Source organism: Musca autumnalis, unplaced genomic scaffold (assembly GCF_047663935.1).
Source record: "Musca autumnalis isolate F117 unplaced genomic scaffold, ASM4766393v1 scaffold_1, whole genome shotgun sequence".
NCBI classification, from domain to species: domain Eukaryota; kingdom Metazoa; phylum Arthropoda; class Insecta; order Diptera; family Muscidae; genus Musca; species Musca autumnalis.
In genome coordinates this window covers 25,200,647-25,272,735 of record NW_027411644.1, presented here as the reverse complement: position 1 = coordinate 25,272,735, position 72,089 = coordinate 25,200,647, and the positions used below count along the sequence as shown (strand labels likewise).

General features: G+C 36.9%; 3 protein-coding genes across 13 annotated transcripts; 2 read left to right on the top strand and 1 right to left on the bottom strand.

Annotated features, from left to right (window-relative positions):
* Nucleotides 1-12,535: 12,535 nt before the first annotated feature.
* LOC141395205 (large ribosomal subunit protein uL4-like) lies at nt 12,536-13,123 on the bottom strand. Its single transcript, XM_073970746.1, has 3 exons — nt 12,966-13,123; nt 12,738-12,895; nt 12,536-12,666 (listed from the first exon to the last, which is right to left on the bottom strand). The coding sequence occupies exons 1-3, from the start codon at nt 12,985-12,987 to the stop codon at nt 12,619-12,621; spliced, it is 228 nt and encodes a 75-aa protein (XP_073826847.1). The 5' UTR covers nt 12,988-13,123; the 3' UTR covers nt 12,536-12,618.
* A 12,189-nt stretch (nt 13,124-25,312) lies between these two features.
* SecS (Sec synthetase) lies at nt 25,313-33,633 on the top strand. Of its 10 annotated transcripts, none has more exons than XM_073970678.1 (8): nt 30,579-30,744; nt 30,800-30,895; nt 31,019-31,116; nt 31,979-32,115; nt 32,178-32,307; nt 32,364-33,056; nt 33,120-33,437; nt 33,494-33,633. In XM_073970678.1, exons 4-8 carry the CDS (start codon nt 32,008-32,010, stop codon nt 33,628-33,630), a joined length of 1,386 nt encoding a protein of 461 aa, XP_073826779.1. In that variant the 5' UTR covers nt 30,579-30,744; nt 30,800-30,895; nt 31,019-31,116; nt 31,979-32,007; the 3' UTR covers nt 33,631-33,633. The 10 variants fall into 10 exon arrangements, 9 of the variants coding, with proteins under 9 accessions (XP_073826807.1, XP_073826832.1, XP_073826796.1 ...); XM_073970687.1 differs by having other exon boundaries at nt 30,610-30,744; nt 31,019-31,142; XM_073970731.1 differs by lacking the exons at nt 30,579-30,744; nt 30,800-30,895; nt 31,019-31,116 and adding exons at nt 25,316-25,464; nt 26,009-26,121 and having other exon boundaries at nt 31,996-32,115.
* An 11,760-nt stretch (nt 33,634-45,393) lies between these two features.
* Nucleotides 45,394-68,921, top strand: spartin. Of its 2 annotated transcripts, none has more exons than XM_073970661.1 (4): nt 45,394-45,806; nt 59,737-60,321; nt 60,477-61,381; nt 68,410-68,921. In XM_073970661.1, the coding sequence occupies exons 2-4, from the start codon at nt 59,746-59,748 to the stop codon at nt 68,699-68,701; spliced, it is 1,773 nt and encodes a 590-aa protein (XP_073826762.1). In that variant the 5' UTR covers nt 45,394-45,806; nt 59,737-59,745; the 3' UTR covers nt 68,702-68,921. The 2 variants fall into 2 exon arrangements, with proteins under 2 accessions (XP_073826762.1, XP_073826753.1); XM_073970652.1 differs by lacking the exon at nt 45,394-45,806 and adding an exon at nt 52,647-52,858.
* The last annotated feature ends 3,168 nt before the right edge of the window (nt 68,922-72,089 follow it).

Below are 72,089 nucleotides of genomic sequence, written 5' to 3'. Positions count from 1 at the left end.
AGATGGTATTGAATGTATACCGCCCAGCCAAGATGAGGTAAAGACAGCAATCAACCGGCTGAAGAATAATAAAGCAGCAGGAGCCGTTGGCTTACCAGCCGAGCTGTTTAAAACCGGAGGCGACGCGCTGATAAGGTGTATGCATCAGCTAGTTAGCACCATCTGGCAGGAAGAACGTGTACCCGACGATTGAAACCTGAGCATCCTGTGTCCCGTCCACAAGAAAGGAGATAAGACTGTATGCTCCAACTATAGGGGCATAAGTCTTCTCCCTATCGTCTATAAGATAGTGTCTGGAATATTGTGCGAACGACTAAAGCCTATGGTCAACGAGATAATTGGTCCATACCAAGACCTGGCAAGTCCACCATTGACCAGATATTTACCCTGCGGCAAATCCTGGAGAAGACCCAAGAAATGCAGATCGACACCTACCACCTTTTTGTCGATTATAAAGCAGCCTTCAACAGCCCACTGCGTTCAAAGGTATTCCAAGCAATGTCCGAATTTGGTATCCCCGCAAAGCTCATTCGGCTTTGAAAAATGACTTTAACTGACACGAGGTCCTCAGTTAAAATAGGAAAGAACCTCTCCGAAGAGTTTAGCACCAAAAGAGGTTTCAGACAAGGAGACAGCCTTTCGTGTGATCTCTTCAACATCCTGCTGGAAAAGGTTATACGAGAGGCAAACGTCAAAAGAAGTGGCACAATCTACACCAATAGCCACATGTTACTTGCTTATGCTGATGATATAGACATCATGGGACGATCAGTAAAGGAAGTAACTGATACCTTTAGGAAGGTCGAAGGAGAATTTGCGAAAGTGGTTCTGGCGGTAAACGGCGGGAAGACCAAGCTGATGGTGTCGACGCGCAATGCGTCCATTGAGCTCGGACCAACTGTGGAAGTTGGTTCCTATAATTTTGAGGTAGTAAAAGACTTCGTCTACCTCGGCAACTCCGTAACCACAACAAATGACATCAGTTATAAAATAAAAAGAAGAATTGTATTGGCCAACAGATGCTACTTTGGTTAAAGTAAGCAGTTTAAAAACAAAGCCACATCTTGTCAAACAAAAATAACGCTCTACAAAACACTGATACTACCCGTGCTGAGGTATGGCTCCGAAGCCTGGGTACTTGGGCAAGCAGACATGGCAGTTCTTGGTGTGTTTGAGAGAAAAATTCTTCGAAAGATCTATGGTCCAATCTGCGTTGACGGTGAAAAGCAAAGCAAACAAAGCAAACAGTTGAATAAAAAAGGTAAAAAGAAGATCAGACAATAGGGGCCTACCAAATAAAGCAAAGATGTGACACATCCATTCACCACACCACACAGTGATGTGGAGCAATTTTGGATTTTGGAATGAAATAAGAGGATGGATGAAACAAGTTCAGACAAAAGGATATCAACAGGCATAGCAACATACACAAAGGATATTAATGTTGAAAAAGGAGCATCTCCATTTTCAAACAGACAATGGGAATAGTGAATCCGGTTTTGTTTATTCCATTGCCACCGATGTCTTCTGGCCTACGTCTTGAATTCAAAGCTACGAGAAAAAGAAACGACCACGTAATAAAAACGCGTTTACTTTTGTTTCATGCGAATGGTTGTTGGTTGATGTGGATGGAGGGCAGATGTTCAATATGTTCAATGGTAATGATTATGCGTCTCAGTGTTTCCTTCAAAAAAAAAAGGGGGATGAAAAGAAATGAAAACAAAACAAAGCGAAAAAAGCCCAACAGAGGAAAACGAACATTCCGAGTTATGCCAAGAAACTTTGAAACACCTTGAGTTTATTTGTTTTGTTTTTGTGAAGATCCTTTCTAATGGAATACACAAATGTTGCAGGCATCAAGTTAAGTTCTAAGTCTTCTTCTTGTTTTCCTCGCTTTGCCTGTTATTAGAAACAGATAAAAAAACGGAACATTTGTTGCCAGGTTACTTTGTAAAGGAAATTCATTGTCAAATGCCAATTTCTTTTTGTAGTCCTGTGGCATCATGATATACTCGTATGTGTTTCCACATAGACATGTGTGCCAGGATACCGGCATAATAGCAAGCAGTAGTTTCTGTGGCACGTGCATTGACGAAGAAAATAATGGCCCTTTTGCAATATTTGGTGAAGGTATTTTTGCAAATGTGTGGCTTTTTTATGTTCAACAGGCAGCTGTCCCTGGAAGGATTAAAATTCTGCCAACTATTGAATACAAAAAAGGATCATTATCCTGGTGATTGTCATGCAGAAGATAGGCAATCACACGTGTTATTTCTTCACATGCTAAGGGCGAATACTATTCAGGACAATAAATAAATCCCGCTGTCAATGATGTGAACAATTTCACTGATCGGCAGAGGTGTAAACAGAACTTTGTGGGAAGTTTTTTATTGGAGTTTCGTATAGGATCTTCTGATCTTCTAAATGAAGACATTTATAATATTCTATTCCTCTATGACTAGATGACGCTTTGATGTTCTTTGCTCAGACAACTGGGTCTGGTTTTCTTTGACGAAAATATCGAGACATCTATAAACAAACGATCTGGTCTGGCCTAGTCTATAAACATAAAACCTTCTGGCAGGAAACCTTTTTATGGTTTTCTAGTCACCAGAGAACAGAATACCTTCTATAGGCAGAATACACATTCAGGTCCTTTATGACCACAAGAGGTCTTATATTGCCAGAAGAACTTCAGGTCTTTTATGACCAGAAGAGGTCTCCTTTGACCAGAACTTTTTGCCTTCTTTGACCAAAAGGCCTTTTGGTCTTCTTTGACTACAAAACGTTTGGTATTTTTTGTCTAGTAGACATTTTGGTCTTCTTTGATCAGAAGACTTTCTGATCTTCTTTGACCAGAAGACCTTTACCTCTTCTATGACCTGAAAGCGTTCTGGGCTGCTTTAATCAGAATACTTCTTGTAGTACATTTACATTTATGAAATCGTGTGGATTTCAACTGTCAATTCCTTTGTGTATACGTCAAAATGAAATCTCATCTGAAATCCATTGGATTTCATTTGACGTTTAAGCAATGAAATTGACAGTTGAAATCAAGTGGATTTCGTAAATGTAAACCAAGCATTGGTCTTCTATGACCAAAAAACCTTTTGGTCTTCTTTGACCAAAAAAAAACGTTGGGTCATCATTGACCAGAAGACCTTTTGGTCTCCTTTGACCAGAAGATCTTTGACCAAAACACCTTTTGGTCGTCATTGACCAGAACATTTTCTAGGCTTTTTTAACCAGAAGACTTTTTGGTCTTATTTGACCAAAAAACATTTTGATATTTTTTGACCAAAAAACCTTTTGGACTTTTTGTCTAGAAGACATTTTGGTTTGGTCTTCTTTGACCAAAAGACCTTTACCTCTTCTATGACCAGAAACCTTCTGAGTTCCTTTAACCAGAATACTTTTTAGTCTTCTATGACCAGAAGACCATCTGGTCTTCTTTGAAAAGAAGAACTTTTGGTCTCCATCGACCAGAAGAGGTCTTATGACCAAAAGACCTTTAAGTCCTCTATAACAAGAAGAGGTCTTCTTTGGCCAAAAGAACTTTTAGCCTTCTTTGACCAAAAGGCCTTTTGGTCTTCTTTGACTAAAAAACTTTTGGTCTTTTTTTGTATAGTAGACATTTTGGCCTTCTTTGATCAGAAGACCTCCTTCTGATCTTCTTTGACCAGAAGACCTTCTGCTCTTCCTCTTCCTTTACCTCTTCTATGACCAGAAAGCGTTCTGGGCTGCTTTAATCAGAATACTTCTTGTAGTACATTTACATTTATGAAATCGAGTGGATTTCAACTGTCAATTCCTTTGTGTATACGTCTAATGAAATCTCATCTGAAATCCATTGGATTTCATTTGACGTTTAAGCAATGAAATTGACAGTTGAAATCAAGTGGATTTCGTAAATGTAAACCAAGCATTGGTCTTCTTTGACCAAAAAAACCTGTTGGTCTTCTTTGACCAAAAAACCTTTTGGTCTTCTTTGACCAAAATAACTTTGGGTCATCTTTGACAAGAAACCTTTCGGACTTCTTTGACCAGAAAACCTTTAGGTCTTCTTTGACCAAAAAACATTTTGGTCTTCTTTGACCAAAAAACATTTTGGTATTCTTTGACCAAAAAACCTTTTGGCCTTTTTTGTCTAGCAGACATTTTGGTCTTCTTTGACCAGAAGACCTTTACCTTCTTTGAACAAAATACCTTTTGGCCTTCTTTGACCAGAAGATCTTTGACCAAAACACCTTTTGGTCTTCATTGACCAGAAAAATTTCTAGGTTTTTTAACCAGAAGACCAGAGTCTTCTTTGACAAAAAAAAAAACTTTGGTATTCTATGACCAAAAAATATTTTGGTATTCTTTGACCAAAAAACCTTTTGGCCTTTTTGTCTTGAAGACATTTTGGTCTTCTATGGCCAGAAAGCGTTCTGGGCTGCTTTAACCAGAGTACTTCTTGTAGTACATTTACATTTATGAAATCGAGTTTCAACTGTCAAATCCTTTGTGTATACGTCTAATGAAATCTCATCTGAAATCCGTTGGATTTCATTTGACGTTTAAGCAATGAAATTTACAGTTGAAATCAAGTGGATTTCGTAAATGTAAACCAAGCATTGGTCTTCTTTGACCAAAAAACATTTTGGTCTTCTTTGACCAAAAAAAAACTTTGGTACTCTATGACCAAAAACATTTTGGCCTTTTTTGTCTAGAAGACATTTTGGTCTTCTTTGACCAAAAAACCTTTTGGTATTCTTTGACCAAAAAACTTTTTGGCCTTTTTTGTCTAGAAGACAATTTGGTCTTCTTTGACCAGCAGACCTTCTGTTCTTCTCTGACCAAAAGACCTTCACCTCTTTTATTACCAGAAACCTTCTGGGCTCCTTTAACCAGAATACTTTTTGGTCTTCTATGACCAGAAGACTTTTTGATACTCTTTAACCAGAAGACTTTTTGGTCTTCTTTGACCAAAAGTCCTTTTGATCTTCTTTGACCAAAACACCTTTTGGTCTTTATTGACCAGAACATTTTCTAGGCTTTTTTAACGAGTAGACTTTTTGGTCCTCTTTGGCCAAAAAACCTTTTGGTATTATTTGACCAAGAAACCTTTTGGCCTTTTTTGTCTAGAATTAATTTTGTCGTTGTTGTAGCAGCATGAAACCTACGTAAAAGCATAGGTTTGTTGCTGGTTTGGCAATCGCAGAAGACATTTTGGTCTTCTTAGCTCAGAAGACTTTTTGGTCTTCTTTGACCAAAACACCTTCACCTCTTCTATGACCAGAAAGCCTTCTGGGGCTCCTTTAACCAGAATACTTTGTGGTCTTCTATGCCCAAGAGACCTTTTGGTCTTCTTTGACCAGAAGATCTTTGACCAAAACACGTTTGGTCTTCATTGACCAGAAAATTTTCTAGGCTTTTTTAATCTGAATACCTTTTTGGTCTTCTTTGATCAAAAAACCTTTTGGTATTCTATGACCAAAAAACATTTTGGTGTTCTTTGACCAAAAACTTTTTGGTATTCTATGACCAAAAAAAACATTTTGGTATTCTTTGACCAAAAAAACTTTTGGCCTTTTTTGTCTAGAAGACATTTTGGTCTTCTTTGACCAGAAGACCGTTTGTTCAAAGAAGACCAAAAGACCTTCACCTCTTCTATAACCAGAAAACTTCTGGGCTCCTTTAACCAGAACACTTTTTGGTCTTCTATGACCAAAAGACTTTTTGGTCTTCTTTGACCAAAAAACCATTTGGTATTCTATGACCAAAAAACATTTTTTGTCTAGAGGATATTTTGGCCTTCTTTGGGCCAGAAAACATACTAGGCAGGCTCCTTTAACCAGATGACTTTTTAGTTTTCTTTGACCAAAAAACCTTTCTATCCTTTTTATCTGGAAGACCTTTTTTCTTTGAGTAAAAGACACTCTGGTCTCTTTTAACCAGAAGACTGTTTGATCTTCTTTGAGAAGATTTCCTGGTTCGCTTTTCGAAGTAAACATTTTGTAAGTAGACATTCAGTTCTTCCATCAGTAAACCTTTTAGCCTTCTAAAGGAGGACTTTTTGTGGTCTTCTAAGAGAAAACTTTCTGGCCCTTTATAACCTTAATTAAACAGATTTTCTGCTTTTCTGTAAAGGCTTTTTGGTCTTCTATTTTAAGGCATATAAAAAGTCTTTTTTGTCTTGTATCAGGAGACCAAAAGGTTTCTTATAAAATTAACTTATAGACTTCTATTGGAAGACCTTCGGGCCTAATATAAGAAAACTTTCTGGTCTTCTGTATGAAGGCTTTGGTTATCGCCAGAAATCGTTAAAATTAAAATGCTTATAATTTCAGTAATTAACAATATTATTCGGTAAGTTAGCCACAAATAAAAAGTACTCGCAAAGTTCTACCAATAGCAACAGTGATGTCAAATGTTATTTGAACTTTTCATTCATAATTTTCCGTTTTAACTTGACCGATTTTTATCGGTACCCAAAAATGTCCTAGAGAATCCCACTACTGGTCTTATATAAGTTGACCATTCAACAAAGACGTATGGAAATATATTTACATCTTTGCATTCGAATACTTTATTCTTCTTTAGAACATTTTCTAGTCTTCTTTAGAAGCCATACTTCAAAACCCCAGTGCCGCCAATAGCAATTGAATAGTTCAAGGAGTAGCAGTAATCTCTACAACAAATACATAAAAGAAAAATTCCAACACAAAAAAAGGATCTCCTTTTGGAACACTCAATGGGATGGTATAATTCACTTCCTTCCCTTTCTTCAGATATGAACTGAAAAATAGAATCATAATTCCATTTTAATTATTATTTCTATTTGTATACGCCTGTCCGTAAGGATAAAGATAATGAGCATAACCTAACCTCAATGAATGAAATGAAAACAAAACCTCCGAGCAGCATATTTATACAAACATGCAATTTTACTAACAATCACCTCCCTTTATGGCAATGGCTTTATTCTTTTCTTATTACGTTGTTTTTTTCTATTCTTTCGCCTCAAGATCATCATCATCAACATGGAACGCAATTATAATCTTGATTTTGATCTTGATTTTTTAGTTGTTATTGCTGCTTTTGTTTTACCACCGGATTTACCTCCCCATTTTATGTTTCTTTTGTTGTATGTATGTATGTATTGTTGTACTTTTTGTAAAGAAAGAAAATATTTGATCTTGACACAAAAGTTCCACGTTCTCTAAAGAAAAAACTGATCCTTGCACAAAATGATTTCTTGTGTAAGCGTAACTATGTATGTATGTACATATGTACTTGATATATTAGTATATATGGAGTTCTTTTGTTCAATTCCTAAAGGATAGAAGGACATTTTGCTCTATTAATAATGTATGTATGTATGTGGAACAAAATAAATAATAGGTATTTGAACGTACAATGAATTATTCAATTAAACAATGTGCCATAGATCCTTGCTACGCACAATGATTTCATTCAGCCGGAGATTGAAGGAGAAAAAACTCAAGAATTGCTTGAATAATTGATAGAATTTCGTACAAAATACTTGTGTAAACTTTGGCAAATATGGTTCGAGGTATAATGGTATAGAAGCGGGTTTAACTAAACTATGTATATATTTTCAACATAAGCTCTGTTCCTTTACGTGCAAGAATCTTCAAGTTTTACAACTTTTTACTCGAAAAGCGTTCCTTTACTTCAGACACCATACAATTCATATGGAAGCAGATTACAACTTTTGCAACTTTTGCCGGTTTTACCACTTTCAAAAGTAAAGGAACAGACCAATAAATATGTAATTCAATATTCAGTGACATTAAAAATTATATGCCATGTTTATTAAAACCAGTTTGTTAATAATAAAAATATTAAGAAAAATGAACTACCCCCATTCTCAGTAGTCACACGCGCAAAATTTGCGACGAAACTTTCTCATTATTTTGGCGTTCATAGATCGAGTTCCCCAATACAACATTTTCATAAACACACCAATTTCTCGGGAAAGTAAATTGAGTTTTTGGGAGAGAGCAGAGAGGAAAGAGCTCCTCAATACCCTTTCCTACCCCTTATTGCCTTAAAACTGAATTTACTTTCTTGAGAAATTTGTGTGTCTTAACACGGACTAAAATTACTTTAGTTTGGAACTCGATCTGTGAACGCCAAAATAATGGGAAAGTTTAGCCGCGAATTTTGCGCGTGTGACTACTGAGATAGTACATAATCCATAACGAATCGTTTCGTATAAACGTTTTAAACCGTGTGCGTAGTTGTGGAATCGAACAACTAATTTATAACAACGGTGTGAACGTGGCATACCTGTATTCTTTGCCATTTGTTCACTAGGTGTTTACACCAGACAATTTGTCTTGAAATACAACTCTGATTTACTAACACATACATACATTTGTCGTCTGTCTCCAAGCTGTCCCTCATTTTTTCACTGACAGTCGGGCTAAAATTTTTTTGACATTTTTGGAAAAATAAGTGAAATAATAATAATGCGTTGAAAACAAAAGAACATGAACAAAAGCAAAATATGTGAACGGAAAACAAAAAGAAATCGACAATTTTCATTCATAATTTTACAACTGTAATACAGTAATCTTTTGTCCTGTCTTGTGTAAACGCAGAGTAACGCAATCTTTGAAGTGTGGATTAGAGTTGTATAGTTCATGAACGAACTAGTTCAATTGAACGATTCATTGAATAGAGCGTATGAACTAGATCAGTCGATATAGTTCATTATAGTTCAATAGTTCACTGAACTATAATCAGTCGGCGACCGTACGATCAACGAACGAACGATTCACAATCTAGTTCACATGTCGTTCACATATGCATAAAGTTACGCCGTCGTCAGTGTTAAGTGATGCCTTCGTAATGTGATGAGTTTGTTTACGTTTTGGATCAAGGTACAATGAATAGCTGTTCGAAAGTGAAGATTTCTTCAAAAACACAACAAATTCCACATATTTCCATATTGAATGTGCCTTGTTCTGGATAGAAAAAATAAATAAAAAGAAAACACGCACAAAGCTTTTTCGCATTGATAGTTTCTACACACACACAACATACGATTTTTGCCAGCCACCTAAATGAAGGACGTGTTTTCTTAAATTAATACCAACTTAATCTTTCTTTATAAATGGAATAAAACACGTAAATGTAATATTTTTGTTCTGGCGTAGTTAAATTATATTATTCTATTGTTTGTTTCTATGTATTTGGTGTATGTGTGCGTTTGATTGACCGATTTTGATCCGAATGAACTGGATAATGAACTATGAACTAGATTACTGAACTAGTTCAGTTAAAAGAGCTGAACTATTGAACTAGATCTTTCAAATGAACTAGATTGTACAACTCTAGTGTGGATGTGTCTTATTTATTTCTTTTATTTCTACCCATGGCAACTCTGTTCATAATTACACATGTTAAGTCCCAATTTACATTAGGCGAGTTTACTTGCGGCAATTGTCAGTTTGTGGGTGAGAGAGGGTGTTGAGAGGCAAAGGGTTACCATATACCTCACCTCTCTTTCCATCAAACTGACAATTGCCGCAAGTAAACTCGCCTAATGTAAATTGGGACTAACTGTTATAACACCTGGGGCTCAATTCTGTTTCTAAGAAAATGTGAAATGAAAACTTTTATAAAGGAAAAAAACTGTCAAATGAAAAAAAGTATAAAGGAAATATTTTTCATTTCAAATTTTAATAGAACAAGAATCCCGCCCCTGATATACATAATGGTTGTTCTGCTCTTTCTTTAATGAACTTTTCGGTTGTTTGTGAGTCTTGTCGACTGAATAGTATATATAACAAGTAAAAAAGAGTCAGTCGGCTTTGCCGACTGATATATGTACACAACAAAATAAATTGGAAGTAGTGCAATGTGGACTAGTTCTGTCAAGGCATGTTTTGATGCAGTTCAACCGGAGTCGTGAAAATGGCACTCCAGTCCTCACATTTTAACCGCATTTGGATGCAATCCAAAGAATCACATCCACTTGTCACATTTTAACAACATCCGGATGCAGTTCAGCGGAGTCGTGAAAAAGGCACTCCAATTCCTCACAATTTAACAGCATCCGGATGCAGTCCAAACGGAGTCGTGAAAAAGGCACTCCGTTCGCTACATAATATTAGCAGTTGTCATGATACAATGATACAAGGTAACCTAACGCTCAGAGCTCACAGAGTTGTATTCGCTTTGCCGTCCCTTCCCAGCCAGCATTTTTTGAAAATTTTAATCAAATTCGAGTCTTTTTTGATCCGACTGCACGATTAAAAAGCTGGAATATGAGCTCATATTCTGAGCATAAATGACTCCTTTGTCGGGAGGAAAACGTAACCTCAGGCGACTCTTCTAAACAAATCACAAATGAGTCTTCCTCTGCATTAGTTTCGAGTCATTTTTGCCCATTTTCTGATGGTATATCAAGTCTTTTTCGAGTCGTATTTTAATCATTTATTGGTGATTTGTTGATTAATTTGGGACTCTTTTTCGAGTCTTTTTTAAGTCATGTTTATTATCGTTTATGAGTCTTTAGGGAGTCATTTATGAGTCTTTTTATTAGACGAAAACATTAAAAGAATTTTCTTTTTATTCTTCTTTTCTTTTGTTCTTTCCTTGGTTGTGTTGTCTTTTCTGCTTTGCTATGACTTTTAATTATCCCCTTTACCTGAACATGTGTTGTGTTTGTCTATACTATTAATATTATACGTTACATTTATATCAAATTTTTGTAGAAAGTGTATATGAGAATTATTTTCAACAAAACAAAAATGAAACAGAACAATCAGTATTTAATCACCTATCTGTTCAAAATATGAGCTGTGTTCCAGAACTAAAAAGTTTTTACAATTTTTACGACTTTTACACATTTTACTCGAAAAAGCGTTCCCGTACACAAAAAAGTTGTAAAATGTTCACTTCTCTTTAAACAAAAATGGCGCTGAATGACGCTCTCTTTAAAAACTTTTTACACGACAAATTTGGGCGAGTAAAAAAATAGTAACATGGTTGCCGGCGTCTGATTGGCTGATACGCCGACTTTGACATTTGTTCCAGTGTTTTTGACGTATTTTCCATTTTTCCGTTCCCGAACTATTTCAAAAAACTTGTGTATGAAAACAAATTTTTTGCAGTTCTCTCTTTTACGAGTTTTACTATTAAAAAGTACGGGAACGAAGCTATGATCAGAACATACATAATTATAATCACTTTTCAAACACCTGGATGACCATTTTTTGATTAAGCATTTTTCAATCTTCTGGTGATCAAAATGTGACAATAAATATCGAAAAAATAGTCACATTTTAAACGCCTAAATGATTTATTTGTGATTACTACACAGTTGTTGTTGTATTTTAATTTGAACTATTTTCAATCGTTACAGGGAGTCACTTTCGAGTCCCTTTCTGATCATACAAGCGACTTAATCATTTTTGATCACCAAAAGGACTCTAAAATGACCCCTCAATGTGATTTTTGAAAAAACAATCTTCCAAATGCTGGCTGGGTTTATTGACAAAATGATTTTGACAAACTTTGTATGTATATGTTAAAACATACATATGTCAGGTTTATTTACATTTCAAATTCAAAACTAATTTAATTTAAAATTTTTAAATTTTCATACAATTTGGTGTCGATTTTGCCCCGTTTGCCCGCCCGTCTAAAGGATAACTCTCGAACGGATAAGCTGATGTGGTCCAAATATTGGCCTCGTCACATTTTTTCAAAATATTAATCAATTTCAAGAATGGGGCACATCGGTTCACATCTTCCGGTACCTCCTCCATAAAAGTTCAAAGATTTGGTGCGTAAGATAACTCACGAACGGATCAACTGATTTTGCCTAAAAATTATTCGTCGCAATAATTTTTCCAGACATACATATATCAAGCATGGACTATATGGATCCAGTCCTTCAAGTACCTGCTTTGAAATTCCTTATGGTCCTGTTAACAGTGATATAATGTGTTTCGTGATCATGTCTATACTTTCAAATATATTTGTTCAAAAGCTATAAAGCTCCTACAGCGACCAATATAAATGGCTGGTCCAACCTTTGTACATCGGAATATTTCTCCCAAACATTGGCAAGTCATTGTTTCCTGCCATAATGACCCAAATCTCAAAAAATCATACGGTGACACTAAAATGGATGTTTGGCTCGATAAATATTGAAATGACTCCCCAAATAAAATCCAGCGTGTATAATCATGTATATAACAACATTATATCTTTTTTCCTTGTAAGATTTTTATTTTTGTAAAGACAAAACATAGATAGATGTCGGTTTCCTTAAGTTGATTTTATATACATACACATTCTTAAATATTATACATATATTATATATTTTGTAAAATAAAAATAATACAATACACAGATTTTCTAAGATTTCAAAAGTTTACATCTTGGGGGGCAGCGGCGGCTTTCTTCTTTCTAGCTTCACGAGTTCTATAGCGTTTTAGCGCGGTTGGTAGCAGCTTTAGTGGTAGCAACAGCAAAATGGTTCTTAGCCAATTCCTTCTTTTCTGATGAGAGGTCCACGGCGGTGGCGTATGGTACCATGACCAACACGGAATTGTTGGGATTTGTACACCTTTTGGATGTCAGTCCAGATTTTCAAGCGCCTGAGGAAAACAGCCTGGTTGGTCTTTTGCAACTTTTTTGCTAAGGAAATTCATACACGCCATCAATTAAATAGGCAGATAGCAAATAGTAGCGGCGTTGGGTATACTGACCTTCCTGTTCCAACTGCGAAAAGTCTTAGTAGAGGCGACCGTCACGGCATGTGTTACCAAAAGCACAGGACCAGATCGATGAATACCGCCGTCACAGACACTAGGAATACATGCAACAGCACTACCAGTGTCCCATGATTCGACAGAGATTTGGTGACCTGTAACAAGCAGCACACATTCAACATCAAAATATAAATCCACTCATCTTCGCTCCAAACATTTACTTACCGGCTTTTTTGCTGGCAGCCATAAGGTTAATGCTAGTTACAGTGAGCGTGTGGGGGATATCGTTGCCGAGATCAGGGCGAATAGAAACCTTGAACACTGCTGGCAATTAAATGCTCTTTTCTGTGATTTGTCTTTTCCTTCCACGAATAACAATAACATTCAAGTTAGAACTCTTTGTACGTTAAGAGGACCGAGAAACACAAAAAATACAAACTTATTTTATTCTCCAGCCGCAGAAACGTTCTCTATGGACCAATTGAAAACCGAAAAAGTAAACTTTTCACACATTCTCGCGAAATATTAAAATATTTATTCAAATAAAAATATAAATAACACGTAAGCAAACAATATGCTGTTTTTTTTCTGTAATTGACATACAATAACAACAACAACTTTCATATTGTTTCGAATGCATGGTTGTATTTGGCAGCTCAAGGACGGTTTTTTCAAATGAGATTACCTTCTTATTCTGCCATGAGCAGTTGTTAGAGATCCCTACATGTACATAAATCAGTTTGTACATCTCTGCCTGTAGAAATGTATTGGCATACATTTTCCAATAAGAGATAATGTCCAATTTACATTAGCAACTTTTTCGTCATTTAGAGCTGTTTCGTCATTTATTTGCTAAAACAGGCAACATTTTGCGTCATTTACCATACAAAAATAAATGACGATAGCTACGTCATTTATTCTAATGGGTACTTTACACGATATGTTTTTTACATATGAGTTGTCACTTCTCCCGTACTAAATGTATATGAAAAGTGACAACTCATATGTAAAAAACATATCGTGTAAAGTACCCATAAACAACGCACGAAACCACCATACTTTTATACGCAACCCTGCTTTTTCGTCATAAACTACCAAAAAATCCAACTGTTTTATGATGTCTTTGTTTGTTTGTGTGTGTTGTAGAAAAACAAAAATACTCAAACGATGACAAAAGTGAAAATAGATGATTAAAAAACTTGCAAAAATTATGTTTTTTTTTGTTTTTGGAATTACTTTAAGTTATTTGATACACATTTGTGTTGTGAAATTCCTATTTCTCTGAATAAATATATTGTGTGCGTGTGTTTGTGTTATTGTATAATAGCTCATTTAGACTAGCCATAAATCCTCAAATGGATTTAATAAATCCAGTACAAATCTCATTGCATTTAGATATACATTTTGGAGGATTTAAATGGCAGTCAGCTGATTTTTGTTCATAGCACAATTACCAAGGTAGATGCATCAGCCCATCTGAACGAATGGGAAACGTCAAAAGAATTTTTTGTAAATTGAATTCGTCTCAAAAAACGTACGTCAAATTACAAATGTATTGTTTAATACTGAAAATGTTAGCACTTTATGCTACTAATGCTAACTAAAGACCAAATAAAGAACTATTTTATCGCAGTTTGCCCATCTAAAATAAATAAACGAATTATTTTATCGTTTAGACATCGTAAATATTAGTCTTGGTTGATTAAAATCAACTTTGTACATCAAAACAAATTTAATTTTTCCGCCTTGTTTACAAATTTTTACATTTTAAATTATTTTTGGTGTAGCAATTCACCGATGCATCTACCTTGTTTCTTGTGCCAGCTTGCAACTTTTTGTATTTTCTAGCAACATGTTGCAAAAAACAGAGTTGTATACGAGGATTTTTGTCAGATTTAAGACAAATCCACTCAATAGGAGGATTTATTTTTGTATGGGAAATCTGGTAGATTTTGGCTGGATTTAGCAAATAAAACCTGATAATGCGCTAAATCCGGCTAATGGTGTCATATCTAAATGAAACCATTTAATATGCATATGTAAATTAAACTTAAGCGTGTTATAGCTCATTTAGACTAGCCATAAATCCTCGACTGGATTTAATAAATCCAGAACAAATCTCATTGCATTTAGATATACATTTTGGAGGATTTAAATGGCAGTCAGCTGATTTTTGTTCATTGCACAATTACCAAGGTAGATGCTTCAGCCTATTTGATCGAATTTGAAACGTCAAAAGATTTTTTTGTAAATTGAATTCGTCTCAAAAAACATACGTCAAATTGCAAAATTTATTGTTTAATACTGAAAATGTTAGCACATTATGCTACTAATGCTAACTAAAGAGCATATAAAGAATTATTTTATCGCAGTTTGCCCATCTAAAATAAATAAACGAATTATTTTATCGTTTAGACATCGTAAATATTAGTCTTTGTTGATTAAAATCAACTTTGTACATCAAAACAAATTTAATTTTTCCGCCTTGTCTACAAATTTTTACATTTGAAATTATTTTTAGTGTAGCAATTCACCGATGCATCTACCTTGTTTCTTGTGCCAGCTTGCAACTTTTTGTTTTTTCTAGCAACATGTTGCAAAAAACAGAGTTGTATACGAGGATTTTTGTCAGATTTAAGACAAATCCACTCAATAGGAGGATTTATTTTTGTATGGGAAATCTGGTAGATTTTGGCTGGATTTAGCAAATAAATCCTGATAATGTGCTAAATCCGGCTAATGGTGTCATATCTAAATGGCATATTAACATTTTCAAACAGTTGTTAATAGCCCGTTTCCACGGTACGTCGTTCGTTCTCTATTCGTTGTTCGACCCATAACTACTAATAAATTACTTATTTCCCCACACAAAATTCTATGAACGAACGACGATTTTTCTACGTTGTTCGATTAGAAATACTCTCTGAACGACGAATACGTATGTCCCATCCCTAACAAATGAGAGAATTTATCGAAAAAAATTAATTATGACATGTCTAAATTCAAAATTGAAAAATTTATTGAAAACACAAAAATTGTTAGAAAAAAGAAAAAAGATGAATGAGAATTAAAGAACTAAACATTGTAGTGGCACTTGCGACGTTCATCTCCTCATTTGAAACATTATTTTGAAAATTCTGATTTGTAACGTCTTTCTTTGCGCCACCTCGTGGTGAAGTCATTGTGCGGTAGATACTTTTACCTATCAGCGTTTCTTCGTTCTATTGCATGTTCTAGGTGGAGTTTTAACTCAATTATTGGAATAAATATTTTAATTGCAGCCATTTTTGAGGTATGAAGTCAATGATGAATATGCTAATTCGTCCATTTTGTCGATCTTGCCTCCTCTGAAAGGAAGTTTTTTCCCATTGTCGGTGTTAAAGATTAATAAGTCCATTACGTAAAAACATAAATCTTTTCAAAAGGAAAATAAAAATTAAATTCAAAGTTTTTCTCTAATTTTTATTTTTTTCCTTCGAGTAATTCAGAGTTTTTGCGTAAGTAAAGCAAGCGCTTTTTATATCGGTATTTCATATTTTTGGTAAAAAAAAATTAAATCCATTTAGATTTGATTTTCTGAACGTATCTGTCGAGGCAACAATTCCTTTCTATTCGACTGCCAGATTTTGCTGCGATCAATCTAAAGGTAAATTTAATCACATCCACAAATAGTCGTAGGGTGCCTTAAATCCATTCTCTCATTAATTTGATTTTGTTTTATTATTAGATTTGCCTTTGATCATTGATCTGCGTTTTATTGCATTTTATATGGGAAGAAGGAAGAACAGACAAGAACTTTTGCTCTCACCTAGCCTGTACCAAACACATTGGATATGCACAGCAACTCAACGTATGGCTGTTCTCTAAACCTGATTTTTATTCTGCCTACACACAGTACACATCAATTAAATCTATTTCATCAAATACCCATTGCAGTCTGTCAGTAGAACGAGAGATCAAAAACGTGGCGTGCAAAATTTAGTCCGAAGAACACATTTTATAAATCGAAAGAATTGCTGAATTTCTCATTTATAAAAACAGCCGATTCTTGCCTTGTGAAACCAGCAAAATCGTTGGTGCTTTCAAAATGTGTGGTATGGTTAATATTTATTTAATCGCGTGTTTAAGACCTTGTGTCAATACTTAAAAAAAACACAGAAAATCAATCGTCAGAAGTGTGCCTCTAAATGAGGGGTAAACGCAAGGAAAATACAAAAAAAAAATCATAGCCCTTGAGTAAACCTAATAATTATAAAATATTAAAAGAATATAGTAATATGTTGCACTTTTAAGGCATAAATTCGAGTGATATTATTTGAAGTGAATATTTATTGCCATTGAATCGTTAATTCTACATTCGAAATATGATATTTGACTATTTCAAAAGTGGTACAGTTTTTTGTTTCACCAAAAGTTGTCATCTATATTGAACACGCCCTTAAATCAATTACGCCATTCTTTAACATAATGATCATTACGAATTGTTCATTTGTCGTTCCTTATAAATGCATGTGTAATGAGAGAGACAACCTCTGATGAGACAAAAAGTCGCTTGCGGAATACTATATGTAAAGATCCAAATATCTCCGAAACATTCCAGCAACACGTCTCTTATACATAATTGTTCATTTTTAGCAGCACATTAACATTATCAAGCTCTCACCAACACATCATAAATATTTGCCAGCACCTGTTCACAGAGCGCCACTCACCGAAAGTACTTTCTGCGAGAAGCCGAGAATTAAATCAATGTAAGTGTTTTCATTTTGTTTTGGTTATTGATTTTTAATAAAATGAAATCTCAATTAGTGTTGAAAAGGAAAAAAGGAATGATCAGATGTTTGCAAAAGAGGGCATTGACCCCGAAATCATATCAAATTCATTTGTTTGTTTCAGTCAATAATTTATTGCTCTTGGAAAATATTGTTGCTAAATTTGATCAATAGTTTATCCTATGTTCAATATTGAAAATTAAGGGGAAAAAAAAAGAAAATTTAAAACATTCACTCGAACTTTTGCAAAATATTATATTAAGTATTTCTACTGATTCCATGAACTAAAGGTGTCACATACAATACCCAATGAGTTTCACTACATTTATCATGTTAATTAATTACATGAGTTTTGATTCACGGTATGATCAGTGCTCATTGTAAAGAAATCATCTTAATTGTTGCCATTTTTCTATAATAAATTGTTATACCATTGGGAACTGTTTGCTGACTCAGATTATTATAGGATAAGTTTATTATATTAGCATCTAATGAATTGTTATTTATACCATGCCTTTGTCAAATTTTCTGATTGATCATTGTTGCTATTCTTAATCTATAATTCTGTTGAATATTTATCAAATTTATATGTCGAATTTTATTTGGGTGACACCCCATTTTCACAACTTTTGCTTTCTATCCTTAATGTTTGTGTTAAGCAATCAATTTACATGAGAATAAATATCACAATGAATTCCGAGTAGACATATCATGACTGTTTGATTCGCTCCTGGTGCAAGAGCTTGCTAAAATATATTTGGGGGTTACAGCTTCTCGTTGTAAAAGTGTAATGGGTTTCTTTCACCGCTGTGACCACGGTCGGGTGGGCAGTAGAGCACATCAACATCTGTTGCTCTGTATCGTTTAAAAAGTTTTTATTTTATCTACACTTCTTTCTCTTGTTCCATATGTTTTCTAGACTTCAGTTTCAAGCTCGTTCTATAATGATCTTACTGTACTATGTCCCTATCTTGGACTACACTCAAAAGAAAATGTTAGTGCACGCATGATAAAAATATGTATTTATAGTAGCACAGTGGCAAATTTCAGCTTGGCAGTCTTCCGAACCCATCCCACCGACGAGCTCCAAGGCCGTGTAAATGCGTGCGACTGTTTAGTTAAAGTTGAAAACCTACACCAGCCTCAATATGCCTTCGTTGTATGCTACATTATAAATATAAATGGCGCCCAACGTGGGGCCCGAACATCGATCTTAAACAATACTTTAACATCTTAGATTGCTTCTAAAGCATCTGAACCTATTGTTCGGCCTCAAATGATCATATTTACTCTCAATTTCCATCACAGTCTTCTGTCAATTTCTCAACTTTTTCTTCCCATTTCTTACTTTCTTAAGATATATTTTTAATTATCTTGGAAATCGTTTATGGTCATGCATGTATCCTAGAACTGCCAATAATTATTAATATTTCGTCTTACTCTTATCTTCTGTGAATATTTCAACTGAGTTAGTCAGTTTAGCCTGGATTTCAGGATCTGGATAGATGATAAGCTAGATCTGACCACTATGCAAAGCTAACTATTGTAAATTTCACCCTTCTTTACTCTTGTGGATATATAGACACTCACACGTCTATACCACAAAGTAATATCAAACTTCTTTCCTTTCACCTTTTTTTTGTCCTTTTGCCTTTTTAAATGATATATTTTTTTTGTGTTTGCAAGCTCTTAATTACAGGGAATAGAATCAAACAGGTTTTCTACGAAAGTTTAGGTATCCCGATTTTCTTAAAAAATTATTATTATTATTATTTTGTAAATCAATCAGGTCGTTTGTGAACGTAAATCACAGTTTAACAACGTAAATCAAACCATAAAGTTGTATCTTCAATTCATTTCATATCATCTCGCCTCCGCGATCATACCATACTTTGTCTTGATTTTGATCCTTTTTCGGATGGTATATCCCTATACTGATTTTTCAGTTTTAAATTTCTCCTTCTGAATTTGATCGATTCCATACTCCAACATGTCTCTTGAACCCGGTGATGACTTAGTGGCAGAGGATGCCAACGAGTTCTCAAGAATTTGTGGGGTTTGTGGTCAGCATATAACCATTAACGCGCAATACAAACGTACCAACTGCGGTCACGTATTTCACAAATCATGTTTGGATAAGAGTATGAAAATGAGACCATACTGTCCTACATGTAACGCTCGGGTTTTGTCTGAACCTCCTCCGACTCCGGCGAGTGTGCAGACCAGGTCTCAGTCTAAAGCAGCTAGCCATCAGCAAACGCCTAAGTCCTCGGAAGTACCGACTAATTCCTCTGGGGATAAAAGTACCACTTCCGGAGATTCGGTAAATCTTACTTCAGATAATTTAGCGGCGATGATTTCTAATATCGTTGCGTCTCAGCATGCCCAATTAGTTTCTGAATTAAGCGGTGAAATAGAACGCTTAGTTCAAACAAACCTCGAAGCTAGGATGTCTCAGCTGAACATACCGCCTTCTTCCGCGTCTCCGGCAACAACGAATGTTCATACCCAATACACACCTCCACCCCAAATGCAAACCCTTCCTGCAGTGGAGCGACGTATATTCGGGGAGTTGCTAGGTATCTCTCGAGGGGATCCTACGAGTAATCGGAATCCACAGAATAACAATGGGCTTGACCATTTAGCTTCGGCAACAGCTTCCAATTTGTCTTCCTCCTCAGTTCTTGCTTCTCGACCTGACAAAGTGCTTCACATAATCACTAACTGGAAACTGAAGTTTACAGGTAGTCCCAGCAGTATGTCAGTGGAGAACTTTATTTATCGGGTCGAGGCTCTTACCCTTCAAACTTTGCAAGGGAATTATGACCTACTTTGCAAAAATGCCAGTTCACTTTTCGATGGTAAAGCCGCAGATTGGTTCTGACGCTACCATCGATCGGTGTCTGCGTTGACTTGGCGAAATTTATGTACTGCTCTAAGGAAGCAGTATGGTGACTCTCGGACGGATGTAGACATTTGTGAATTAATCAGAGATAGGAAGCAGAAAGCAGGGGAAAATTTTGATAATTTTTACGAATCTATCGTAGAATTGACAGATCGTCTCAAAACGCCTCTCTCTGATGACACCCTTGTCGAAATTCTGAGGAGGAATCTATTGCCAGAAATTCAGCACGAAATCTTGAACCTCAAGATTTCGTCGCTTCAGGACTTAAGAGACACCTGCCGACGGCGTGAATTCTTTTTACAAGATGTCCGTCGAAAGCATGGTGTAGTTTCTTCCAAGCCCTCAATGTTCACAAAGAGAGTGTCGGAACTTAATGAAGTTTCAGAGCAGGATGTGGTCCAGCCAGTCCTCGAGAAGGAAGAAATTTCGGCATTTGGTCTCATTTGCTGGAACTGCAAACGAGATGGCCACAGGTACCAGGATTGTTTGTCTGAGAGGACAATTTTTTGTTACGGATGTGGTACCCCTGATGTTTTTAAGCCCAACTGTCGCAGATGTGGCTCAAAAAACGAGAGATTGGGTGCACAGACGGGTGCACCGATTCCGGGCAAAGTCAGGGAGTTGGATCTAGAGTAATTGTGCTAACTAAACCAAAATCGAATTTAACCGGACATGACGAAAACAAGCAACAAGGTGGGGTAGATGTTGATGGGGGGTGTGCGAAGAGATTTGTTTTAAAGCCATTGCACGTACGCTTGCGTGAATATTATCAAGCTAGAGACAGGATTTTTGGGGAAAACGGCAAGTCTTCTAGGTCGGCGAAACGAATGCGATTGTTCTGGAAAGAGGTTCGACGAATGAACAAAAACTTTGTATCCTCTGTCTTTAATAAATCCTCAGACGTTCGTCCTTATGCCGAGGTTATCCTTTTTGGACAACCTATGTTGGGGCTGATGGATACAGGGGCTTCCCTTAGCTGCATTGGTGGAAAAGCCGCGGAAGAGTACCTAGAATCTGGCCAACCCTTCAGGAAAATCAATACCAATGTAAAGACTGCCGATGGTAGCAGTCAGAAGGTAGTAGGATTCGTCAAAACCTACATAACTTTTAGGGATGAAAATAAGCCGATCACCATTTTTATAATTCCCGGTTTGAATAAAAACCTGTTTTTAGGTGTGGATTTTTGGGAGCTTTTTGGATTACTTCCACAAGGGTTAGTCAAGGATGGCTTCCTCACTGATAATACTTCTAGCGTTTCTTCTATAACGACGCAAATTTCTCTATCCCCAACCGAAAGGCAAAGACTTGAACAAGTGATCAAGATGTTTCCTTCATTTGCTGTAGAGGGACTGGGTAGGACGAATGTATTGTGTCATTCGATTGATACTGGGACAGCCAGGCCCATAAAGCAACGACACTATCCAGTCTCTCCTGCGGTGGAGAAACTAATTTACGCCGAACTGGACAGAATGTTGGCGTTAGGTGTGATAGAGGAATCCAATAGCGCGTGGTCCTCCCCAGTGGTTCTTCACCGTAAACCTGGGAAGAATCGTTTATGCTTGGATAGCCGCAAGGTCAACTCTGTCACAGTGGGGGACGCGTACCCGCTCCCACATATAGATGGTATCCTTAGTAGGTTGCCTAAAGCCAGATACATTACCGCCCTTGATCTCAAGGATGCTTTCTGGCAAATTCCTCTTGACCAACAATCCAAGGAGAAAACGGCATTCACCGTTCCTGGGAGACCGCTATATCACTATACCGTGATGCCATTCGGGCTTTGCAATGCCCCGCAAACGATGTCGAGGCTAATGGACAAAGTTATTCCCGCGGCTCTCAGGACGGAAGTGTTCGTCTATCTGGACGATTTGTTGGTCATTTCGGAATCGTTCGAGAGGCACCTTGAGATCTTGAGGTTGGTGGCGCAGAAGATTCGGCAGGCAGGGTTAACCATAAATGTGGAAAAATCCAATTTTTGTGTGGAAGAGGTTAGGTACCTCGGGCATTTAGTTGGACGAGGCGTCATCCGCACGGATCCTGACAAGGTTTCGGCCATTTCAGAGTTTCCTATTCCACGTTCCATAAAGCAAGTGAGGAGATTTTTAGGTATGACGGGATGGTACCGTAAGTTTATCCGGGACTATGCTACCATTGCCACGCCTTTAACAGATTTAACAAAAACTAAACGCAAGTTTGTATGGTCAGAAGACGCCCAGAAAGCCTTCGAAACTTTAAAGACCCACTTGAGCACCGCTCCAGTTTTACACAGTCCAAACTTCTCACAGCCGTTTTACATACACTGTGATGCAAGTAGAACTGGTATAGGAGGAGTATTGGTGCAAAAAGATGCGGAGGGTGAAGAGTTTCCTATCGCCTTTATGTCGAAGAAACTCAATCAAGCCCAACGCAATTATTCTGTCACCGAACAGGAATGCTTAGCAGCAATGCTGAGTATAAAGAAATTTAGAGCTTATGTTGAGGGACATGAGTTCACCGTCATCACGGACCATGCGTCCTTGAAGTGGCTCATGTCCCAAACGGACTTAAGTTCTCGACTTGCTCGGTGGGCTTTAAAGCTTCAGGGTTATAAGTTTAATATAGAACACAGGCGTGGTAGTCTCAACATAGTTCCGGATGCTCTTTCACGGGCCAACTCCGATGACCTCTCAGAGTTGAATATTGGTAGTTTGTCGTCATTGGAAGAACAATCTGGCATGTTCATTGATCTCCAATCCCCCCACTTCAGATCTGAAGGGTATAGTCAACTCGTAAAGAACATAGAGGGAAATTCACAGCATATTCCGGATGTAAAAGTCATCGATGGGTATGTCTATCGACGTACAGAACACGCTACGGGCGAGCAAATCCATGACGACTTATGCTGGAAGCTGTGGATACCCAAAGAACTCGTTCCGGATGTCCTTAAAAGGTCACATGATGACCCTTTGTCATCCCACGGTGGCATCAATAAAACGTTGAGCCGGATTAGAAAGTTATATTTCTGGCCAAACCTCGTAGTCGACGTAAAGAACTACGTGAACAGTTGCGAGATCTGCAAATCTACGAAACATCCGAATGTTGCACTTAGACCCCCGATGGGCAAAACGGTTGAAACTCATCGTTTTTTTCAAAAAATTTACGTAGATTTCCTAGGCCCGTATCCCAGATCACGATCGGGAAATATCGGAATATTCGTCGTTCTGGATCATTTCTCTAAATTCCCCTTTCTGAAACCAGTTAAAAAATTCTCATCTGAAATCGTTGCTAAATATCTGGAACAAGAACTATTTCACACATTTGGGGTACCAGAACTGTTGGTGTCCGATAATGGATCCCAGTTCCGGTCGAATCATTTCGGAGAATTATTAAAACGATATAGTGTGAGACATGTTTTCACTGCGATCCATGCTCCGCAGGCGAATGCCTCGGAGCGTGTCAACAGATCGGTTCTTTCTGCCATAAAGTCGTATGTCAAGACTGATCAAAAGAACTGGGATGAGCTATTGAGCAGCGTGGCATGCTCTCTCAGATCGTCTATCCATTCGGCTGTTGGAACATCCCCCTACTATTTGGCATTCGGTCAATCGATGATAACCAATGCCTCAAGTTATCCGTTATTGCGCCAGTTAGAGTTGTTAGAGGACCGTTCCGTGAGATTTGATAAAACCGATTCCCTTGCGATCATGGGTAGTAAAGCTAAAAACTCGATGCAGAAGCAGTTCGAACGTAATGAAAGGATGTATAATCTTCGATCGAGAGAGGTTTCATACAATATAGGCCAAGAGGTATATCGACGTAATTTCAGACAAAGTAATTTCGCCCAGGGTTATAACTCTAAACTAGCTCCCACCTTTTTGAAAGCAAGAGTTAGGCGCAAAATTGGTAACTCTAATTATGAATTGGAAGATCTGCAGGGGAACTTAGTCGGAGTTTATCATTCTAAAGATATGCGCCAGTGAGTCTTTGAACCTTGCAAGTGTAATCAGCTTCGGTGTTTTACTCCCTCCCCCGAAGTCTGATTTTGTCAGGGGGGTGTTGTAGTGGCACTTGCGACGTTCATCTCCTCATTTGAAACATTATTTTGAAAATTCTGATTTGTAACGTCTTTCTTTGCGCCACCTCGTGGTGAAGTCATTGTGCGGTAGATACTTTTACCTATCAGCGTTTCTTCGTTCTATTGCATGTTCTAGGTGGAGTTTTAACTCAATTATTGGAATAAATATTTTAATTGCAGCCATTTTTGAGGTATGAAGTCAATGATGAATATGCTAATTCGTCCATTTTGTCGATCTTGCCTCCTCTGAAAGGAAGTTTTTTCCCATTGTCGGTGTTAAAGATTAATAAGTCCATTACGTAAAAACATAAATCTTTTCAAAAGGAAAATAAAAATTAAATTCAAAGTTTTTCTCTAATTTTTATTTTTTTCCTTCGAGTAATTCAGAGTTTTTGCGTAAGTAAAGCAAGCGCTTTTTATATCGGTATTTCATATTTTTGGTAAAAAAAAATTAAATCCATTTAGATTTGATTTTCTGAACGTATCTGTCGAGGCAACAATTCCTTTCTATTCGACTGCCAGATTTTGCTGCGATCAATCTAAAGGTAAATTTAATCACATCCACAAATAGTCGTAGGGTGCCTTAAATCCATTCTCTCATTAATTTGATTTTGTTTTATTATTAGATTTGCCTTTGATCATTGATCTGCGTTTTATTGCATTTTATATGGGAAGAAGGAAGAACAGACAAGAACTTTTGCTCTCACCTAGCCTGTACCAAACACATTGGATATGCACAGCAACTCAACGTATGGCTGTTCTCTAAACCTGATTTTTATTCTGCCTACACACAGTACACATCAATTAAATCTATTTCATCAAATACCCATTGCAGTCTGTCAGTAGAACGAGAGATCAAAAACGTGGCGTGCAAAATTTAGTCCGAAGAACACATTTTATAAATCGAAAGAATTGCTGAATTTCTCGTTTATAAAAACAGCCGATTCTTGCCTTGTGAAACCAGCAAAATCGTTGGTGCTTTCAAAATGTGTGGTATGGTTAATATTTATTTAATCGCGTGTTTAAGACCTTGTGTCAATACTTAAAAAAAACACAGAAAATCAATCGTCAGAAGTGTGCCTCTAAATGAGGGGTAAACGCAAGGAAAATACAAAAAAAAAATCATAGCCCTTGAGTAAACCTAATAATTATAAAATATTAAAAGAATATAGTAATATGTTGCACTTTTAAGGCATAAATTCGAGTGATATTATTTGAAGTGAATATTTATTGCCATTGAATCGTTAATTCTACATTCGAAATATGATATTTGACTATTTCAAAAGTGGTACAGTTTTTTGTTTCACCAAAAGTTGTCATCTATATTGAACACGCCCTTAAATCAATTACGCCATTCTTTAACATAATGATCATTACGAATTGTTCATTTGTCGTTCCTTATAAATGCATGTGTAATGAGAGAGACAACCTCTGATGAGACAAAAAGTCGCTTGCGGAATACTATATGTAAAGATCCAAATATCTCCGAAACATTCCAGCAACACGTCTCTTATACATAATTGTTCATTTTTAGCAGCACATTAACATTATCAAGCTCTCACCAACACATCATAAATATTTGCCAGCACCTGTTCACAGAGCGCCACTCACCGAAAGTACTTTCTGCGAGAAGCCGAGAATTAAATCAATGTAAGTGTTTTCATTTTGTTTTGGTTATTGATTTTTAATAAAATGAAATCTCAATTAGTGTTGAAAAGGAAAAAAGGAATGATCAGATGTTTGCAAAAGAGGGCATTGACCCCGAAATCATATCAAATTCATTTGTTTGTTTCAGTCAATAATTTATTGCTCTTGGAAAATATTGTTGCTAAATTTGATCAATAGTTTATCCTATGTTCAATATTGAAAATTAAGGGGAAAAAAAAAGAAAATTTAAAACATTCACTCGAACTTTTGCAAAATATTATATTAAGTATTTCTACTGATTCCATGAACTAAAGGTGTCACATACAATACCCAATGAGTTTCACTACATTTATCATGTTAATTAATTACATGAGTTTTGATTCACGGTATGATCAGTGCTCATTGTAAAGAAATCATCTTAATTGTTGCCATTTTTCTATAATAAATTGTTATACCATTGGGAACTGTTTGCTGACTCAGATTATTATAGGATAAGTTTATTATATTAGCATCTAATGAATTGTTATTTATACCATGCCTTTGTCAAATTTTCTGATTGATCATTGTTGCTATTCTTAATCTATAATTCTGTTGAATATTTATCAAATTTATATGTCGAATTTTATTTGGGTGACACCCCATTTTCACAACTTTTGCTTTCTATCCTTAATGTTTGTGTTAAGCAATCAATTTACATGAGAATAAATATCACAATGAATTCCGAGTAGACATATCATGACTGTTTGATTCGCTCCTGGTGCAAGAGCTTGCTAAAATATATTTGGGGGTTACAGCTTCTCGTTGTAAAAGTGTAATGGGTTTCTTTCACCGCTGTGACCACGGTCGGGTGGGCAGTAGAGCACATCAACATCTGTTGCTCTGTATCGTTTAAAAAGTTTTTATTTTATCTACACTTCTTTCTCTTGTTCCATATGTTTTCTAGACTTCAGTTTCAAGCTCGTTCTATAATGATCTTACTGTACTATGTCCCTATCTTGGACTACACTCAAAAGAAAATGTTAGTGCACGCATGATAAAAATATGTATTTATAGTAGCACAGTGGCAAATTTCAGCTTGGCAGTCTTCCGAACCCATCCCACCGACGAGCTCCAAGGCCGTGTAAATGCGTGCGACTGTTTAGTTAAAGTTGAAAACCTACACCAGCCTCAATATGCCTTCGTTGTATGCTACAACATTTTATATAGATGTAGAAGGAAGAAGGCTGTGTGTCCTTTTTAATTAAGCAGACATTTCTTGTCCATTAGTTCAAAATCGCGTAAAAACTCAGAAACAAAAAGGAAACAAATAACTGAAAGTCTGTATACACAAACATTGTTTTGACATGTCTCTCTCTCTTTAATTTTGAAAATAGAAACATATAAAAATATATTGAAAATACAAAATTATTCAGAATTTATGGAAAAAATGAATGAAATGTTTGTAGTTAAATATAGAAGATATATTTGAAGGAAAGTCTATTGCTTTTCCTATTCATTTAATGTATATTTTATGTATTTTCGGTTCAAATTTTCGTGAAAACAAGGAAACAAAAATGAATGAAATTTTGTTTATGTTTCTGTTAATTACGAATGGTGTCGTGGAAACGGGTCAATTCGTAATTGAAACGCTCGTGTGAACATGACATAATACAAACTAAATAATGTTTCATTCATGGTACAATAATTCATAGGTAGGCCAGGTATGAGAATCGCCAAAAAATACAACCCTGTCGCTATGGCTTAAAACGTCAAAATTGTTTTGATGAATGATAACGGATGAGTATACAAAGAAGAAGAAGAACGAAATGTTGAAATGAAAACAAAACAGAGTTGAATTTTTTTTAAAATAATAAATATCAACTCTGCATGTCAACACGGTTTTGACAGATTAAGCCATAACAAAAAAAAAATTGTAATCAGCTGTTAGCTGTGGCCTACCTAAGAATTATTGTACCATGGTTTCATTTGTGAACATTTTTCCGGTAATTCAAGAGAAGAAAATTTCCGAATGGAGTGCTGTTGGAGTACATGTCGAAATCTTAACTGGTGATGGGAAGACAACCCATTTAGCAAATGAAGCAAAAACAGTTCAGCTTGCAACAAATGGAGAGCGGAGGAAACACGCATGTTTGCGATTGAATTCAATGGAGAATTTTCATAATTTGTGTTAATGTAATAAAGTTCTTAATATTTTTGTTTTACACAAATAATGCATTTTATTTGTTCTGCCATATTTTGTAATGGCTTGCACAATTTCCGCAGAATGCCTGTATTAAAACACGTGCTTTGGACTGCATCCTATTCTACCCCAAAGGGTTAGTTAAAATGCAATGCCAAAGGGTCAGTTAAAATGCAGTGCCAGAGGGTCAGTTAAAATGCAGTGCCAAAGGGTCAGTTAAAATGCAGTGCAATGGAGTGCCTCTTTTCGTAGTCACGCTCTTGTAAAAATCATGAGTGAAAATGCATAATTTGATGCACTTCCAGATCACTTGTACATCTCATTTAACTGCCTCTTTGTAGGCAAACTTTTTGCTGTATACCCTCAGCCAATGTGAAGTGAAACTTTCACCTACGGACAGATGGAATGTATTTAAGGTCTCTTCAGAATTTTGTGGCCATTTTTCGACATTTGAGCTTGCCGACAAAAATGTGGATTAGTAATTAACTGCACTAATACGGCGTTTATATTATAGTTTTTTGCAGGGTTAACCTTCTTTATGAGGATTTGTTTGAAGTATATACAATGGAAATGACATTTGAAACCCAGACCCACTGGGTTAACCTTGTTATATATAAACGGCCTATAAGACACAAATGTTGAACCTTTGTGGGGGAGGTACCTTTAGGGAGGACCGATATTGGCCATTTTAGAAGTTAAACTAAATTTTGACAAAATATTAGGAGATCCAAGGTGCGCATTTTTTTTTAAATATTGGGGAGAAGTACCGGAAGTTGTGGACCGGTATTGCCCCATGAAACTAAGTTTCGATGTAATATGACGAAGACCAAATGTTGGACCAAATCGGTTGAACAGTTCGAGAGTTATCGTGCTCTCAGACCGCCACATATGGTGACATAGGGGTTTTTTTACACCTTTCGGGCTGTTTTCCCAAGAAATATGGACTTGCCCCTGAAAAAACTTTTACCGTCGTAATGGAGGTAGCGAATGCAAATCGCTTCAACAAAAATCAAAGTGATTCAAGAGCAGGTATTAAAGTGAACTTATCCGAAATTTTGTGTGAGAGGTACCAGAAGTAGTAAGAGTTATCGTGCGCACAATTTTTCCGAACATTTTTGAACTTTTGTGGGGAAGGTTCCTGAAGGAGTGGACCGATATGGCTTATCTTCAAATTTAAACTATGTTTAGACAAAATATTACGAAGGCCAAATTTTGGACCGAATCGGCAGATCCAGCGCTCCAGCCAGACAGACGGATGGATATTGCTCAATCGACTCCAAATTGGCTGAAACACATTTCGTCCAAACATACTTGGGGTCTAAAACTATTATTACGATGAGGCACATTTTGCCCGAATGAAAGTGTATATACCCTCGTTAGCTGAGGGTATAAAAAACAAATGTCAACGATTCTGTCATCATACAAATTCCAGTTAATATCATGGCAGAACTACCAGGTAGTGGTATCACACCAGCTGATCGAATATGAAAAGTCAAATCCCTTTATAAAAAAATTATTTTTGTTGTAATTTCCCCAACAAAATAAGGAAAGTTTTGACATAATATATTCAAAATTTTACGATGCCACTACCTGGGTAATTGTGCCATGAAATTATCATAAGCTCTGTTCCTTTACGTGCAAGAATCTTCAAGTTTTACCACTTTTTACTTGAAAAGCGTCCCTTTACGTCAGACACCATACAATTTATATGGGAGCAGTTTACAACTTTTACCACTTTTGCCGGTTTTACCATTTTCAAAAGTAAAGGAACAGACCAATAATATATCTGTCATTTGCCGCACGCCAACATTATAGTTGTAGGTCAGTAATTTTTCTAATATGGCAACTCTATTCGTCTTATGGGATTTATAACAAGCTTCGTTCCCGTACTTTTTAATAGTAAAACTCGTAAAAGAGAGAACTGCAAAAAATTTGTTCTCACACACAAGTTTTTTGAAATAGTTCGGGAACGGAAAAATGGAAAATACGTCAAAAAAACTGGAACAAATGTCAAAGTCGGTGTATCAGCCAATCAGACGCCGGCAACCATGTTACTATTTTTTTACGCGCCCAAATTTGTCGTGTAAAAAGTTTTTAAAGAGAGCGTCATTCAGCGCCATTTTTGTTTAAAGAGAAATGAACATTTTACCACTTTTTTGTGTACGGGAACGCTTTTTCGAGTAAAATGTGTAAAAGTCGTAAAAATTGTAAAAACTTTTTAGTTCTGGAACACAGCTTCAGTTACATCAGCTGTGAAATGTAAACAAAAACAAATTCCATTTTTTTTTTGAACCGGCAGAAGCGCAGAAGGGAAAGGAAGAAAAATACAACATAATTTGATTAAATTGCACGTTAAAATTGTAAGTTAAGTGCTCAATTTTGCCCCTTATTAAAATCAACAACGTATTGTTGGACAAGATATCATCAGAGGAATTATTTTGGTACCGGTAGGAAGATGTGTTCTACAGAGATAATAACCACAATTTAAAAGTGTCTTTATAGGAATATGCAAAGAAGGATAATTGTAGTTTTCTGCTTCCGGAACAAATTGAATACTCTACCAGCTGACGGAAAAAATTTGAAACTTTTTTTTAAATTGTAAGTTTTTCTTAAGTAGCCGTAGCCGTAGGATTTAAGACTTTCTCCTATGGACAGGAGCCAATTTAGGGCACGAAAACAACATGTTTTTTCTAATTTAAAATTTTTTCTTACTTTAACAAGGGAATTTTCGGAACTTAAGAGGCCCATATCTCGGGAAGTTGGACTTCCCCCCGGAAAAATTTATATATTTGTGATCAGGACAACAAGATCTACCTGTGGTAATTTTTCCAGATTTTTCCGCCAGGTGGGAGAGTATTCTATTTATGCTATGCTTCCTTATTTAGTCAGAAGTGTAGTATGGACAAAAAGCTCAATAGGTATCTTCTTTGAATAGCAGACCACATAAAAAAAATTTCCGTTAGAGGTTATTTCAATAAGTCTTTTTTGTATAGAAAACCGTCGAAAGGATGTCTTCTATGAACAGAAGACGATCTAATGGTGAAGAGGTATTCTATGTATAGAAAATCATTTGAGTAGGATATCGATGACAATCTATAGTGGTTTTCATTATACAGAATACCATCTAGGTAAAGGACCATCTGTAGAAGCCTTCTATGAATAGAACACAGTCTGAAGGGGAAGGTCACCGGAAGTGGTTTTCTACAAAAATTACCTCCGCTAGGGGTCTTCTATGGATAGAAGGCCGTCTGAAGGCATCTTCTATGTATGGAAAACCACCTGAAGGGATCTAATTTAATTTTAATTTTTTAATTTAATTTATTTTAATAACAACACGGTGAAAGCGGTTCTATTCTATTGTTAGATGACGGTCTGAGAGATCTCCTATGGACGGAAGACCACCTGAAGGGGTCTTCTTAAAAAACAAGACTATCTGTAGAAAGGAGAACATCAGAAGGGGTTATCTATGGACGGGAGACCTCTGAAGTGGTCTTCTGTGGATGGAGTATCAACTGAAGAGATCTTTTATTGATAGAAGACCATCTGAAGGGATTTCCTATGGACGGAATACAGTTAGAAGGGATCTCTTCTGGAAGGAAGAACACCTAAAGTCGTGTACTATAAGTTGCACCGTATTCATAAAAAAATAACTGTTAATCAAATTATTAATTTAATTAATAGAGATTAATTAACAATAGCAATTGCTACTAATGGATTTCACAAAAATCAGTGAAAAATTAATACCGTCGAATTACTTGAAACTTGCTTTGGAATCTCAAAAGGTCAAAGAGAGGCAAATCAAAGAACTCTTGGAAAAGGTAAAACATGATTTGATAAAACACAATCAATACCTTTAAATATCGATTCAAATTCTTTTTAGCGGAAATTACCTGAAGACGGTTGGAGTGATGAACTCATTGAGTTGGTGGTACAACAACTTGCTGCATTGGATTCAAATAACTTTTCACATAATGCCGGTTTGGGTGAGAGGGAAGCACGGATTGCTTGTAGTAAGTTAGTGTGCACATAAAATTTAGGAATTTGTTTTAAAAGATAAATTTTCCAGACTTAGTTGCCAAACGTCATTACGGTTTTGGTCATGGCATTGGAAGATCCGGTGATTTACTAGAAGCTCAACCAAAAGCAGTTGGTTCCACAATTTTATCCCAACTCACCAATGCCTTATTACTCGATCTAATACATGCCATGGGCATAACAAGTTGCAAAGCATGTTTCCTGCTACCCATGGCAACTGGGATGTCGTTGACACTGTGCTTTTTAAGTCTTCGCAAGCTAAGACCCAAAGGAAAATATATACTCTGGTCACGCATAGATCAAAAATCTTGTTTCAAAAGTATGACAGCAGCAGGATTTACTCCAATTGTAATCAACACAAAAAGAAGGGAAAATCAAGATGGCTTATGCACAAATCTAGAAGAATTTGAAAAGAAAATCCTCGAACTTAAAGAAGATATTTTATGTATTATGTCGACAACCAGTTGTTTTGCACCACGAAACTGTGATGATATTACAAAACTGGCGGAACTGGCAAAACAGCATGACATACCCCACATAGTTAATAATGCTTATGGACTGCAAAGTACTTATCTATGTCATCAGTTGCAGCAAGGACAAAGAACGGGAAGAATTGATTTATTTGTACAAAGTACAGATAAAAATCTAATGGTACCAGTTGGTGGAGCCATTGTGGCGGGATTTAATGAAGCCATAGTGCACAATGTGGCAAAAACGTATGCAGGTGATTTACCTCTTTCAATAACTTTATGGACTTTTTTACAATTCTCGTCTTCTTTTTAAATAGGTCGTGCCTCATCCTCCCAATCATTAGATGTTTTTATGACATTGCTATCATTGGGTAAAAAGGGTTATATCGAACTGTGTAAGGAACGTAAACAATTATTCAATGAACTTAAAGAAAATATGCAAACAATTGCAGAGAAATATAATTGTCAATTGTTGGAGACAAAAGGTAATCCAATATCATTGGCTTTATGTTTCCAAGAATGGTGTGTAGATCAGCCAACCAAATTGGGTTCGATGCTGTATACACGAGGCATTTCGGGTACAAGAGTGGTGGCACCTGGTTCCTTAAAAGCGATAGATGGTTATGAGTTTAAAAGTAAGCCCGCCCATTGTTTAAACAATTTTTCAAAATTAAAATTTTTTCTTCCATAGATTGGGGTACCCACGAAGATCTTGAAAGATCTTCATATTTGACTGCGGCAGCATCTATAGGCATCACAAGTAAAGACATTAGTATATTTATAAAAAAGTTAAGTGAATTATTGGAATCATTAAAGACTAACAAATAACAATAACTGGAATACTCAACACAAAAATCAAGTCAATTTTTGTTCTCAATAAATATTCGAAACGTTTACAGGAAACTAAATATCCTTAATGAATTCCATCCAGAAGTATATGTAAGCTATTTCAAATTTATTAAAAGAAGTATTGAAGATGATCCCCTGTTCATAATATAGAAGCTTCTGTGGTAATAGAAAACTTACAAAAGTCCCCATATCATAATTCCTAACGATATTAATATTTAAAAGCCAATTTTATAGTGTTCTATTTATTGAACATCTTTAGATGTATTTTAGGAATAGGGCTTTCGAATGTCTGGAAAGCAAGCAACGAGCTGATTCTATTCCTTCCCTTAGAAAGGACCTAATCTTCAAGTCCCATTCGAGAAAAAATGCTTATTTTCCGCAATGAAAAGACCCTCTTCCTTCTACGAGAATAGTTTTATTCTTCTATAAACAGACTTTCGGATCATTCACGAGAAGTCCTGGGCTTCTTTGAAGAAACCATCTAAACTTACATTTAAAGATCTTGAGGGCTTTTAAGAATAAACTTCTATTTTTTATAAGAAGTACCTCTATAGAACACTTCTATTCGACATTGCCTGATTTTCAATGATAATGATTTAAGATTTGGCTTAAATGTCGTTTAGGGGCACCTCTCGGATCATGAAAAAATTTCATGAAATTAGGCGTTCTTAAATCGAATTCCCCACTACAGCAATTTTATGATTTTAATCTACTATGGAAGTCGATCTAGAGACGCATAATTTCATGCAATTTTTACAATGAAATCACTCTAGTGTGGACCGGGAGTAAGCAATCGCATGTGTGTGTGTGTATGAGTGTGTCATTGACAATACGCACGGCAAACGTTTTCCAAAAATACTTTTTGTTTCGGTGGTGAATGAAACAACTCGGCAAAGCATATACGAAGTTACATTTCAGCAATCGTACGGTTTCCATCATCCCAGCAAACCAAATGTCTGATGTCCGACAAGTCTGAACAATTTCGGAAGCAAAGTCGTTCAGATTTCGTTACGATTTCTAAACGATTTTTCGGACAGGAAATAGTTCAGATTTTGTACAGATTTCGTTCCGATTTCGGAACGAATGTCGGAAAGAAATTTCCTTTCCGAATTTCCCAAGGATTTTCTTCAGATTTCGTTACGAAATCGATCCGATGTCGCTCCGACATTTCGTTCCGAAATTATGTCAACCACTTCATACAACTTTCGTTAAGATATCATTACGATTTCGGATCAGATTTCGGATGTATCGTCCGAATTTTGTTCCGATTTCGTTACGATGTCGGTACGATTGGTTTGCTGGGATTTTACATTGAAAAGTTTGTGTTTTTGTTTTGATTGTGAGAATGAAACGATTCAGAGAAGCTGAAAAGTTTGTGGCTTTGTGTGATTGGTACGGGAATCGTTTTGTTTGTTTCCGTTCATTGCTTATCACTACTCATTTGGATGGCATCTATTTAGAATTGTTCACACTTGTTCACAAATTCATTAGAAAAGCCTTTCTTTGAATTGGCAAGAGTTTTTTAAAGTCTTTTTAAAAGAATGATTCCAAAATATATACTTTGAAGATTTACAGAATATAGATAACCTGTAGGCCCTCTTAAGGTAATCTTACAGTCGGTTTTAATATATAAGGTCCGCAAGGAGATAGGACTTCTAATAGAAGAGACGTGAAGGCCTGTTTCTTTATACCGTCATCTCACATCAAACCAAAGTGTACAATCCTTGAGAATCGAAAAAGTGTCTTCATAGAGAGTTGGAAAATGAGGAGAACTTCTAGAAGGTGAATGGAGATTAAATGTCTTACCATTAAAGACTTGAAAATCTCCTTATTGTACAACCTGTTGAGGCTTTCTAGTCGCTGGTGGGAAGATATTCTGATCTTCTATGTGAATACCTTCTATTTTCCGGCCATATTTTAGTCTTCAATGAGAACTCAATTTAATCATCTTAACATCCTGTATGTTATCGTTACCCAAGAACTCTGTTTTAACATTTCGGAAAGCAATGGCAGAGAAAGTGTTCCATTATTGAAAATAATTATTACTTTTTGAAAGAGATAGAAGGGTTTACTGAGAAAATTTTCTCACAGAAGGTCACCTCGTAGAATAAAGAAAATGTTTCTCATAGAAAAAAAAGATTTTCTTTTGATAGAAAATCTGAAAGACTTTTCAATTGAAATGCATGGAATACATGAAATAAATGTCTTAAACATCCTATTCCACATCGCAGTGATTGAGAATTAATGCGATGTACTGTATACCAAAACGTCGCTGTTGAGTATTTGAAACGCAGACCTGATGCATTAGAGGTAGATTTTGCAACACTTTGCATTTTAAAATATAGCATTTCCAAATTAAATGAAACCTTTTCCAAATTGAATGAAACTTTTTCCAAATTGAATGAAACCTTTTCCAAATTGAATGAAACCTTTTCCAAATTAAATGAAACCTTTTCCAAATTAAATGAAACCTTTTCCAAATCAAATGAAACCTTTTCTAAATCAAATGAAACCTTTATTTTTATTGAAAGAAAAAACCCAGAATATTTTGAAAAGGGAAAGATATAAAAAATTATATGGGGTTTCAACAATTTTTTACTTAAATTCTAATCATATGTAATGACATAAAAGTGCAACTCGCTGCATGTTTTGCTTCCTTGAACTTAAACATTTTATAATTTTTGGGCATCAATTAAGGTTATAGCGAAATAATGCTAAAGAGAGGATTAAGGTTTAAAAAATTGCTAATAATAACAGGGGCTAATTGTATTACCTAATGAAGTGGTTCACGATATTACGATCTATTGTCTGATCGCGTAGTACCACTCTGGTACACAATTTTATTTTTGAAAATGCCCTTACTATTGGGTTCAATATTGCTGAATATGGCATTAAAAATTACCCCGGTTTAATTATATCATTATGTGTATTTATTAAGTTATTGCATAAAAATTATCCTGAAAAAAAACTTTCAAAAATAATATTGTGTGCCAGAGTCGTACTACGCGATCGGAACAGCTCAAACAACAGACCATGAAAACGATACAAAATTGATTAGTTGTTAATCAGGGTCGTACCTAACATTTTCTGAGCGACATTTTTGAAGAACATTTCGAAGCTGAAAAACGTCATCATGTGGTACTTTTATAGTGGTTCTTAAAATAAGGGACGAAAAGGACATTGAAGGACGCGAGTTAGAAGGTCGAAATGCTCTACGAAAATAATTCTCATTCGATTTGACTGAAGACGTGTTATCTCATAAATAAGCTAGAACAACATTTAACAAAGATAAAACGCTAATTTCAGATGCCTGACAGGGTCTTCAGCAGAAACTTAATCACGTCATAACTCGGAACTTCGACTCACGGCGGATATGTCCTTCAGGATTCTTAATATACTCACCAAAGGGCTTTCATCCCCAAAAGGAATAATCTCTGCCCCAGATTTTCACCTCCATTTTGTATCACAGTGTTATTAGGAATTTGTTAAACCTAAATTCTCTCTTTAGGATTATTTCGCTATTACTTTAATTGATGCCCAAAAATTATGAAATGTTTATGTTCAAGGATGCAAAACATGCAGCGAGTTACACTTACTTAAGATTAGAATTTTTATTTCTTTCTCCTTTCAAAATACTCTGGCTTTTTCTTTCAATAAAAATAAAGGTTTCATTCGATTTGGAAAAGGTTTCATTTGATTTGGAAAAGGTTTCATTTGATTTGGAAAAGGTTTCATTTGATTTGGAAAAGGTTTCATTTAATTTGGAAAAGGTTTCATTTAATTTGGAAAAGGTTTCATTCAATTTGGAAAAAGTTTCATTTAATTTGGAAAAGGTTTCATTTAATTTGGAAATGCTATACCTTTAAAAAGCACAAGAAATAACTGAAACAACAGATTTTTGTGATGTTTCGAAAGTCAGCCATGCTGTCTGCACATAGAAGACCCAAGAGGATTTTCATAGTAGACCATATAATCTCTAAGTGATATATCTCATAAATGATTAGAAGTTATTTTCTTAGAAGGCCGTACGATTTTCTTAATCTAAGGTTTTTTCCATTAAGAGGTCTTCGTCATAAAAGAAAAAGATTACTTTCAAAGGAGACTTGTCTTATGATAGAGGTCCAGAAGGTCTTCTATTAGGAACATTTCAAGTGGAAGATTATCAAGACTAGAATCAAAGTCTACGTAAAAATTCTACTTAGGAAGAAATATTTCCATAAAAATCTTAGGCCCATATCTCGGGAAGTATGGACTTCCCCCCAGAAAATTATATATCGTTGTAGTCATAATGCCAAGGGCTATCTACTGTAAAAATTTAAGCCCGATCCGAGAGGTGCCCCTAAACGACATTTAAGCCAAAAACACCAACGAAACTTTCAAGAACCATATCTTCCTTCGTCAGACCATGAATAACTTCAGAGGTCCTTGTCTCGGGAATAATGTAAACGTTATATACAATCTTCATCATGCAGACGTGACCTATCTGTGCTTAACATTTCAATTTGATTCGTACGTAGCGGTTAAACTCAAAGCAAGCCAAAAGTTCCGCATCTGTCGCATAGAAAAATTGACTTGTATAATATCGATGATCTTCTTTTGATAAAGCAAACTAAAAAAACGTCTCAGAAAGTATTTATCAAATAAAAATTCCTAGGGCTCTATTGAAAGTTCAAGGATACATACCTAAGATGAGAAATATTGTAAAACATCTTCCGCAAATATACTTCCTTGCACCAGACAATGAATGAATCTGTTCCTGCATTTGATCCATCTCCTTATTTTGACGAGTAAGGCAATCTTTTGAATGTCAATTCCCTTTAATGCTTCCATAAATTGAAAAGCCTAATGACAAATTATTGAAAAACTTCTTGTCGTCGTGATAGAGATTATATACTGCTAATTATCTGCTTGCTTTTAAAATTGGCAATTATTTGCAAATTAAAACTATAAAACTATTTAACGGATGCATGATACAATAAGAAGGTTGCAGCAACTGCCGTTTTTGGTAACATAAGATGTCAAAATTTGACATAAATTCGATGCAATTGACACATTATGTTACCATCAGCTGGGCTGATAATGCTACCTTCTTATTCATGGCACAATTAACCAGGTAGTGGCATCGTAAAATTTTGAATATGTTATGTCAAAACTTTCTTTATGTTGTTGGGGAAATTACAACAAAAATAATTTTTTTATAAAGGGGTTTGACTTTTCATATTCGATCAGCTGGTGTGATACCACTACCTGGTAGTTCTGCCATGTTCTTATTGTATCATGAACGGATGCCAACCGTCTTTAGCAAATCAAATAAAAGCATCCTAACCCATATGATTATGACAGTTAATAAAGCCGCAATACAATTGGCAATCATTGTTGCCGTTATTCCATTTTTTTTCGTTGAGAAATGGTCGGAAGTTATGTAAATTTGATCAATTTATATTTAATTTCTTCTGACCTTAAATAAATTAAAGTAGGCAAAGGAATTCCAAAGTATGCAAGGCCTACATAAGGTCGGCCAATAAGCCCAGCTGATTATTATGTTTGATGTCAAAAACATTATTGTGATTTAAAATACAAAGAAACTAAAATCACAATTATGTAAAATCTATTATGTTTGTTGTCAAATGTTGTTAACAGTACTCTGAATGGCCGACCTTCTGTAGGCCTTGAAAGTATGTATGTATTTTCATTCTAGAGTTATGTTCTCTTATTTAGTTCGACAGGCAAAACAACACTGCAAAATTTTCAAGGTAATTTTGTCCAAACAAGTTCAAATGCGGTTTTTATGAAAGTACATACCTAATAGACAAAAACCATATTTGGGTTTTGTTTTGTTAGATCAGTTTCTGATTTTATGGCCCAGTCTAAACATGGTTAAATAGAGACTTTTTAATGCAAATCAGGGCTATATATTTGAAACCAATACGTATCTTTCCATGACATCCGCAGCAAACATGTAGATAAGAACAAGAAGAAAATATTTGGAAAAATAATAAACACGAATAACCTCTCTTATTGTCTCAAATTTTATTATATATCTAAAAATACCGTAATTTGTATATATTTTGCAGGGTATCTCCAAAACGGTTACATTTTTCTTAATGTTATCTTTGGGATAACATTCGCTGGAATGCTATACACAACTTTTCAGAACATATTATTGTTGTAAAATGCCTCTATCGCGTTGCTTCCAGCATATTTTTCAACGATAATAGGTGTGTACGATGACTTTCCCAGCAATAATTACTCAGTCAGTTCCAGCAACCTCTCTCAGTGAATTTTACTCTCTCAAGCAAGAAAAATTGCAGAAAGTTATCGAACAGCATTTTGCAAAAACTTGCAAGAAAGTCAGCTGTTTCCGAAAATGTTTGAAATTTGTTTTTGTTTCTTTTGATATTTTAAACCAAACGGAACAAAAACATAAATTTTAAAATTGCAGTTTACTTATTTAATGCTTTGAACCTATCCACAACGCTTTAGAATCTAAAAAAATGTGCAATTATGAAATTTTCTTTATCAAAAATGTTAACATTCCGAGTTGTTTACATTGAACAGTGATAAAAAGTCAGCTGATCAGACTTGCAAATTTTTGCGGGACAAATTTTCCCAGCAAAAATTTGCAAGTTCTCAGTTCTCTAATTTTGTTATCGAACAGCATTTAGTAAAAATTTGTACGAATTTGTACAAATTTTTGGGTTATCGTACAGACCTAATTTGATAAATATATCTGCAATGCATTGAAATTTGGGTGACGTAGGGGATGGAAGATACCAAGGAACGGTCCTGACCGGTTTTAACATGGCAAAGCCCAGGATTTATCTTGGTCCCTCTTTCATCACAAGTGGACACTGACCTCCCCGTGTTGTCACCTGGGGAACTGCCTTTAACACCCGTTAAAGGTAGTGAGCTAACATGTGCCGCGCGTTCACCCATAAGAACGTTAAAAACTTGGGTTTGGGCGTCGGGTTAGTAACCCTCCCCTAGAAAAAACAGCCTACTATGAAAAAACGAAAGAAAAGAAAAACAAACCCCTCTAAAGTTGACGAACCCCGCAAACGTTTTAAGGACCATGATCTGCGAATCTGCACCTGGAATGTTCGCACTCTTTATAGAGAAGGTGCAGTCTTCGCATTGGCAGACGTACTTGAAAAGTACAAGACCGATATTACTGCCATACAGGAAATACGATGGATTGGGAAAGGCGTCACAACAACACCTAAAGGTGACGCACTGTATTATAGCTGCCATGACGTAAAGCATGAGTTTGGTTGTGGATTCGTAGTTAGTCGGAGACTAAAACATCTTGTATCCAGCTTCACTCCAGTGAATGAAAGACTTGCTGCAATTCGAATAAAAGCTAAATTCTTCAACATCAGCTTTATTTGCGCTCATGCTCCCACTGAAGAAAAGGACGAACAGACCAAAGATATATTTTACGAGTGCTTAGAAGAAACATATGACCGTTGCCCTGCCCATGACATTAAAATCATTCTAGGCGATTTTAATGCCAAAATTGGAAAGGAGAATATCTTTGGCCCAACAGTCGGGAAATTCAGTCTCCACAGTGAAACATCTGACAATGGTATGAGACTGATAGACTTTGCAGCTGCAAAAAACATGGTAGTTAGCAGTACCAGATTTAATCATCTCGATATTCATAAGGGCACCTGGCTGTCTCCAGATCAGAAAACAAGAAACCAAATTGATCATGTTGTGATAGATGGAAGACATTCATCGAGCGTGTTGGATGTACGATCGTTCCGAGGCGCAAACATTGATTCGGACCACTACCTTGTTGCAGCAAAGGTACGCACCCGCTTAAACGTAGCAAACAAAGTACGAGCAGACACAACACGAAAGTTAGACATCGGTAAGCTGCAATCACAACAGATAGCCACAGCATATTCCACTCAACTAGCCCAATTGCTTAATCAAAGCCCTCCTCATCCCGATAACATATCAGCGCAATGGCAAAGCATTGCCCACTCCATGCAAACAGCCGCAAAATCCATACTTGGATACCAGAGACCTCCACCAAGGAATCCATGGTATGATGAGGAGTGTCGTGCTGCCACCGAAGAGAAAAATGCGGCATATAAGGCTACTTTACAATCCGTAGCAACGCGTAGCGCACGAGAGAGATACAGGGAGAAAAGGAGAGAGGAGAAACGTCTTTTCCGCAGGAAAAAGAGAGAGATGGAAAAGCGGGAGTGTGAAAAAATCGAGATGTACAGGAGCCAGAATGAAGTCCGAAAATTCTACCAAAGAGTCAAGCATCAAACTGATGGCTTTGGTACAGGCACATCCTCCTGTAGAGACCAGCAAGGTAATTTGGTAACTGATACAGATAGTGTACTCAGGATATGGAAAGAACATTTTTCAAATCTGTTGGTATCCAATAGCAGCGAAGAAGACGAAGATACCACAGTCCCAATCCCAGAAGATGGTATTGAATGTATACTGCCCAGCCAAGATGAGGTAAAGACAGCAATAAATCGGCTGAAGAATAATAAGGCAGCAGGGGCCGATGGCTTACCAGCCGAGCTGTTCAAAACCGGAGGCGACACGCTGATAAGGTGTATTCATCAGCTAGTTAGCACCATCTGGCAGGAAGAACGAGTACCCGACGATTGGAACCTGAGTATCCTGTGCCCCGTCCACAAGAAGGGAGATAAGACAGTATGCTCTAACTATAGGGGCATAAGTCTACTCCCTATTGCCTACAAGATCGTGTCAGGGATATTGTGCGAACGACTAAAGCCAATGGTCAACGAGATTATTGGACCATACCAATGCGGCTTTAGACCTGGCAAGTCCACCATTGACCAGATATTTACCCTGCGGCAAATCCTGAAGAAGACCCAAGAGATGCAGATCGACACCTACCACCTCTTTGTCGATTATAAAGCAGCCTTCGACAGTCCGCTGCGCTCAAAGGTATTCCAAGCCATGTCTGAATTTGGTATTCCCGCAAAGCTCATCCGGCTTTGTAAAATGACTTTAACTGACACGAGGTCCTCAGTTAAAATAGGAAAGAACCTCTCCGAAGAGTTTGGTACCAAAAGAGGTTTCAGACAAGGAGACAGCCTTTCGTGTGACCTCTTCAACATCCTGCTAGAAAAGGTTATACGAGAGGCAAACGTCAAAAGAAGTGGCACAATCTACACCAATAGTCACATGTTACTTGCTTATGCTGATGATATAGACATCATGGGTCGATCAGTAAAAGAAGTAACTGATACCTTTATAAAGGTCGAAGGAGAATCTGCTAAAGTGGGTCTGGCGGTAAACGGTGAGAAGACCAAGTTGATGGTGTCGACGCGCAATGCGTCCATTGAGCTCGGACCGACTGTGGAAGTTGGTTCCTATAATATTGAGGTAGTAAAAGACTTCGTCTACCTCGGCACCTCCGTCAACACAACAAACGACATCAGTTGTGAAATAAAAAGAAGAATTGTATTGGCCAACAGATGCTACTTTGGATTAAGTAAGCAGTTTAAAAACAAAGCCACATCTCGTCAAACAAAAATAACGCTCTACAAAACACTGATACTACCCGTGCTGATGTATGGCTCCGAAGCCTGGGTACTTGCGCAAGCAGACATGGCAGTGCTTGGTGTGTTTGAGAGAAAAATTCTTCGAAAGATCTACGGACCAATCTGCGTTGACGGTGAATATCGACGTCGCATGAACCACGAGCTGTATCTGCTATACAACGACATCAATATTGTTAAACGTATCGAGATGCAGCGATTGCGTTGGCTAGGCCATATCATAAGAATGAGCGATGATGAACCCGCTAAAAAGGCGTATGAATACATGCCACATGGCGGTGCACGCAGAATTGGCAGGCCAAGGAATAGATGGCGCAAACAAGTGGATATTGAGATGAAAAGGCGCGGTATTCCAGAGTGCAAAGCAACAAATAGAGAGGAATGGAGATCTCTTCTTAGTTCGGCCTATAGAACAAATGTTCTGTAATGGGCCAGCTAAGTAAGTAAGTAAGCATTGAAATTTCAAATATGAGAATAAACATGTATTAGAAATATGTATGTTTTGTAGAAAGTATGGTATGAAATACCGCCTAAACAACAGCTGTGTCTGGTTACCCTAAAATTTGTAACAATTTGTACCAATTGTTGCTGGAAGTCGTCTGTTAACACAAAAAACCAGCAAAAGAGAGCGATTCGAGAGAGACATTTTGACAGTTCTTTCACTGAGAGCTTGTAAATTCTTGCTGGACAAATTTCTTCTAGCAAGCACTTGCAAGCTCTTCTTCTTCCTGAAAACAATCAATCAGCCGTTTTTAGTTTTTTGTTGATTTATTAGGTGTGTACGATAACTTTCCCAGCAAAAATTACTCAGTCAATTCCACCAACCTCTCTCAGTGAATTTTACTCTCTCAAGCAAGAAAAATTGCAGAAAGTTATCGAACAACAATTTGTAAAAACTTGCAAGGAATCAACTGTTTTGAAAAAGAAGAAGAAGAAAAGTTTTTGCATCAATTTGATGTTCTTGTTTTCCATGATTTTTTTTTATATTTTTCAGCTTTTGATGTTTAATTTTTTGATATTTCAATATTTATTTTTGTTTTCGCCAAACAAGAATAAAAAATAAAACAAAACAAATGTTTTCAAGTCAGCTGATCAGACTTGCAAATTTTTGCGGGACAAATTTTCCCAGCAAAAATTTGCAAGTTCTCAGTCACAAAACTCTCCAAAAATCTCTCCAAACTCGCTCTCTTTTGCTGGATAATTTTGTTATCGAACAGCATTCAGCAATAATTTGTACGAATTTGTACAAATTATTGGGTTATCGTACACACCTATTATTGCGAACATTAAAAACAATTTTATTGTGGAAATAACATAGTCTAATTGTATTGTTTTATGGAGAACAAATTTGTAAAGTGGAAAAATACTTTTTTGTTTCATTTTCTTTTTTATTTTTAATAAAATACAACGTGTTTGCTTCCTTTGTTAGCGGACAAATTGTTCTGTTTTGGCAAGTCAGCTGATTGCTTGCTGGTTTTTGCAGGGAGGGTGTCTGTTTACTTTTTACAATTTTCCAGCAAAAGAGAATAAAAACCCCTTACTCTCTGAGAAAGTTCTTGCTGGACAATTCTTGCTGGGAAAGTACCCAGACAGACTTAACATAAGTGTTTTACAGTTTCAGAATGTTCTGAAGAATTGCTGAGCACATTATTTGGAATATGTTTGCGAAGGGTTACGTGGTTCAACTCATAATAGTATGTAAACTTTCCTATATTTTAGCGCTAGGGGCGGTTTTTCCGTTCGTCTATTTTACACTTAAGTTCTACTACTTTAGGACTATAATATTGCTGAAGACCGCAAAGCAAAATTCTCATTAGTTTCTGACATAAAGCCCGGATCAATGGAAAATCCGGTCGCTTTAACCCCATAAATCCAACCCCGATCTAAAAACACAAAATCCAAGTAGTGCTTGGTTTACATTTACGAAATCCACTCGATTTCAACTGTCAATTCCTTTGCGTATGCGTCAAATGAAAACTCATCTGAAATCCATTTGATTTCATTTGACATATAAGCAATGGAATTGACAGTTGAAATCGAGTGGATTTCGCAAATGTAAAGCAAGCATAGGAGTTTTGTAGTCTCAATATGTTCTTTCAGAAAATGCCAACTAGAAGTTGTTTGCATTTTCAGTGTTGCACAGTGCAATTCGCCAAATACTAAATGAAACGGCAACTCTACCAATGATTGAGAACATAAACAAAGTGGCTCATTCTCTCGCATTCCCTTATTGCTGTGAGTCTGTACGAGTATCAGATTAAAGAAGGCAAAACATTTTAATACGAGCAACAACGAACAAGATAATTTATTTAAAACAATAATAAGTAAATAACAATCTAACGCTATTCCAAAATGCTGATAACAATTTTAACCCAGTTATATTAACATTTAAAGAAGAATTCGTCATATACTTCCCCAAAAGTTACCATTAAAGGTGGTTGACTAAAGTAAGCGGTGTCGTAGAGAACCAACAAGTGCAACCTGTTTTTATTTAGCAAGGGTTACTAAAATAATTGCAAAACTTAAGCCAATTTGTTCTGTTAATTGGCAACCAAAAGAAATCAAATTGCTTTACAGTGAACAGTGACAAATTCGTTGGTAAGTATTGATTATCATCTGTTACAATTTAAATAACTACAACCTACCCTAATAAGTGCAAAGTTTATTTGTCCAATTTAAAATTTGTGAAAAGTACTAAGTAACCACAAACGTTCAAAGTGCATTAAGTCTGCAATCTCAGACATTCTCGTAATATATTCATTCTTGTTGAAGGAAATAATGGATTGAGATTATCACGAAATGAAAGGCAAAATAATCAGTTTATTGCATCCACAATAACAATGGAAATTTACTCAAACACATTGAATATATTGTGGAATATCATCTTTCTTTTCATCAGCCGATTTATAAATAGAAACGTTGAGTAACTGGATAAGAAATGTGTAGCTACAGATGTATGTTCGTATCTTCATATCTGATGATCACCGCAACAATTTCTCAACGTCACCAAGTGATTACGTTTTATCTTAATTTCAGGGTATCTTATTCGTATACACAGTAGAAGAAAACCAACTAGTAAATTTCCCAGAAATTGTTACAGTCTTTGATTTGATCGCCAAATCTTAATGTGGCACAATGGAAGAGCCGGCAGAATTGTCACCTGTCATAAGATTACTACTGCAGGAGGATACGAAGATTTAAAACATGCGGCCAAATAATGTTTCTATAGACCTTTCCCTGAATAACGATTGCTCCTATAGACCCTTTCGAGATGAAAGGGTGCTTTTATAAACCCTTTACTAAGGGAAGAGTGCTTCTATAGACCCTTTCCAAAGAAAAGGGTGTTTCTATTGACCCTTTCCAAAGGAATGGGTGCTTCTATTGACCCTTTCCAAAGGAATGGGTGCTTCTATAGACCCTTCACATTGGAAATTGTGCTTCTATAGACCCTTTCCAAAGGAAAGGGTGTTTCTATATAACTTTTCCAAAGGAAATTGTAGTTCTACTGACCCTTTCTATAGAAGGGTGCTTCTATAGACCTTTTCTATAGAAGGGTGCTTCTATAGACCTTTTCTATAGAAGGGTGCTTCTATAGACCATTTCCAAAGGAAAGACCCTTTCTAAAGGAAAGGGTGCTTCTATAGACCCTTTCCAAAGAAAAGAGTGCTTTTATATACCCTTTCCAAAGGAAAGGGTTCTTCTATACAACCTTTCCAAAGGAAAGGGTGCTTCTATAGACCCTTCCAAAGAAAAGAGTGTTTTTAAAGATCCTTTCCAAAGGAAAGGGTGCTTCTATAGACTATTTCCAAAGGAAAGGGTGCTTCTATAGATCCTTTCCAAAGGAAACGGTGCTTCAATAGACCCTTTCCAAAGGAAAGGGTGCTTCTATAGACACTTGACAAAGGAAAGGGAGCTTCTATAAACCCTTTCCAAAGAAAAGAGTGCTTCTATAGACCCTTTCCAAAGAAAAGAGTGTTTTTAAAGATCCTTTCCAAAGGAAAGGGTGCTTCTATAGACCCTTTCCAAAGGAAAGGGTGCTTCTATAGACCCTTTCCAAAGAAAAGAGTGTTTTTAAAGATCCTTTCCAAAGGAAAGGGTGCTTCTATAGACCCTTTCCAAAGGAAAGGGTGCTTCTATAGACCCTTTCCAAAGGAAAGGGTGCTTCTATAGACCATTTCCAAAGGGAATGGTGCTTCTATAGATCCTTTCCAAAGGAAACGGTGCTTCAATAGATACTTTCCAAAGGAAACGGTGCTTCAATAGACCCTTTCCAAAGGAAAGGGTGCTTCTATAGACACTTTCCAAATGAAAGGGTTCTTCTATAGACACTTTCCAAAGGAAAGGGTTCTTCTATAGACCAATTCCTAAGAAAAGGCTGCTTCTGAAATGAAAGGGTGCTTTTATAGACCTTTTACTAAGGAAAGGGTGCTTCTATAGACCCTTTCGAAAGGAAAGGGTGCTTCTATAGACCCTTTCGAAAGGAAAGGGTGCTTCTATAGACCCTTTCGAAAGGAAAAGGTGCTTCTATAGACCCGTTCCAAAAGAAAGGTGCTCCTATAGACCCTTTCCAAAGGAAAGGGTGCTTCTATAGACCCGTTCCAAAAGAAAGGTGCTCCTATAGACCCTTTCCAAAGGAAAGGGGGCTTCTATAGATCTTTTCCAAAATAAAGGGTGAAGGTCTCCCGTTGTTATAAGACCTTTAGAAAGAATATTTGTAGGCCTTAGAATTCCTTCAGAAGGTCTTTAGGCCATTCAGTAGTGCGATTCTCTAACTCATTTTTTGATTTACCGACAAATATCGGTAAAATTAAAATGCTTATAATTCGGTAATTAACGATATTTTTCGGTAAGTTAGCGACGAAAAGAAAGTAGTCGTAAAGTTCTACCGAAAGCAACAGTGTTGTCAACTTTTCTTTAAACTTTTCATTCATAATTTTGCGTTTTAATTTTACCGACATTTATCGGTAACTCAAAAAACGAGTTAGAGAATCGCACTACAGGCCTTCAAGCTATAAGATCTTCGACCAGTAGAATAACTTTAGAAAGTCTACAATATTTGGATGAACTTTACAAGTTCTTTAACCTTGGGCCTAATTACGACATTCGATTCGATCGAGTATTTACTCGTGAAAGAAAAAAAAACGAACTATAAAAAACTATTGGTCTGTTCCAGTACTTCAAGAATCTACTAATTTGTACTATTTTTTCCGATAACATAAAGGAAAAAATGTTAACGTAGTAAAAAATAGTAGCTTCTTGCAGGTTCTGGAACAGAGTATTGGTATGTTCCAGAACTGCAAGAATCTACTAATTTTTACTATTTTTTCCGATAACATAAAGGAAAAAATTTTATCGTAGTAAAAAGTAGTAGCTTCTTGCAGGTTCTGGAACAGAGCATTTATGTGTGCTTTAAAGAATATTAAGAAGGTAGATGGTAAAAATTTGTTTATTCGAAAGCAACTAAAAAACAAAAATTAATGAAAAAATTTAAATATTTGTTGAATTCGTTGAACAATACTTTGGGTAATAATTTCGGAATGAAGTTGTGCTAGAAAAAGGTCCGAAATGATTTATTTTTGTAACACTTTTTGACATTTTTGTATCAGAGTGCTAATGCATCTACCATAGTAAGTAAATGTACGGTTGGTGGCGCGAATAGGTTTTCATAGTTCGATTTTTATACCCTCAGCCTTTAGGCTAGAAAGGGTATATACACTTTCATACGGGCAAAATGTGCCTCATCGAAATAATGGTTTTAGACCCCAAGTATGTTTGGGCGAAATGTGTTTTAGACAATTTGGAGTCGATTGAGCAATATCCGTCCGTCTGTCTGTCTTTCTGTCTGGCTGGCTGGTGCGCACGATAACTCTCCAAAATTTGGCTTTCGTAATATTTTGTCCAAACTTAGTTTAAGATCGAAGATGTGCCATATCTGTCTACTCCTTCAAGTACCTCCCCCACACAAGTTCGAAAATTTTCGGAAAATTTGTGCGCACGATAACTCTTGAAGGGAGTAACCGATTTGGTCCATACTTTGCACATCGTGAAATGTGTACCAGACTTAGATAAGGTTTCAATATAGACTCAATCGGTCCACTCCTTCGGGTACCTCCCACACAAAATTTCTGAAAAGTTCAGTTTAGGGCCTCCTCTCGAATCGCTTTGATTTTTGTTGTAGCAACTTATATTCACTGCCCCCCATACGACGGTACAAGTTTCATCAGGGGCAAGTCCATACTTCCTGAGAAAATAGCCTGAAAGGTGCAAAAAAAACCCTATGACACCGTGTGTAGTGGTTGGAGTGTAAGATAACTCTCGAACGGATCTGCCGTTTCGGTCAAATATATGGCCTTCGTAATATTTTGTGCAAACTTAGTTTAAGTTTGAAGATAAGCCATATCGGTCCCCTCCTTCAGGTACCTCCCCCACAAAAGTTCAAAAATGTTCGGAAAAATTGTGCGTACGATAACTCTTGATGGGGTGACAGATTTGGTCCATACTTTACACATCCTAATATACATATCTACCAGGTATAGGTCAGGTTCGAATATGGACTATATTTGTCCACTCCGTCGGGTACCTCCCACACACATTTTTGAATAAATTCACTTTAAGACCTGCTCTCGGATCACTTTGATTTTTGTTGAAGCAACTTGCATTCGCTGCCTCAATTACGACAGTAAAAGTTTTTTCAAGGGCAAGTCCATACTTCTTGAGAAAAAAGCCCGAAAGTTGTAAAAACCCCCTATGGCACCATATCGTCGGTGTCATGCTTAAGTGTTCCATACGCCATTTTCGACATTTTGAGATAAAGGTACCTTACAAGGTTTTGAACCATACTCTTTCAGATTTTTCGGTCGGTTTTTCTCTATCTCTTATAGTTTCTGAGATATGAATATGCCAGTATGTTTCATATCCGCTTTGTGACCCAAAAAATCTTGTCGTTTTGTTCCATATCCATAAAGCCTGGCATATGGAACAAAACAATTTTGAACTTTTTAGTTCCATATCCATGTCGTTCGGCGTATGGAACAAAAAGAGACAAAAACGAATTGTTCCGCACCAAAAACGATGGCGTTTGGAACAAAAAATTGCCCATTTTTTCCAAGTTACGGAAAAGTGTGGCGTATGGAACAAATTGTTTTAAAGGACTTGGTTTAAAAACTGAAAAATAATAGTTTCTAAATCCAAATATTTTTGAATATTGTATTGTTATATGAAAACGAAAATTTATCAATCGTTTAAACAAAAAATCCCTAGTTTAAAGACAAAATTTTGATGTAAGTCCACGAAAATATACGCAAAAACGCCCATTCGACTTGAAGCTAACCGACAACAAAATGGTATTATAAGAAAATCGCGTTTAAATGTTTTATGTTACCTTAGAAATGCAAAATATCAATCCGTATTGTCCGATCGAAATTTTTACCACAAAAAAATAGTGATATGTCGAGGAAATCCCTTAAATAAATGTTAAGGAAATCTATAATAATGGTCCTTATTGTATTTATATGAGAAAAAAATGTTTCATTTAAAGTCCTGATTTTTAAACTCCACCGTAGCACTTCATATAAAGGAGGTGGAACACGATTGATAAAAAGTGTTTTGGTTGAAATGTGACAAAAAGTGTTCCATGTGACACAAACTGCCAAAAACATGAAAAAAAGATTCCATGGAACAATTCAGCAACTTTTTGCAATTATAAAAATTTGCCATAACTTCTAGACTATCACAGATATCAGACTAAAATAAACTACAGATATATTCTATGAGTTTAGTTAAGTAGAACTGAGCTCTTAAAGTATTTGATTATTGCACCATTTTCATCCTGAATAGCCTTAAACATTAACTTGAGTTTTTCTCGAATCAGGCAAATGGCGTATGTACCACTTAAGCATGACACCGACGATATATAGTGACTGGAGAGCTCGAACCCATTACTGCGTTTGTCCACACTTTGGATATCATAATATTTCTTCGAATATTAGATAAAATTCGAAGGTGGAAGGAGTGGAACTTCCGATACCTCCCCCACAAAAAAAAAAAAATATTCGCTAAAATGGTACTCTAAATATTGTCGAAAGTCAGTTAAAGAAAACCCCTATCAATCGATATACCCGCAAATTTTTGCGCTTTAATCCTATCCATATTGTTTTGAAAATCCCCCTAAATACGTAAGTTTTTTTTTTGGGAAAAAGTATTTCAATGCACACAGGCTGAGGGTATATCTCTGTCGGGAAAGTCTACTGATACTTTTTTACTTGTTTCATTCACGAGAAAATACTCGATCGAATCGAATGTCGTAATTAGGCCTCTTATCTGCAGAAAACTCGACAAGAAGTTGTAGTGGACGTATGCTTATTATTTTTGCAAGAAATCAATCATACGCCACACCTGTAGGATAAATCAAATCGAATTTTCTAAAGTAATGATTGTCGTTTTACTTCTGATCGCAAAAAGATGCGGCGCAGACGGCTTTAACATGCTATCGAATCGACGATAGAACCCGACGTCAAGATCGTACATTCATCCGTATTCATTACAATCTCTATGCCGTATTGAGGATGTGGAATTTCTGAAAGGTTGAGTTTAAAACATAAAGATTTTGCATTTTTCTCTTGTACTATGTTTACATCAACGAAATCCACTCGATTTCAACTGTCAATTCCATTGCTCAAACGTCAAATGAAATTCAATCGATTTCAGATGAGTTTTCATTTGACGTATACACAAAGGAATTGACAGATGAAATCGAGTGGATTTCGTAAATGTAAACCAAGCATTGTTGTTTTAAAAGCGACCAAGTCAATGTGTGTTTACCATTTAAACATAAGACACCCTAATGTTTAACAATATTCTCTTTCATTACCATAGTAGTCACGTGTGGATTAATTTATTAAGTTATCTACAACAAAATCACACACATCTACTTACCAGTCAAATGTCAATAGAAGATTGGGTACAACTGCACGGCACCTGTCAACCTCAGTAAATGTAAATAAACAGCATTCAGTTGCATGCAAACAGCTAAATTCTTCTGTACTTTGCACATTCTATTGCCCGTCTAGAATTCCCGCATTTTCTCGTATGATATCAATGAATCATCTTGTGACGACAAAATGACGCATAAATTAACTTTAAATTGTTTTCTTTGCCAACAATTGACGTTACAATAACAACAATTTCATCATTTTGTCATAACATCGCAAAAAATTAAGTTTTGTTTGGTTTTTGGCAGCAGCCGGCGACCAACATCTATCATCTCTCAAAATTTTCTTAACGTCATTAAAGAAAACTCTTATTAGCATCTCTCACTCTCTCTCCGTACTGTTTGTTCTCTTGCCAAAGATAAATTGGCATAAATTCAATTATTTATGTCATCTAAACAAATAATTTTCAGCAGAAAATATGAATGAAACATGAGGTGGTCCATGGGGGCAAACATTTTGGATGTGGGATGAGAGGATTGAGTTTTCTCTCTGCAAGTTGGGCATGCCACCATTGAATTGTCAACAAATTTTAGTTGTTCTTATATTGTGCTCGTAATAACATTAGTTTTTAGTTGTCGAAAATAAAGTGCTACTCTGTGATTTTCCATCATCAAAATGGAGGATAAAAATTGGATAGATATGGATGTGAATATAAACAAAGTATGTGAAAAAAATAAGTTAAAATGTATGAAATAAGTTAAATGTTTGTTTTATAAAAGGACTTGTGTAATATATAAAAGAAGAAATCCCAACAGCATTGACCTTTGCCTTTACACACTCACTCTCAGCTGTTAATGTCCTAAAAATAAAAATGAAATTCAATCAATTTCCCAAAAGGGTGGATTGATTGTTTGTTTTTGAGATTCTCTTGTTCAGTTTTGTTGGGATGATTTTTACTACGTGGTTATAATGTAATTCAGTTTAATCTTAGTTGTTGTTGTTTAAATTTTAAAAACAAGATGCAAAATGGTGAAATGAATTCATTTCAGGAAGGAGCAGAAAGACCTTTAAATGCAGTTTAGGGACACCTCTCGAACCGGGTTGAAATTTATACCACTGGTAGTCCTTGTTTTCCTGATAACATCGATATATAGTTATCCGGAGGAAGCCCATACTTCCAGAGATATGGGTCCATACTTTTCGGAAACCTTTTACTTTATCACCATTACATTATAAACAAGTTAAGGACACTTCTCGAATTGATTTGAATTTTTATCATAGGTAGTGCTTGTTATTCTTATGACAACTATATACATTTTTCCAAGGGGAAGTCCATACATCCCGATATATGACTTGTTCCTTTATGTTTCTGTTTGGAAATTTTTAGGCTCTAAGAACTATCCCTATCCGAAGCCAATAAAGGATGCCTCAATAATCTTGTATGTTTTCGAAAATATTCTACAAAACCTATCCTTTACTTGCCAACAGAAGATATCCTCACCTCAAATGCGCAAAGACATAACCCTCAAAGTGTTACGTATTTGGGCATTTCAGGTGACGTATAGAGGTATTTTTTGGATGAACTTTCTGAAAAAGTAGTCTTAGAAGACCTCCTAAATGTGACATTTATTGATAGAAGACCTCCTAAAGGTGTCTTCTATTGATAGAAAACCTCCTAAAGGTGTTTTCTGTAGACAGAAGACTTTCTAAGGGTGTCTTCTATATATACAAGACTTTCTAACGGTGTCTTCTATTGATAGATCTCCTAAAGATGTCTTCTATTGACAAAAGACCTTCAAACAGTATCTTCGATAGATAGAACCCCTCCTAAAAGTATCTTCGATAGATAGAACCACTCCTAAAGGTGTCTTCTATAAATAGAAGACCTCCTAAAAGAGTCTTCTGTAGATAGAAGACTTTCTAAGGGTGTCTTCTATAGATAGAAGACAATTTAAGGTGTCTTCTATAGATAGAAGACCTCCTAACGGTGTCTTCTATTGATAGAAGATCTCCTAAAGGTGTCTTCTATTGACAAAAGACCTTCAAAAGGTATCTTCGATAGATAGAACCCCTTCTAAATGTGTCTTCTATAAATAGAAGACCTCCTAAAAGCGTCTTCTATAGATAGAAGACCTCCTAAAGGTGTCTTCTATTGATAGAAGACCTTCTAAAGATGTCTTCTATTGATAGAAGACCTCCTAAAGATGTCTTCCATTGATAGAAGACCTCCTAAAGGTGTTTTCTATAGAGAAAATACATGCTTAAGAGGTCTTCCATAGATTAAAGACCCCTCAAAGGGGTCTCCTATAGATAGAAGACCTATAGATAAAAGAGCTCCTAAGGAGAACTTCTATACACAAACGACAAAAGAAGTCTCCCCAAAGAGTCTTCTATGGAGAGAAAATTCCCTAATGGGGGTCTTCTATACATAGAAGACCTACAAAAGTAGTCTTCTATAGATAGAAGAGTTCGAAAAGTAGTCTCCTCCTACTGCGATCTTTTACAGATGAAAGACCTCCTAAAGGTGACCCGTACATGGAATGTATGGGGGTAGCAGTCAGGTGTGGAGCTGCCGAGATAGAGTAGCTGAATGTAAACATCCCGCCGAGAAATAGCTGTATCCCTGATTATAGGCCTGACATTTGCCCGCTCTTGCAAGGTCATAATCGTCTGGTCCTGGGGGATTTTAATGCGCATCATGAGATGTGGCATTCGGCCCTCGGAAACGACCAGAGAGGTACAGCGCTGGCTGAGCAGATTGATAGCTCTACGTTTTGCACGGTCAATGAGGACGCCCCTACCAGAATTAGAGGAGAGTGTCACAGTTCGCCTGACATAACCATCGTGTCACCTGGTCTGACAAATGACGTTACCTGGCAACCCGTCATTTCCCTTGGAGCAGACCATCTCCCCATAATTGTCTCCATTAGCAGACCACCCGACTTCATCACCTCTGAACGCCGCACGTTCGTCAATCATAAAAAGGCTGATTGGCCCAGTTCCAGAGAGTTCACCAATCACCGCTTCAGAGAATTGCCCAATCCTTCTGATGGTAGCGGAAAGGACGTTCCGGGACATCATCACTGCTGCAGCCGCTCGCCATATCCCTGCTGGTCGAATACCCGAAGTAAGACCAAATTTCCCAGCAGAGGCGACGGGATTAGCAAATGAGCGTGATGAGCTTCGTCGTATCAACCCCAATGACCCCAGAGTCAGGGAGCTGACACTGGAAGTTAACAGGCTGGTCGGCGAGCATAAGCGGAACAAATGGTTAAATCATCTGAAGAGCTGCAACATTGGAGCCGGTATAGGTGAATTGTGGACAACGGTTAAGTCACTCTCGAATCCTGGAAGAAGGGAAGATAGGACCTCAGTCACGTTTGGCGACGTTACGTTGACTGGCCCGAAGAGGTGCGCAAGTAATTTCAATCGACAGTTTGTCGAGCATCCCGAGAGTGACAGGGCGAAGAGAAGAGTATTACGTCCCATCAGATCTCTTCCTGCCGAGGATGAACCACCACAATTTACAATGGATGATGTTGCCAATGCCATCAGGAACGCTAAATCATCCAAAGCGTTGGGCCCCATAGTAATGTTGAAGCAGCTGGATGAGCCGGGAGTCGAGTATCTCACCAAAGTCTTCAACTTGTCGCTAGCCACCCTCGTTGTTCCCGAAGTCTGGAAAATCGGCAGGGTGGTCCCACTACGGAAGCCAGGCAAGGATGCCAGCAAAAGTGAATCGTACAGACCGCAAAGACACTTGAGGCCTTGCTCCTCCCCAGTATCAGAAATAGCTATCAAGTTGCCGATCATCAGCATGGATACCGTAAGCAGCACAGCACGACAACAGCGCTGCACGCCATTACCACATATATCTGTAAAGGACTCAACCAGAGACGGCCGTGCTATAGAACAGTGATGGTGGCGCTTGACTTATCAAAAGCCTTTGATACAGTCAGGCACTCCACTCTGTTTGAGGACATTGAGCAGACAACCCTCCGGCCAAGCTTGAAACGTTGGATAGTCAACTATATGTGTGGACGCCAGTCGTACGAGGAATTTAGGAACAAGAAGTCCAAACCCCGTAGAGTAAAACAGTGAATTCCCCAAGGTGGGGTGATATCTCCAGAACTGTTTAACCTCTACCTCCCCTGTATTCCACCCCCTCCAGACGGCATTGAGATCGTGACGTATGCGGATGATTGCACGATCCTGGCGTCGGGTACCTATCCTGATGACATCTGTGAGAGACTGAACAACTATTTAACCGATCTTACCACCTTTTTCCATTCGAGGAATATGCAGATTTCCGCCACAAAATCTACAGCCACTCTGTTCACCACATAGAGACCGCAGTTTGGACGTGAGTTAAATGTCGTGGTCGACGGTAGCAGAATTCCGACCACAAACTGCCCTAAAATTTTAGGGGTCACATTCGACACTACATTCACGTCGTGCGCACACGCTACAGTTATCTCCCAGCAAAATGTTCGATGACAGATCATGAGTTGAATCATAGGTGCAAGTGACTTGTCATAGGTGCAAATTTAGGTGAATCACCGATGAAATTTACAAGGGAGTGACACCTGATTTCACCTGTTCATTGTCATGGCATTTTGCACCAGTTCATTGTCATGACATTTTGCACCAGTTCATTGTCACGGCATTTTGCACCAGTTCATTGTCACGGCATTTTGCACCAGTTCATTGTCACGGCATTTTGCACCAGTTCATTGTCATGACATTTTGCACCAGTTCATTGTCATGGCATTTTGCACCAGTTCATTGTCACGGCATCTTGCACCAGTTCATTGTCATAGCATCTTGCACCGGTTCATTGTCATGGCTTCTTGCACCAGTTCATTGTCATGGCTTCTTGCACCAGTTCATCGTCATGGCTTCTTGCACCAATGCTTTGGATCCGGATTTTTGCCAATCAGAAATAAAATACGCAATACAATTATGTAATTTGTTGAATTAATAAGAATACAATGCGCAGATGATTTGTATCGCCAGATGTTATTTTTCTTTATTTTGTATGTAATTTTCAAAATTATATATTATATTAATCTGCAATATCATATTTATCTCTTCCGATAGCTGCAAGATACTTCTTTCAACTTGGGGGTTCCGTTTTTCCAATATTCGATAAATTATGTGTCAATCTCTGAACCAAGCTCATCGTTTGGGAAATCTAGTATAATTTTGAATTCTGTTATTTTATTTCAAAAGAAAAAGCTTATCCTGTAATAGTTACCACGTTATGGTCTCTTTTATACTTATTTTACCGATCTCCTACTTTGCTTCTCTCACTTTGCATGCCATGCTTGTGATATCGTGATCTTTCCATTGGAGTTTTGTTCCCTCGGGTCGCATAACGTCAAATGGCTCGTATTCATATGCCGGTGGCATCTTTATCCATCCTGTTAACATGGCCCAACCAACCCAATAATTGCAGCTCGATATGTTTTACTATATCGGTGTTGGTCGGCTGGGGAAGCTCGTGGTTTATAGACCGGGTCTTTTTCATACTTCTTTTTAATATCCACAAAACGAAACAGGTTTCCAAACAAAAAAAAATTTTTCTTTTGTTTTATGTAAATTTACATTGTATTTTTAATTAAAATATATAAATTTTGCCACTATCGACCACTTTCATCTGACTTTTATTTTCATTTTAACAATTACTTTTGCAAGTACACAATTATTCGGGTATATGAGTATTTGATAATTTATTGTGCGGTTACTTATCAATTTATTTGAACTCATGATAATATTGTGACAAAGATCGGATCTTTCACGACTTCAATTGCACTCATGAAAATTCGATGAAAAAGATCGGATCTTTCATGACTTCGATTGCACTCATGAAAATTCGATGAAAAAGATCGGACCTTTCACGACTTCAATTGCATTCATGAAAATTCGATGAAAAAGATGGGATCTTTCACGACTCCTTTCGCACTCATGCAAAAGAACCAGTGAAGTCATGATTTCACATGGAATCACTTCCATTTAATTTTGCTGGGCTGCGACAAGTTGAAAAGTAGGAACAAGGTCCTCAAGTCCCTTGCCGGCAGCACTTGGGGTGCAGATAAAGAAACCTTGTTGGCCACGTATAACGCGATAGGTCGGTCTGTGGTAAGCTATGCGGCTCCAGTCTGATCCCCGAGATTGTGTGATACGAACTGGAAAAAGATTCAAACTTGCCAGAATGCCGCTCTGAGAACAGCGACAGGGTGCCTCCTCAAATCTTCAGTGGACCATCTACATGAGGAGGCAAAAATTCTTCCTGTAAAGCAACACAATGAGATGCTTTCGTTGCAGTACCTGCTTGGATGTTATCGTGTGAGCCATCCCAATCACCATCTTGTGGGTAGGCCTGGTCCATTCAGGGAGTTCAGGAAGGATATCCATGCTCTAGAGGGAGAGGTCCAACGATGCAGGAGAGAACCCCTAGATCAACAAGCATATCAAGCAGGATTGAATAGCATTCACACGGACGCAGTTGCCAAGGCCTTAAGCAATTATAGTGTGAATAAAGTACTCAGAGCACATCCTCCATCTATCGCAGCTGAAGAGCGTCAGCTGCCACGACAAACCAGAGTAGTTTTGGCTCATTTACGCTCGGGATATTGCAGTCACCTAAATTCGTATTGGGCGGAAATCGATCGCGCCGTGCAAGACATATGCCCTGTATGCGGCATGGGCCCCCACGACACACAACACCTTTTTACTGCCCCGGCAAACCTACCCATCTAACTCCAGTGGATCTGTGACTACATCCCATCGAAGCAGCCATTTTTCTGGAACTGGAGATAGACCCAGAGCCAGATTGAACAGTGGAACGAACATATAAACATAATAAAAACACTGTTACAACAACAACAAAGGTGACTTCTCTAGATATAACACCTCATAAAGGGGTCTTATATTGACGCAATACCTCCAAAAGGAGTCGGCTGTAGGTATATGACCTCTCAAAGGGACCTCGTAAAGGCGTCTTCTATAGATAGAAGATCACCTAAAGGGGTCTCATATATGTAGAAGGCCTCCTAAAAGGGGTGTTTTATACCTTCCAAAGGGGGTGTTCTACTATGAATAGAAGATATGCTAAACAGAGCTTCTGTATAGAGAAGGGCTCCTAAAGGAATCTTGTATAGAAAGAAGAAGTCCTAAAGCGATCTTCTTTAGAGAGAAGACCTCTTAATGGGGTCTTTATAGGTAGATAACCTCCCAAAGAATTCTTCCATAGATAGAAAACCCCTGCTATAGAGGTTTTCTGTATATAGAAAACCTCCTAAAGGGGTATTCTATGCATAGTACCTCTCCTAAAGTTTCATTCTATAGATAGATTACCTCTTGACGACTGTTTCTAGGTATATAGTCTTGTAGGCCTTGTATTATTTAATGCATTTTTTTGAAATTCATATCAGAGAAGAGCTGACAAACATGGAATATAAAACCCAACCCAAAAAAATCTTAAACGATCCTAGGAAAGCAACTAAAATGAACTTCGCCCCCAAAAATCTTAAATCCAACACTTATGTTTATAGTTCAAAAATGTCCGTATTAACCCTTTATCTCTTTTCTTCCAGCTTATAGCCATGACAACAGATGCTGAATTCCTCAGCTCATATGAGCAAATCAAAGAGGCGAATAAATTCGCCCTCAAACAGGTTGAGTGTGCCATTAGTTTCGAAGAATTGGACAAACCGCTAGATGCCATTGCTGCTTACGAGGAAGCATTAAAATTGATTGAGAAAAGTTTTGCCATACCAGTAAGTCTACCCGATAATACGGATAATGTTGAAAAGGAATGGAATGACGCCTGCTTGATAATACAAAAACTTAAAGCTGCCCGCACTGAAGTTACATACCGACTCAAAATGTTAAAACAACAACATGCCCCAATCGACACAGAGGCCATTGAAGCGAGTGAAATGCAAAGCGATGAACCGCATGCTAAGAAGAAATCCAATTTATTGGAAAATCCACAAACCTATTATGATATTACCAATAACGGTGGCGGTGGTGGTGGTCCTAAAACATATAAGCAAATTACCAAGGGTCTTAGGGATATAATGGCCGATCACAATAGCTCAGTGTTATATGATACATTGTTTCAGGCCAAGGTCAAGTTGTATAAGATAATGCCGAATGGAGAAGTAAGGATGTTGGCGGTAAGTTGAATAAGACTTTATAAAGTAAATATGGGACATAGGAACATCTAGATACTCCAAAAAAGAAAAATTTTTGACTTCTTTATGTCCCTTATCCACTTCAATTTCAAATTTCCCCAATCTAAACCTCTTTTTCTTCTTCTTTCTTTATAAAGGGTGAATGTTCCATGTCCTTGGTAATGTGCACGATTGGCGGCCAATGGAGTTACTTGAACGGCTTGTACTTCATACAGTGTGCAATTAAAGATCCCAACATTCCCAGCCCCATGGAAGACGATTGCTCTGCATCATCCTCAGTACTACCTTTATCCAATTGCAATGACATGATTTGGATCTACCCTTTGGTATCCACGGTAACAACCTGCTATCACACCGAATACGGAGCCTTTATATTACCCGATTTAGAATCCGATGAAGCTGGTTCAGCATTTGGTCTAATACTGTGTCCTCCTCCTGAACTCTCCGAAGAAGCTTTTGGTGATTTACAACAATTCTTTTTAGATCTCCTTGAAGCTGTGTTGGCTGGCACCGTGGAAGAAATATCCGAATCAATATTTGCCCGCCCGCCACGTGACACCAGCCAACAAGTTTCCAAACACATTGTTTCCACGGCAGATTTCATTGCCCGTGGCCTCATTAAAGGAGCTGAAAAGACCGGAGAGTTAATGCGAAAGAGTACACCATATATTATATCAAAACTGAGACCAGCACCTGAAAATCCACCACCCATATCACCGGCCGTACATAATACAGTTGCTGTGGCCAAGGGTGTTACTAGTGCGGCGGTGGGTGTTACAGGTTGGGTTGCAAATAAAGTGGGCTCTGCTTCAGTGGCCATAGGTAAATATATGGCACCGCATATACATCATCATGGAGCAAATTTGTTGCAGAAAACTTGTGGCCTTGCTGAGCAAGATGCCAATACGAAAATGACAAATGCCCTGACAGTGGCTGCAGGAGCTGTGGAAGGATTCTCCACCATTGTTGATGGTCTGGAAAAATCTGCTGCTATTTTGGGAAATAACATAAGTGAAAATTCGGTGAAAATTATAGATCACAAGTAAGTTTAAAAAATGTGTTAGTATTGTATGAATTCTAAAAAAATTTCTGCAAAGAAGAAGACTTGGTAGATCCGATACAGATAGAAGAAATCTTAAAGGGGATTTCTACAGGTAGAAGGCCCACCAAAGGGATCTTATATGGATATAATAACTCCTAGAGGGTTCTTCTATAAATAGAAGATGACCGAGAGAGGTATTCAGTAGTTAGAAGGCTTCCTGAAAAGATCTTCTACCGATAAACACCTCCTATAACTGTCTTCTATATATTGGAGACTTCATAAAAGACAAAAGATTTTTTATAGATAGAAGACTCCCGAAAGTTGTCTTCTATAAATAGAAGAAGAGTAGAAGAGCCTTTAAAGGCGTTTCTACTGATAGAAGACATCCTAAAGACGTCTTCTATATATAGAAGACCTCCTAAAGGTGTCTTATACAGGTAGAAGACCCCCGAAAGAGGTCTTTCGTAAATAGAAAACCGCCTACAGACGTCTTATACAGGTAGAAGACCTCATAAAGGCGTCTTCAACTGGTAAAAGACATCATAAAGGCGTCTTCTGTAGACCTCCTAAATTTGTCTTACGCAGGTAGAAGACCTTCTAAAGGCGTCTTTTATAGATAGAAGCCTTCCGAAGGGGGTATTCTATAAATATAAGACCTAAAAGTGTGTAATACAGGTAGAAGACCTTCTAAAGGCGTCTTTTGCAGGTAGAAGACGTCCTAAAGGCTTCTTATTCAGGTAGAAGATCACATAAAGACGTCTTATACCGTTAGAAGACCTTTTAAAGGCGTCTTCTACTGATAGAAGACACCCTAAAGGCTTCTTATACAGGTAGAAGACCTCATAAAGGCGTATTATACTGATAGAAGACTCCCGAAAGAGGTCTTCCATAAATAGAAACCCCCCTGAGGTCGTCTTATAAAGGTAGAACGCATCCTAAAGACGTCATCTATAGATAGAAGACCTCCTAAAAATGAATGAAGAAAAAACAGAAAACAAGAGAACAAATATAGGAGTTGAAGAAACCCCACTGGGAAGATGCTCGGGCCTACGAGTAGAAAATATGGGAAGTGTAGATTCGCCACATGGAAGAAGTTCGGTGATTGTAAAGGCGATATCTGGTAACAATCTAGGTGAGGAAGAACCCAAAAATAAAAATCCTGGAAGTGAAAATCTAAGGAGGCTGGGAAGAATGATATCACAGTTGGATGAATTTGTTAAATCTAAAAACAATATCCACAAAGATATACAATCAATGATGCGTGAGATACAGGCAATGTATTTAAAAGTGGCTGACGACTTTGATAAAGAAGCCGGGATACGTCAAATGGGTCTGCTAGAGAATAAGGAGACTCTAATGCTATGTTTACATTTACGAAATCCACTCGATTTCATCCGTCAAATCCATAGATGAGATTTCATTTGACGTTTGAGCTATGGAATTGACAGATGAAATCGAGTGGATTTCGGAAATGTAAACTTAGCAAAACAGAAGTATGGCTAAAACCTCAACAACAAGGAACCCCAAAAACGCCTGCGTTAAAAAGAGGTTCCAAAACTCAAAGGCCTAAAGAAAATAGGACAAAGAGGAAGAAAGAAACCGTGTCCAATACTACACAGCAACAAACTGTAAAAACGGCGGAAGAGGTGACCAATGAATCTGCGGGGAGCTCCGATAACGAACACAAGACGAAGGTTTGGACGAAGGTTCCACCAAGGTCTAGAAGGAGAAGGAAACCCAATAAACCAGATGCTTTAATAATCAAAACATGTGGTGACTCCTCATATACAGATATTCTGAGAAAAGTGAAAGGTGAAGCAAAGCTGGCTGTCCTAGGTAAAAATGTAAAAACAATTAGGAAGACAGAAAAGGGTGAATTATTGTTGGAGCTAAATAAACCGGCACACGAGAACACAAGTGAATTTAGGAAGGAAATTGAAATCGTGCTAGGGCCAGCCGCCGAAGTACGTGCTTTAACCCAGGAAGTACAGATAGAAATTAAAGATATAGATGGTGTGTCTACTAAAGAGGATATTCTACAAGCTATTAGCGGCATTTCGGACGAGTTCAAAGAATTTCAACCACATGCAATAAAGTCTTTAAGAGAGGCCTACAGAGGTACACAAACTGCTACAGTTTTCTTAAGCTCCCCGCTTGCTAATATTCTTTTAGAGAAAAGAATAGTACGGATTGGATGGGCGGACTGTCGAATACGTGAAAAGTTGATACCAAGAAGGTGTTATAAATGCCTAGACTTTGGACACACGGCAGCTAGATGTAAAAACCCGAACGACAATTCAGGTCGCTGCATTTGCTGTGGAGAAGCTGGTCACAGGGTTGCTACTTGTAAAAACCCTCCGAAGTGCATGCTATGTAAGGATCCATTAGACCGTAGTCACATCACTGGATCGACTGTGTGCCCGAGATACAAGGAAGCTCTACGCCAACTTAGATGATCTCTATGAAAATGAAATCATTGTGAAGCTGCTCAAGATTTATTAAAACAGACAGTTCGAGAACAAGAGGTGGATGTAGCAATTATTAGCCAGCCATACAAGAACATCAGCTCATCAAATTGGTTATGTGATACGTCTGGCACATCCTCGATCTGGTCTATACACAGACCAGCACAAAATGTTTTGAATTCTGAACCCGGATTTGTACGCGATACTGTCGCCGGATTAACAATCTACAGCAGTTACATACCCCCGAGATATGATATTGAATTGTACAAAAGTATTATTACGACTTTAATGCTTGGGCTACAGAATGGGGCTGCCCAAGAACAAACGAAAGGGGTAGAATACTATTGGAATCGTTTGCTCAACTAGACGTGGAGCTTTTAAACACTGGTAGTAATCCAACATTCACCAGAAATGGCGCTAGTTCCATAATCGACATCGCGTTTGTCAGTACAAACAATTACAACCAATTTAACTGGCAAATCAGTGACATATTCACCTATAATGATCATAATGCAATACTCATTACCCAAAATGAGACCACAACATCAAGAAGATCGGTTCGAACGCCTGAAACATCTGGTTGGAAAAGAGGCTCGTTTGATAAAGATATATTCACCATAAGTATGGAAGGTACAGATCTACAAGGAACTCCCGAAAATATGGCAGAAGAGCTCATTCTACGGGCAACACAAGCATACAATGCATCGATGCAAAAAAGGAAGCGAGGAGTCAACAGAGCCCCAGTACATTGGTGGAACGCTGAAATAGCCGACCTACGCAAAGATTGTCTTCGTGCTAGAAAACGTTTTGTAAGAACTCGTGATAGAGAAGACAATGAAGTTCATAGACAAGATCTCAAGATGAAGAAGAAAGCCCTTAAAAAAGCCATACAAAGAAGCAAAAGAGCATGTTTTCTCTCTATTTGCGATGATTTAGAAAACCAGCCGTTTGGACTAGCGTACAAAATTGTAACTAAGAAATTCAAATGCTTCGGCTCAAGCACTCCTACGGATGCTAGCACACTAAATAACATTGTGAACCACCTCTTTCCTCACCAAGCGGCAACATCATGGGAAACATGGGACCCTGGTGGCCATTTTGTTTACCATCGGGTTACACCAGCGGAGATAAATCGTGTAGTGTCGAAATTCGATGACTCTAAAGCGCCTGGCCTAGATGGAATTCCCAACTATGTCCTAAAGGAGATTGTGGAATGCTGTGGTGAACAGATGCTCAGAATGTGTAACTCATGCATGGATCTTTTCCATCGATATGGAAAAGGCAAAGGTTAGTGCTACTGCCAAAAAAAAAGGCAAGCCTCTGGAAAACCCCTCATCATACCGCCCACTATGTATGATCGATACATGATCGATATTATCCGCGATAGACTCGAAGAGTGCAGAAAGTCAATTTGGCTTTGTCAGAAAGTCAATTTGGCTTTAGAAAAAGGAGATCTACGATTGATGCAACAAAAATGGTAATCGACATCGCAAAGGCAGCAATTCATGGCCAAAGCTGGAAAAACGGGACGAAAGAATATTGTGTGGTCGTAACACTAGATGTTAAAAATGCTTTCAACACAGCAAATTGGGAGAATATTTTAAACGCTCTTCGACGGTTAAATGTCCCGGCATACCTTGTTGCTATACTCCAGGACTAATTCCGCAACAGAATCCTGATGTATGAGACTGAAGAAGGTATGAAGGAGTACAAAATAACAGGAGGAGTACCACAAGGTTCTCTTCTTGGAACGCTGCTTTGGCATGTAATGTATGATGGTGTTTTAAGGCTACAACTTCCAGAGAAAGCTAATAGCATTGGGTTTGCGGATGATATTGCGCTAGTTGTAGTTGCAAAAACAATCGAAGAGGCAAGAACAGTCTCAGAAGTCAGCATACATTTGGTTAAATCATGGATGTTTTCACAAGGCCTGACATTAGCCGATCAAAAAACGGAAGCTGTCTTAATCACAAGTCGTAGAATTGTAGAAAGAATAAATATTAAAATTGGAGACTGTATAATCACAACAGCGGAAAGCCTTAAATATCTAGGCGTTATGATAGACAATCGCCTGACTTTTAAGAATCATTTAGATTACGTAAAGGAAAAATCTGAAAAAACATGTAGACCTGGATACCTAAGAAAAAAAATACTAGCAGGAGTTATAAAAAATATTATTCTCTATGCAGCACCAATATGGACACAATCCATGAAGTACGCAACGTACTATGCAAAGATTGGTTCAGTTTATAGACTAGCAGCACTACGGGTATGCTGCGCATATAGGACTGTGTCTGACGATGCAGCCTATGTTATCGCTGGTATGATACCTATTGATGTCTTAGCAAGAGAAGCTGAATTATTATTCAATTTACGGAATTCGCAGGAAACCGATATAAATCCCGGCATCGCAAGAAGACGTAGAGCACTATCGAATGGCAAAGCAAGTGGTCAGCTTCAACAAAAGGAAGATGGACGTATTCGCTGATACGAAATGTGGAGACTTGGTCAAATAGGCGACATGGAGATCTCAACTTCTATCTCATCCAATTTTTCTCCGGACATGGCTGTTTCATGTCCTATTTATACCGTTTTGGACTTGACTGCTCCCCTGATTGTCCCTGCTGCGTAGAAGACCCATACCACGTTTTATTTTTGTGCCCGCGATTCAGAGAAGAGAGGACAAATTTAGGGCGGCAAGTTGGTAGTGAAATATGTGTAGAAAACATAATCGAAATTATGATGGCGTCTTTTAGCAATTGGGAGTATGTATGTGAGTACGTAAAGACAATAATATTGGAATTACGGTGGCAAGACGATATTCGAAGAAGAATAACAAATAGCAGTGTTTTATAGAACATTCCCCCCTGCGACGAAATGCCTGTACGGCGGTACCGCAGGGATGGTGGATCAGAGTAAAGGGGTTATTTTAGCGTGTTAAAGTCTCGCACACATGGCGAAACCATAAACCAGGTAGCCAGAGTCTTTCGATGATTTTTTCCCCGACCAAAATAAAAACCTAAAGGTGTCTTATATAGGTAGAAGAGCTTCTAAAGGCGTCTTTTATAGATAGAAGACTTTCGAAATAGCTCTTATATAAATATAAGTCCTAAAAGCGTGTTATACAGGTAGAAGACCTTCTAAAGGCTACATGAAAGGGTCTTCTATAGAAAGAAAATCTCATAAAGGGGTCTTCTATAGATAAAATACTTCATAAAATAGTCTTCTACAGGTTAAAGGCTTCCTAAAGACGTCTTATACAGGCAGTATAACTCCAATATTCGACTTCTACAGCTAGAAGACATTTTAAACGCGTGTTCTAATGTTAGAAGATGAGTCTTCTATAGGTAGAAGGCTTCCTGATGTGGTCTTTTATAGATAGATGATATAATTGTCGGGTCTTCTATAGAAAGAAGACCTTCCAAAGAGGTATACGAATTTAAATGCGTCTTCTACCAGTAGAAGACATCCTAAAGGCCTCTTCTATAAACTTAAGTTTTTCTGTATGTGTCTTCTACAGAAGACATTCTTATGTGTTTTTTTTTTTACCTCAAAGGGGATTTCTTATAGAATGAAGACCTCGTAAAAGACTTAAGACTTCCTAAAAAGGTCTTCCACAGGTAGTAGACCTCCTAAAAAGGTGATTCACAGGTAGTAGACCTCCTAAAAAGGTGATTTACAGCGTATTATGCTGATAGAAGACCTTCTAAAGACGTCTTGTACTGATAGACGATTTTCTGAAGGGGTCTTGCATAAATAGAGGAGCTCAAAAGGGGTCTCCTATAGCATTCTAAGGGCGTCTTGTACCTTCTAAAGACGTCTTGTACTGATATACGATCTTCTAAAGGGGTCTTGTATAAATAGAGGAGCTCAAAAGGGATCTCCTATAGCGCATTCTAAGGGTGTCTTGTACATGTAGAAGACCTTCTAAAGGCGTCTTCTACTGAATTCTTTACAGAAAAAAATCTAAAATATAAAAGACCTGCTAAAGGTTGTCTTCTTTAGACAGATTGCAGACCTCCTAAAAGGCAGAAGACTCATAAAGGCACTTTCTACAGGTAGTAGACATCATAAAGCCGACTTCCACAAGTAGTAGAGCTCCTTAAAGCGTTTTCTACAGGTAGATCTCCTAAGGGCATCTTAAACAGGTAGAAAACTTTATAGAAGCATCTTCTATAGATAGAAGACATCCGCAAGGGACCTTCTATAGATAAAAGACCTCCAAAAGAGGTTATATACAGATAGAAAACCTTCTAGGCAGTCTTCTATTCTTGTGTCTTCTATAGAAGACCTTTTTAAAGGAGTCTTCTATAGATAGCTAACCTCATAAAGGGGCTTTTTATAGATAGAAAACCTCCGAGAAGGGTATTCTATATACAAAAGACCTCGGAAAAGGCTTCATCTATAGATAGAAGACCTCCGAACGGGTCTTCTATAGGCAAAATACCTCCTAAAGGAGTTTCCAACCTATAACATTAGGGCATCTACAAAAAGTTGAACAAATTAGATGTTCTAAAAAAATATATATGAAAAATGTTTTCTAAAATCTATTGTCTTTCACAGATACGGTCACCCAGCTGGTTCTGTTGCGGCCGAAACATTTGATACTCTTGGAAATGCCTTTGTGGTTAGCCGTAATGTCAACTATATGCTACCCAAGGGAATTGCCAAAAAATTAGTTAAAAGTTCTGGCAAAGCAGCTGTTGAAGAATATAAATACAATTATAAAAATGAATCTCAAACTATTACCGCTGGAGCATTATATCCTGATTTGAGAGTATTGAAACAACACACAACCACACCTGATGTGTCATCAACAACATCAGCTAGTGGTAGTAAACAACATCAACAATAACTAAATTGCTTTATACTCTACCAAAGATGGAAGGAAAAATGAAAGAAGGAAACAAAATCGAATCTTTTGAAAAACCCCAAATATATTATTGTAATTGTTTTATTTATTAAGAATATTAGTTTAAAAATAATTGTTAATATTTGGAAGAATTTATTTATTAAATTTTTTTGTTAATGTGAAAAATAAAAATGTGTTATAATTGTGTAAGATTAAACATGAATTAGTTGTTGTTTTATTGTGAGTATAAAGAATGGAGGTAGAATGAAGGTAAGTTAATTATCGGGTATGTTCTGAGACACACTTCACGCCTCAAGCATTTTGATCACCCCATTTACTCCTATTTTTGAGAATTTCTTGGGACTAAGATTCACTAGGGTTTTTTAAAAGAAGAGTACGCCCTAGTCCATCCATAAAATACTCGAAAAATCAGCGTAAATGGGGTGAACAAAATGCTTGAGGCGTGACGAGAGAGGTGAAGTGTGTCTCAGAACATACCCGTATGACGCTTCGCCTCTCAAAAACCATATTTGGTCTGAGTCTCGCCTTTAGTAGATTTCGTAAAACACACGTTTTCATTTAATATCCATTTGCCACATAACCTCACTTTTTACACGAAGATGAGAAAGAAACCATTATTTTGTTTTTATTATATTTTGTAACCTGTTTATTGTTTTATATAATAATAATTCTATAAATATATGATATTTTTTTCTTACTGGTTGTTTGTTTAGAACTTCAATTCAATTTTAATTTAAATTTCTGTAGAATAGAATATGTTTTGAATATAGAATATGTTGTTTTCAAACACTAATTTAGTTTGAATTCATCATCATTATGTAAAAAAACGAATTATTGACAAAAATAACAATTACTGACATCATCATCGCGCTTCAGCAATAACTGTTGTTCCTGTTTTAAAGTTTAACCTTAATGCTACGGTGAAAACCATGCCCTAATTCTCATGTAGGTATAAAAAATAATAGTTTTTGTTTTATTTTTGTGGAAGAACTCTTAGAAAGAAAAGATTTTTTAATGTTTTTTTTTTTTTATAAATTAAATTTAACGCAATATTGTTTGTGTATTTCTAATAATATTAAGAATATTTTGAGAACTTAAAGGTGAAAATATACATATGGCACAAGATAACTAAATAATAATTATATAATACATTAACAAAAGAAAAAAAATAATAGTTCAAAAATAATAAATATAACAAAAAAAATATAACCAAAAAAAAAAAGGAATATTAACAGAAAAAAAAAATAATAATTAAATATACATACACTTATATGAGAGACAAAAACAATAAGCTGGAGGATGGTAGATTGCTGTACAGGGCTCCAGTGAATGCATTTTGGAAATTCATTTTGCATCCCATTCCAAAACTGAGATTTCTTAAAAAACAAAGTTTCTTTTCAAGGCTCTTTTGAAATCTTCGGAATTTCTGGAAAACCTTATTTCCAAAATCTAATGAATTTATCTCCATTTGCCCTAAAACTTCCCTAATAAATAAGGATGTAGCTTACCATTATCAACATGGTATTGAATCATTAGCTGTGTCTTTTTTTAACAAATTAAAAATTATTTTTAAGAGAAGAGTTCTGAACATAGAACCAAGAAGCTACTTTTATACGATACATTTCCTAAATAAAATAAATAGAGGTCTTTCTAAAGGAATCTTCTATAAATAGAATACCTCATTATCTTCCATAAATACAATGCATCATGGTCTTTTATAGATAGAAGCTTTCCTAAAAGGTTCCTCTATAAATAGAGACTATCTTAAAGGTGGCTTCTATAAATAGAAGCCTTCCTAAAGCGGTCTTCTCTAAATAGAAGATCTCTTTAAGGTGTCTTGTATAAATAGAAGGCCTCCTAAATGGGTCTTCCATAAATAGAAGCACTCCTAAATGGGTCTTCCATAAATAGAAGCCCTCCTTAAGGGTCTTCCACAAGTAGAAGCCCTCATTAAGGGTCTTCCACAAATAGAATCACTCCTTAAGGTATCTTCTATGAATAGAAGTTCTCCTGAAGGTGGTTTATATAAGTGGAAGACTCCCTTAAGGTATCTTGTATAAATAGAAGACATTCTAGAGTGGTATTTTATAAATAGAAGGAGGTTCTATAGTAAAAGGTGTTAAAAATGGGAATTTAGGGGTCGATTATGGATAGCAACCCAACTCCAGTTGCGTTGCAGACAGCTAATTTCAAAATAGAAAATTCCATTTCTGCATTGAAATTCATACTTTTTTACAATTAAATTAATATCTGAAGGTTCAAAACACTGAATGTATTTCACTCATTTTAATTGTATGATTTTCTCATCTGGCAACACAACTACAGTTCAGTTGCAATCCATAATCGACCCCTTAATAAATGAAAAACCTCTTAAATTGGTCTTTTATAAATAGAAAAACACTAAAGGAAGACCTTAAAGGGTTCTTCTAAGAGGGGTTTCTAAAAATAGAATTCCTCCTAAAGGGGTTTTTTAAAAGTAGAAGCCCTCCTTAAGGTTCTCAAGTAAAAAGAAGCGCTCCTAAATGACTCCTCTATAAATAGAAAAGTTACTAAATGGGCCTTCTATAAATAAAATCCTAAAAGGGTCTCTTATAAATATAAGACCTCCTAAACAGAACTTCTCCTAAAGAGGTCTTCTATAAATAAAATTTCTTCCATAAGGGTCCTCTACAAATAGTAGTTCTCTTAAAGCGCATTCTATAAGTAAAATCCTTCCTAAAGTGGTCTTCTATAAATATAAGTCCCCCTAAATGTTTTTTTTTTTTTTTTTTTTTGAAAATAAAAGCCCTCCTAAAGAGGAATTATCTAAATAGAAGGCATCCTTTAAAGGTTTTCCAGAAAAGCAAGTCTTCGTTAAGTGATCTTCTATAAATAAAAAGGGTCACTTTAAGTGGCCTATAAATAGAAGTCTTGCTAAAGGGGTCTTCTATAATTAGAATTGCTTCTAAAGAAAACTTCTGAAAATAAAAGTCCCCCTAAAGGGGTCTTCTATAAATAGAAGCCCTCCAATAGTGGCCTTCTATAAATAGACTTTCTTGCAAAGGGGTATTCTACAAGTAGAAACCATCTTAAAAAGGTCTTCTGTAAATAAAAGTCGGGCCTTATAAAAATAAAAGACCTCCTAAAGGGGCCTTCTATACATAGAAGACCTCTTAAAGGGGCCTTCTATTCATAGAAGACCTCCTAAAGAGATCTTCTATACATAGAAGACCTCCTAAAGGGGCCTTCTATACATAGAAGACCTCCTAAAGGGGCCTTCTATACATAGAAGACCTCCTAAAGGGGCCTTCTATACATAGAAGACCTCCTAAAGGGGCCTTCTATACATAGATGTCCTTCTAAAGGGTTCGTCTATACATAAAAGGCCTCG

Excerpts from the sequence above, each read along its gene's own strand:
- LOC141395205 (XM_073970746.1), bottom strand. The coding sequence starts at position 12,987 with ATGGCTGCCAGCAAAAAAGCCG. Across the intron at positions 12,896-12,965 it reads GGCTGCCAGCAAAAAAGCCG|GTCACCAAATCTCTGTCGAA; the intron begins GTAAGTAAATGT and ends TGCTTGTTACAG. Across the intron at positions 12,667-12,737 it reads TTCGCAGTTGGAACAGGAAG|CAAAAAAGTTGCAAAAGACC; the intron begins GTCAGTATACCC and ends GAATTTCCTTAG.
- SecS (XM_073970706.1), top strand. The coding sequence starts at position 32,008 with ATGGATTTCACAAAAATCAGTGAAAAATTAATACCGTCGAATTACTTG. Across the intron at positions 32,116-32,177 it reads TCAAAGAACTCTTGGAAAAG|CGGAAATTACCTGAAGACGG; the intron begins GTAAAACATGAT and ends AATTCTTTTTAG. Across the intron at positions 32,308-32,363 it reads GGAAGCACGGATTGCTTGTA|ACTTAGTTGCCAAACGTCAT; the intron begins GTAAGTTAGTGT and ends TAAATTTTCCAG.
- spartin (XM_073970652.1), top strand. The coding sequence starts at position 52,814 with ATGGAGGATAAAAATTGGATAGATATGGATGTGAATATAAACAAA. Across the intron at positions 52,859-59,736 it reads TGGATGTGAATATAAACAAA|CTTATAGCCATGACAACAGA; the intron begins GTATGTGAAAAA and ends CTTTTCTTCCAG. Across the intron at positions 60,322-60,476 it reads GAGAAGTAAGGATGTTGGCG|GGTGAATGTTCCATGTCCTT; the intron begins GTAAGTTGAATA and ends TTCTTTATAAAG.